Source organism: Lathyrus oleraceus, chromosome 3 (genome assembly GCF_024323335.1).
Source record: "Lathyrus oleraceus cultivar Zhongwan6 chromosome 3, CAAS_Psat_ZW6_1.0, whole genome shotgun sequence".
Classification (NCBI taxonomy): Eukaryota; Viridiplantae; Streptophyta; class Magnoliopsida; order Fabales; family Fabaceae; genus Lathyrus; species Lathyrus oleraceus.
The window spans coordinates 197,863,691-197,935,779 of NC_066581.1; the positions used below are offsets into that span (position 1 = coordinate 197,863,691).

General features: G+C 34.8%; 4 protein-coding genes across 4 annotated transcripts; 2 read left to right on the forward strand and 2 right to left on the reverse strand.

Moving 5' to 3' along the window:
* Window positions 1-7,594: 7,594 nt before the first annotated feature.
* LOC127126244 (UBP1-associated protein 2C) lies at window positions 7,595-9,062 on the forward strand. The gene is made up of 6 exons (XM_051055132.1): window positions 7,595-7,859; window positions 7,965-8,091; window positions 8,174-8,317; window positions 8,402-8,574; window positions 8,665-8,737; window positions 8,816-9,062. Exons 1-6 carry the CDS (start codon window positions 7,759-7,761, stop codon window positions 9,047-9,049), a joined length of 852 nt encoding a protein of 283 aa, XP_050911089.1. The 5' UTR covers window positions 7,595-7,758; the 3' UTR covers window positions 9,050-9,062.
* An 11,671-nt stretch (window positions 9,063-20,733) lies between these two features.
* LOC127130392 (secreted RxLR effector protein 161-like) lies at window positions 20,734-21,350 on the reverse strand. The gene is made up of 2 exons (XM_051059411.1): window positions 20,996-21,350; window positions 20,734-20,879 (listed from the first exon to the last, which is right to left on the reverse strand). Exons 1-2 carry the CDS (start codon window positions 21,348-21,350, stop codon window positions 20,734-20,736), a joined length of 501 nt encoding a protein of 166 aa, XP_050915368.1.
* A 9,246-nt stretch (window positions 21,351-30,596) lies between these two features.
* On the forward strand, window positions 30,597-31,214 carry LOC127130393 (uncharacterized). The gene has a single exon (XM_051059412.1). The coding sequence runs from the start codon at window positions 30,597-30,599 to the stop codon at window positions 31,212-31,214; it is 618 nt and encodes a 205-aa protein (XP_050915369.1).
* Window positions 31,215-35,799: 4,585 nt separating this feature from the next.
* LOC127130394 (secreted RxLR effector protein 161-like) lies at window positions 35,800-36,468 on the reverse strand. Its single transcript, XM_051059413.1, has one exon. The coding sequence runs from the start codon at window positions 36,466-36,468 to the stop codon at window positions 35,800-35,802; it is 669 nt and encodes a 222-aa protein (XP_050915370.1).
* Window positions 36,469-72,089: the final 35,621 nt, after the last annotated feature.

Sequence of the window (72,089 nt, forward strand, 5' to 3'; positions counted from 1 at the left end):
GTTATCATCTTTTAAACCACTTGGCATTTGTCATCATCAAACCGCATGACACTTATACTTGTAGAACACATAGATTCACAATTTCGTCTTCACTACTACAAAATATAGATTTCGTAAGGAACTTTTACCTCGACCATAATGTCCATCATGGTAAAATCTATTCATTTGGACGTGTTTATTTCATTTTCATTTTAAGCCACTTTTTACCACGGTCAACATTTCCAACTGTGGTGAAAAGTGGCGCCTGATCATATGTTCGAATCCCAACACCAGCAATTTGTTTTTAAAGCACTTTACCACAATTGGAATTTCCAATCATGGCGAAAAGTGGTTTCTTGTCATGGGTTCAAATTCCAACACTAGCAGTTTTGTTTTTTATTCAGATTTAAGTCATTTTTCACCACGGTTGGAATTTCAACCGCGGTGAAAAGTGGCGTCTTCTTTTTTTTTAAAACTAAAAATAAATATCATCTTCCTCACCGGAGAACTTAGAATAACTTCATATTCTATCTCTGAACTTCATCTTTCATTTACGAAACTATATTTCTCCATTAAACCAAACTGGAAAACATCATTTCTTTTATTAACGAGTTTCAGAACTCCATCATCTCTTCTCCAACTTAAATGAGGCAAGGAAAACATGAATTCAAGCTAGCAATGTTATAAGTTGTTATAGTTGTGTCATGTAAAAAATGTTTAATGTTGTTTTTGTTATTGAGATTTAATGTTTAATGATATTATTGATTTTATTTTTGTTGTTGTTGTTTTTTTTCTTGTTGTTGTTGAGATTTATGTTTAATGATTCTATTGATTTAGTTTTTTTTTAGTTTTTTTGTTGTTGTTGTTGTTTTTGTTGAGATTTAGTGTTTAATGATTCTATTGATTTTGTTTTTTTAGTTTTTGTTGTTTTTGTTGTTGAGATTTAATGTTTAACGTTTCTATTGATTTTGTTTTTTATTGATGTTATTGTTGTTGTTTTTGAGATTTAATTTTTAATGATTCTATTGATTTTATGTTCTTGTTGTTCTTGTTGTTCATGTTCTTGTTCTTGTTCTTGTTCTTACTCTTCTTGTTTTTGTTTTTGTTCTTGTTCTTGTTCTTGTTCTTGTGTTAGCAATATTTAATATACTATATTATGATGGAAGTGTTGGTGTAAGTCCTAGAGGCCAATACTTTTGGTACTTGTATCGAATTATTTATTAATAATAAAAGGCTTTTTCTTTATTACATTTGTTTAATAAAGTCTCTAGAATAGCTAGTCCGTTTAATGTATCAAGTGTGACTTAATCATGAGATCACATTAAACATAAGGACACTATTCTTAAAGTATCTGTAGTCGAGCTTTATTGTGAAGTGGGATAATATTAAAGCATTAAGACTATTATGTATATAGATTGATGATCACATCTCATGGATCATGGATAAGGAGTTATCAAGTCTTAAACATAGGTATGAATTTTAAGAGTAATATTTATACTGGATTGATCCGATATGAGAATACTATATAAAATATTATGCAAAGTGTCATAAGTTATTCTCATGGTGATAATGGTGTATACCACCCTTCGACCTGAAACCACTATGGACCCTAGATGTAGAGTCGAGTGTTTTATTGTTGATCAAACGTTGTCCGTAACTGGATGACCATAAAGACAGTTGATGGGTACTCCACGAAGCATGCTAAGGGACATGAGTGACCTAGATGGAATTTTCCCATCCTGCGTAACAGGATAAATGTCTATGGGCCCAATATTGAACTGGACAAGGATGACACGGTCTATGCCTTGTGTTCAATATAGACATAAGGGCAAAAGGGTAAATATACACATAATTATTATCACAGTAGGATTTATCAGATCACATGACATTTTCGTGTCTTGGGTAGCAGTGATGTGTTGCTAGATACCGCTCACTGTTTATTATGTTAAATACGTGATTTAATATAATTGCCAATGCCGCGAAAACCTACAGGGTCACACACAAAGGACAGATTGATGAGAGATAGAGTAACTAAGGAACACCGTAAGGTACAGTGCACTTAAGTGAATTGTAGAACATCGTAAGGTACGGTGTACTTAAGTAGAATACGAAATCTGGTAAGGTACCACGCACTTAAGTGAATTTGGCATATTATAAGATATGGGCCACATACACTTAAGTGGGCTTTTTAGCTTGAAGCCCACACAAATGGTTCTATAAATAAAACCCTTGTGCAGAAGCAGTTAGTGCAGTTGCAATTTCGTTCTCTCTCTCTCTCTCTCTCTCTCTCACTCAAAGCCTTCATTCATAGCAACTAGCACTGAGATTGAAGGAATCCGTTCGTGTGGACTGAGTAGAGGCGTTGTCGTCGTTCAACGTTCGTGATCGCTCCGTAGATCTGCATCAAAGGTTTCAATCGTCACAAGAGGTAACTATTCTATCACTAGTCATGCCCATTCGTAAGGATCACTAAAGGACAAAATTTTTATTTTCGTTGTATTTTGGATCGCCCTTCTCCTTCAGGAAGTTCTCAATGTAACAACTAAATCATGTGGCAAAAATGAAAAATTGGGCTTATTGACTTTTCACCATGGTTGGAACTTCAAACCTTGGTGAAAAGTGGATTGACTAACATTTCACAGTAGTTGGAAGTTCCAACTGTGGTAAAAAATGGACTGACTATATTTTACTACGGTTGGAATTTCCAACTGTGGTGAAATGTAGCACGTTATCCAATTTTTCCCAATAGACCTTAACCTGTGGTGAAAATTAGCACACTTACTACCACACCTTTCGTTACCATGGGTTGTCATCCATGGTGGAATCCTTATACCAGCCATGGTGATATATACTTTTTATAGTGCTTCCAACTGGTCGATGTTTCATATAGATTCTGGTAAGAGGTTATGCAATTATTTTGTTGGATGTTCATTGCCTCTTCACGAGTACATATTTTCCAGGATGAGTTTCAGACTTCCCTTCATCAACAACATTGATGTGAGGGGTTTTGAATCGTCTCAAGATTTTCCCATCTCAATTATATCCCGTGAGTTGGGAATATGTGAAAGTATTTCAATGTTGGTGCAAATATAGGGACGGTACACCGACTCTATAATTATTCTTCTACTTATTAAACGTTTGACATGCTTTTGGAAAGGTAGAGCGGGGGCGAGGGCTGCTCTTGTTTCATCAAGAAAAGAAGTTGTTTTACATTTTTTATAGCTTCAAAAACTTCAAATATCAGTATTTTTAGTCGTTCCTCGAAGTCGTGAGGTACACTCAAGTTTAGGTGTTCTTCTAGAGTGCTCTCCTTCTTTCCCTCTAGGTCAGAGCTACCTAGATGTAAGGAAAGATTCCCAAATTATTTGGATCATAATCATTTCTTATAAGTTCTTAACAAATATGTATTTCCTCTAGAAGAATTGTCACTGGAAGAAGAGGGTTTGAAGGTTAACTTCATCTCCTTTGGGAGAGTTTGGGTTCTTTGGAAGAAGTTAGTCCTTCATATGTACCAATGTCTCAAAAAAATATGCTACATTTAAATGCAGTTGTTGGTAGAGGCTATCGGTAGTCAATACAAAATGGAGATCTTTGGTGAGTAGAGAGTTAATTTTATAAATGTCTTAGTTGTTGCTTTAATATATACCTTAATCGTTATGTTCATTTTTAAAATATAAAGGTTGTACTCCATAATATAATCAATAGGAATAAGACACTAGAAAAAAATACATCTTTCACTCCTCCTTCGAGCTTGAACATAGATATATTTGCATCGGCAAAAGATTTATATCTATACATAATTAATATTCTAAAATTGGAACAAACACAATGACATCCTAGGCAGGAAGGCACAATGGGTCTTAACCAATTATATTTTGAAATCTATAATAAAACATTAAATGATATGTCGGGAAATCGTGTTGCAGGCCAATCAAATGCGAGCGATGAAGACTCCTTAAAGAGGGATAGTGGCAAAACTCTAACTCATAATCCAATACTATTCACAGCACATTTTTCTTATCCTCGTGTTTATGAAATGACAAAAAGATTTGGGAAGCACTATTACTATGACTATTCTTATCCCAACCAATGAATATATATAACTAAATATTGTGATGATATTGGGAATTATTTCTTTGGTCTCTCGTGTCAATTCTTGTAATTAGCCTCTAGTTCTTTCTTTGTTCAATTCATGTAACACCAATACATCTATACATTTTTAAAAAAATTATCAATTTTTTATTTGATCAATTTAATATTTTCATAAATGAAAGAAATACTGAAAAGTGTAAAATAGAAATGTGTGATAAATTCATCATATTAAATGGGTAAGCTTGGGGGTAAAATCAGAAAAGCATTTAAACCTGGAGCACTCTAAATTAATGGTAATGTCTACTATAATAATGTCAATCAAATTCGTCCTTGTGGTGGAGACATTTGTTCAATGAGAAAAGCTTTGGAGTTTAATCAAGTGTCGTGGTTTTCTTCCGCTATCTCTTGCAAGCTCGACAATGGTAGGATAATTGATTTTTGGTTCCACCGTTGGATTGGTCTGGTTCTAATATGCGTGTGATTCCCATATCTTTTTTCTACGCTAGAAGTTCAGGTTTGAATGTGGTTGATTGTAGAGGCTGGTTCAAAAATTCTTGGTGTTGGAATCCTCATCCGATGTTGCTGGATCTGCCGTCTGCAGATGTAGTATCGGCGGAAGTTTTTCACTCGATTCTTCTTCTGTGTATGCTGTTTTGGCGTATGATTTGTTGCAAGTTTTAAGTGATTTCCATCTGGTTTATGGGACGACAAATACATTTGTTTGGGGGAAAAAAGGTAACAGTTTGACAGTAAATTCTAGTTACTTGAGGATGATTTAGTTGTCTAATTTGGGGATGAACCTACAACCATATTTGAAAAGAGATTTGAATTCTTTATGGAAAATAAAGGTTCCTAGTAAAGTTCTAATTTTAGGGTGGAAGCTTTTGCTTAACAGGTTACCACAACGATGAGCTAGTTAGTCGAGGAGTTATTAAAGGTATGCATAATTGATCTTCCCTATTTGCCTTCATGAATTGGAGGATGTTAATCACTTGTTTTTATGAGATCAGTAATATCATTTGGAGAAGCACTTGTAAGTGGTTAGGCTAGGAGGCTATGTTGGAGTCAACTTCGCTTGTGACTCGTTTTAGGGAGCTTAGTATAAATACCTCCTCAAAATTTTGGCTTAATCTCAATTAGTTGATTGGTCTTGCTATTTGTTGGGCCATTTGGAGTTTTTGGAATGCTATTTTATTCGATGGGGAATTTTTAAGAAAATTTGATATGTTAGGGATGATTAAATTTACCTTTTGGGAATGGCTTGTGTCTTTTATAAATTGAGCAACGTGGATCGATGGTTGGATTGGCGTAATAACCCGATCACTTGCTTTGCTTTGGCCTTCAGTAGTTGTCTTTTCTAGTTTGTGTCGGTTGGTCTCTGTGTTTATGTTTCGTTTTTGTATTGGGTTGGACACCCTTTGTGTTCCATTCTAATATAATTCCATTGCTTATTAGAAGAAGAAAAAAACAATGGCCCGCCAAATAATCCAAAGCATTCAATATCAAATCATAACTTAGTCATATTTAGTGGGGAAAATCAACTTATAAAATAATAAATTTGGGGACAATTTTTAATTTTAATATTCTAACTGTAAGTTAATTTATTAGAAGTTAATTTAGATTTTTTATATGGCTTTTAGTGAAAGCAAAAAGTGTTGCAAGCAATACTTGCAACACAAGCAAAGTGTTAAGTTTTTAGTTTTCGTTAGTTAGTGTTTTCTTAACCATTTAATTAACTCTCTCATTGAATGTGAATTTTAATTTTTATTATAATAATCTCTCTCTCTCTCTCTTTCTCTCTCTCTCTCTCAATTCTCTTTTAATTTCCTCAATTTGCAAGTAATTTAAAATGTAAGTTATCCAACAAAATGGTATCTAGAGTACATATTTGACCCTCAATCTCCACCCATGGTAAAAGAGTACAACCTCCAACCAGTTCCTGACCAATCTATCAATATTTATGGGAGAAAATTATGATAGATGATATGCGTAGATGAAAGTAATATTTAGATTTCAAGATGTGTTCGAAATCGTGAATAATGATTTCTTGGCATTAAGATAAATGCTACAAAGGTGCAAATAGTTACTCATCGTGAAATAAGCAAGAAAGTTGGGAAAAGCTTGTTTATAATCCATTAGTGTGTGGATTCAAATGTCTTTAAGAAGTTCATTGGGCAAGAAACGACCAAAGATGTGTGAGATACTATCCAGAATTTGAATGGTGGGATGAGAAATTAAATAAATTTAAGTTAAAATCCTTGAGGAAACAATATGAGAATGTGCAGATGAAAGATGACAAAGTAATTGTTGAGCTTTTCTTAAAATTGGTGGTTTTGACCAATCAAATGAAGTCATGTGGAGAGAAAATTTATGAAATGCAAAAAATGGATAAGGTTCTAAGAGCTCGTCCTACCAAGTTTAATTACATTGTTGTGGTAATTGAGGAGTCCAAAGATTTGTGACAAATAAAACTAGAAGAATTGCAAGCATCTTTTAAAGCTCATGAGTTGAGGCTGAAATAGAGAATTTTAGAGAAGGTTGGTGAACAAGCTTTGCATGTCAAATTCTTTAATAAAATGAAAGGAGACTCCTCAAAGAATAAAAAAGGAAAAGAAAAATAGAAGAAAAATGGAATAAAGGTGATGGTGCATGCGAGAATTCAAGAAATCAGGGTGAGACAAGTAAGAATGGTGCTCATGACAATCAAAAATTAAAAAAATAAGGTGGAGGTGATGAAAGTCCAATGTTGTTGTTTCCAAAAGTTTGAACACTATGATAGAGAATGTTACTTCAATAAATACTCGAAGGAAAATGACAAAGGTGTAGCACAATTTGCTCATGTTGGAAGTAGTGACTAAGAAAATGACGTTTTTTATGGATGATACACAGTTGGATCAAGACAAAACCAATGTTTGGTACCTTGATACAAGGTGTCGTAATCAGATGATTGGAAAAAAATTGGTTCATCAAGCTTGAAGAATCAGTGAAGAGGTACATTAGAAATTGGAGATAATAGCATGGTCACATCAGAAGGAATGAAGAACATTATTGTGATGAAGAATGATGGACAAGAAGCTATCATATGTGATTGTTATATGTGCCTTCTACGATAAGCAACTTGACCAACCTGGGTCAATTGTTTGACAAAGACTACACGATGAGGCTATAAGATAAATAGTTTAAGGTGTTTGAAGGAAGTTCCAAAATAGTCTTGAAGACACGCTTGTCAACCAATAGAACATTCAAGATTATGATCTAGTTGACTCTAAAATATTACTTGTGATTACCTTTTTTTTTTAAATAGAGTGTATCATAACACTTCAACTATCATTTAGTTGTGGATTCAATTTATAAGTTATGATTTTTTTTCCATTAAATAAATATTTTCATTTGTAGATAAACAAGACAACAAAATTTGAAGTCACCTGCACCCATTTAAAAGATAATGAAGATAGAGAGAAAATTATACCAAGATAGAGTGAGATATAGAGATAGGTATAGAGGGGTGACAATGTAAAAAGAGTGTGGGCTTACTATTGTATGAGGAAGAAAAGCCCAATTACAAATTTACAATTCTAATATGGTTGAGTGAGATTGGTGTCAAATAGTGTTTTTGTGAAGAGAAAAAGGCGAGATTAAGAAAAGACCAAGATTACGAAAGAAAGAAAAAAAAAAGCAAGAAAAGCGATGGAAAACTTGAACCATGGTGAATCTTCTTCCAATGAAGAGATTCGAAGTCGCATAGGACTTCTTCGCAAACCTCAACTCGTTGATCTTCTTTGTACACTGTGAGTCTCCATTTCACTCATTTTCATCTTTCTTACCGTTCATTCAATGGCGTGTCTGTGATTAACCGTGTGCATGTTTCTTTGGTTGCATGTTGACACACAAAGAGCCTTCCAACATCCTTCAATCGCACAAGAAATCAAAACTGTTACGACCGTTCATGACGCGCCTCTCCATCGAAAGCTTTTCGTTCGTCCCTTGTCGACCATTACAAGCTCACAAACTTTACGTCATGTAAGTGCATGCATTCATCATTCTCACCATGCATCATGCATTTGAAGATTACTTCTTGATATGGTATATTCTTGTTTTTCAGGCGTTTGAAGAGTATGGAGAAATTGAGGAAGCGATTGTGATTCGTGATAGAGTCACAAGAATATCCAAGAACTATGGATTTGTTACTTACAGAGATATTGAATCAGTTCATGATGCATTGAGAGAACCTAGGAAAGCTATTGATGTAAGCTATAGTGACTGTTTTGAAGAAACTGATATATTTTCTGTGCATGATGAATATATGAATACTGAGTTTTTGCTTTTTCAGGGAATAGTGACTGTATGTGATGTAGCTCGTGAGCGGAAAACTAGTAGTGATCCTGAATCTGATTCTTCCCTGAGGAGGAATCTTTATGTTGGAGATTTACCAGGAGGAGTGACAAGTGAAAATCTGCTCAGGGATTTTCAGAAGCATGGTGAAATAGAGAAAGCAGTTGTAATGTAAAAGTAGCAACATGCTTCAATTGGATTATAATATTTTCTGTTTGTAATAGTCTTGTAATAATAACATTGCTATGTTATTTTCAACAGTGGTAGATATGGATTCGTTACATTCGCGACAGCAGAGGCTGCAAAGAAGGCTATAGATTACAACACTCTTCATGTAAGGAAGTGTTTGAAATTTCATAGGTGTGATTGAGGGACATGATAAATTTTATGCTGATAAAACTTGTTATGACAGCCAACATTTGCTCAAGGGAGAAAAAGGATTGTAAACTATGCTCATTGGCAGAGCAGTCGGCCGCCTTTAAGTACGAGTCCAAGTCGGGAATACGAGCAGTCTGAAAATGCTTATGATGATTCTCCACCTCCTTATCCAAGACTATTCACTGCAGATTCTCCTTATCCTCGTGTTTATGCAATGACAGACAGATTTGGGAACCAGTATTACTATGACTATTCATATCCCTACTAATGAATGTATTTAACTAAGCATTGTGATGATATTGGGAATTCTTTCTTTGGTCTCTTGTGCTAGTTCTTGTGATTAGCACCTGGTTCTTTCTTTCATCAATTCTTGTAACACCAATGCATAGAGCTATACATTTGAGATACATTTTACAATTTTTTAGCAATGTTTTTCTTTGATTGAGTTCATTCACAAAGTTGTTGCTTCAGAAAGAAACGCAGTTGAAGTCCAATGGCAATTTTATGTAAAATGAGTGTGCCATGCTGGCGAACTAGACTATAAAACCACCACTGGAACTCTAAGTTGGATCATAGAAATTCGTGTTCACAAGGGAAAATTCTCCTACTTTCCAATGAAAGTCAATTAGAATGCTAGAAGCATGGCCAGCAATGATATTAGGCTCTATCTTCAAATGCTATGCACTTTGCATAAGCTTGATGTTGTATTTTACCGAGAGACCTGTGACTAATTTTTATGCCATTCACCCTTCTTTTTGTAACAGACCCAATCTGAAAGTTATTTGCTTTAACATAAAAAATCAACCATCTATTTGGTGTTTTTCCCACAGTTGATTTATCTTCTTCAATGATATATGCCTCTTTGCAATTTTGTGCTAGCGGGCTCCAAACCCCGTTGTATAGCATTCATGTCGCAATTGTGGAAGCCTCTACGTCTTATATCATCAAATAGATGTTAAATATGTAATTCTTTATGTTAAGTATGTTGTGGATTCGATAGAGTAGTGTCGAATACAGTCTTTGGTAATTAAAGTATATAGCTAGTTGTCAATGAGTTAACTTCGACAGAGTTGAACTTAATATTTATTGTGTAACAATTCAGTTAGTTAGAAAGATTATTTGGTGTACAAGCATTCTCAACTATAAATAAGAAGGTACCATATTGGACCGGTTTGTTTTATAAAAAAAAATTACAAAGAAACTTTTCATAAAAGTTTCAAATGAAAATTTGGTTTGAATAGTTATTCTTAAAATGTTATTTCAGATATTTCATCATTTTATCAAAAACAAAATTGGATATCAAATTTTCAAAAACTCACTTAATTTTGAAGCTATTTCAAATAGTTTTTCATAAAAATCATTTTTAAGATACAACTTTTTGAAAAAATTGTGATTTTGAATGTATTTTGATCTTCAATAATGTATATTTATGTTATAGAATGAACAATTCAATCTTTTAATTTATAAAAAACAAATTTAAAAAAACTTGTAATATTTTGAAAAACATTTTTGTAGAATCCATTTTCAAAAATAAAAATAAAAATCCATTTTTTAAATCTAAAATAAACTGGCCCATTATTTTAAAGAGTGGAGCAAAGTGTAATTTAGTTAGAATTAAAAAAAATTATTTCTTCTTCCAAAATCCTAATTCTCATCTTCTCTCTTTTTTCTCTTAAAATATCTCCTCTTATCAAATCTTTGTGTGGCGGAATAATCTTACAACCAATATGTGGTTGAATCAAGATTGATTCGGACTATCTCCAAGATCGGGGTTGATTCTCATCCGAACGAGCATTTTCTAACAAATATTTCAATCTTGAAAGGTAAGTATTATGAGAAATCGTGAAAGCAAATGAATGTTACTTTCTGCTATCAAGATATTTAGGATCTTGCGAAAAATGGAGTGACACCAATTGGAGAAGATGTTATAGATGAACAAAAGGTTGCACATAAAGATTTGAAAAAGAAAGATTATAAAGCCCTATTTATAGTTCATCAACGCGTTGATCTAGACAACTTTGAAAATTTTGGTGATGTAGAGTCATCAAAGGAAGCATGGGACATCCTAGAGAGGTGTTAAGAAGGTGAAAGAGGCGAGGTTAGAAACTCACAAAAGAACGTGTGAGCTGCTGTAGATGGAAGAAACTGAAAGCGTGGTTGTTTTCTTCACTAAGGTTATTGATCGTTAAATTAGCAAGTTTACTAATCTTCCAATATAGTAATAAGGGAAATTTCCCAAGTATCGATCTCAAGTACTGCTTGATGATATAGAGTTCTGGTTCTAAATTAGTTAAACAAAAGCTTTGGGGTTTTTGGATTGTTAGTTTGAAAAATAGAAATTAAAAGGCAATAGAAAGTAAATATAGCAATTGAACAGTTTAAAAGATAATATGAGTGAACATGCTATGAAAGATGTATGATTGGATTCATCAACAATAGTAAATTAACCTTGCAACAACTTAATTCAATAATATTGACTACCGGTCCTTAAGGGTGTTTACTCCTAAGTCCTTAGTGAGAAAACATTTAGTCATTTAAATTAATCCATATGCCCATAGTGAATTACAGATGAAATTAAGCATTAATTTAATCAAGAATATTCCGTTTCCATAGAGTATCCCTAGGCCTAGGTGATATCTACTATGAACTACTCACAATTAATCGTCAACACTAGAGGTCCAACCTAAATATTAACCATATATCAATCTCAATTTTTCCGAAAGAGAAAGCATTAAGTACAAATTGTGAATAAATTAAATACTACAAAATCAAAGTCATCACAAGGTTGAAATTTAGAATTGAATCATAAATCTGAATCAGGGACACCCCCTAGCATTTGGGGGGTTTAGTTACTCATAACAGTTAAGAAAAACATAACAGAAAGTGTAGACATTATATATTAATGTAAGAAAGAGGTCTTTAATAAAAAAAGTTCATTAAAATCTTGAACCACCATGAATTCTTCAGTGCTACAACCTTTAAAACACGTTCTATATACTCAAAAATTGTCCAACCCTTGGAAATTTGTGTTTTTCGGCTAAATAGACAAATTCAGGGCTTTTTCAAATCTGGATCGTGCCATACGTGTATGGCCTCCACCTATACAAGTATGGCCTATTTTTTCACTATCTCATACGCGTATGGCCCGGGGTAGGGCGTATGGACCAGTTGGAACCATACGCGTAAGGCGCTTGCTGCGTAGAATGGGGTCTGGCCGGTTGGCCTCATACGTGTATGGGCCCTCCCACACGCGTATGGGTAGAAACTTGATTTTGGCATCCCTCCTAGTGATACGTGTATCCTGAGAGGTGTTGCTGAGTGGAAATACGCGTATGAGAGGCCTCGCATACGTATGGGCAAGAAATGTGTAATTTTCTCTTTTTTTTCTCCTGCTCATGCATTGTCATCCGATTTCTTCTCTGATCCAGCTCCTCTTTACTCTTCAGTCTTGTAAACACATGAAACATGACATTAAGCGCGTAAAATATCTCATAATCACTAAAACCTTAGCAGATCAAGTTATTAAAAAAATCTACCAAAATAAGCTTAAACTATTGCCTAGACTCATAACAACTCACCTGCTTTCGGCATTCAAATGACATTAAAACTAACACAAATGGTGAGTGATCAGTTACAAAACTGATGAATTAAATCAAGATGTCTCGAGAAGTGTTGAAATCAAGATCGATAATTACAAAGATCTTGAAGTCACTGGCTCCAAAATTCGATCATGTGGTAGTAGCCATAGAAGAATCAAAGGATTTGTCAAGCATGACAAAGAAAAGCTTCAAGGGACACACGAATCTCATGAATAAATAATGGCTAAAATATTTGCAAGCAAGACAAAGAGTGATGTGGCTCTCTGCATGCACAATTAGCTAAAGATAAGAAAGACAAAGGAAAATGGAATGGAAGCAAAGGTAGAGGAGGTTACAACAATTGGACTGGTAGAACTCACCGTGAAGAAGTAAATTCGTCGAACTAGAATAACCCATAAACCAAAGCAATGACAGAGGTGGTGTTGCAGGTAGAGGAATATCTGGTGGTAAGAAACCTGATAAAAGTCATATTCAGTGTTTCAATTGTCAAAAATATGGTCATTGTGCTAGTGATTGACCAAAAAACAAAAAAACAAAATCAAGAAACTGATGCAAGACTTGTAAAACACGAAGAAGTAGATATGTTATTGATGCTTACAACAAAATGATAAGAAAGATTCAAGGACCACTTAGACTCAAGTTGCTCATCACGCGTGACTGGAAGGAAAGATTGGGTTGTCAACATAAGTCTCTCGGTGAAGAACAAGGTGAAATTCAAAAATGATAATACTCTGCCTGATGAAGGTATTGGTGATGTTATGATCACGAGGAAAGATGACATAAGGTTGGTTATTTCAAATGTATTGTACATACCAGGTATTAAAAGAAATTTTATTAGCATGTGGCAACTGATCGGGAAGAATTACAAATTGTCGATTGAAGATAAGATGATGATAATTTTCGAATTTGGTGGTAGGTTAATCTTGAAGGCATATATGTCTCATAATAGAACCTTCAAGATTTAACTCAATATGATGGAGCACAAGTGTCTAGCAATTGCAACTAGAAGGGGTGAATGGTTATGGCATTACAGGCTTGGTCATCTTAATTTCAGAGATATCAACAACATGAAAAGGAAGAACATGGTTTCAGGATTACCAGAAATCAACATTACAAATGAAGTATGTGAAGAATGTGTTCAGGGAACACAACACAAGAACAACTTCAGCAAAGATATAGGAAGTAAGTCGAAGGAAATTCTTGAGTTGATATACTCTGATGTGTGTGGTCCTATCCAGGTGGATTCGATTGAAGGTAATAAATACTTTTTTAGATTCATGGATGATTTCAATCGTGAATTATGGACATACCTAATAAAGAAGAAAAGTGATATGCTTGAGGTGTTCACAAAGTTCAAATCTATGGTGGAGAGACAAAGCGGTCGAAAGCTCAAGACCATAAGAACTAATGGTGGTGGAGAGTATGTTTCCAAAAAAAATTCTATTTTATGTGAGAAATATGGGATTGTGAATGAGGTAGTTCCACCCTACACTTCAAAATAAAATGGAACTGTTGAGAGGAAGAATAGAACCATCACGAACATGGTAAGGAGTATGCTAAGAGTTAAGAACTTACCTAATGAATTATGGGGAGAGGTTGTATTAACTGCAACATACATCTTGAAAAAATGTCCGACTAAGAAGTTAGAAGGAATCACATCAGAAAAATGTTGGTTTAGTGTCAAGCCTAGCTTAAGTCACATGAAAGTGTTTGGATCTATAACACATAGACATGTTCCTGATCAGTTGAGAAGGAAACTTGATCACAAGTCGAGCCAAATGATCCTGATATGATACCACTCGACTGGTGGATATAAACTATTCGACCTATTGAACAAACAAGTTGTGATCAAAAGAGATATGATCATAGATAAGTTGAAGGAGTGGGATTTGAAAAACAATGTCGAGAAAGATTCAGTGATAATCTTATGTGATGAACCAGCTAGTGAAGATGGCAAAGAAGTTCGACAAGAAGTCATAGGTCATGTGTAATGCTAAACTCTTCTATGAAATCTTTACTCGATTCTTGCTTCTTGAATCTTCTAGCTTCACCAATCTGCTCACAATATTCGTGTGTGGCAATCACCCCTTGATCCCACCGGTTTCTTGAGCAATGAACTGTCTGCAGATTGAGAAAAACTCCACCTTGTCAATAGCCTTCCACAGAGTCACTACAAAGATCACCTAGAGTGAGAAACCTCCTTCTTTTGACTAGAATTTGTCAGTACCAATGACAACAACCTTAATCTTGAAAGTTTCCTGAAAATGTTAACAAAATCATCAAGAATGATTACTTTCAAAATAGTGTCTCCCACAACGATTACAAATCTCCATGATCAAGATCTGAATTCAAACTTGAGGTTGAATATGAATGAAATTCTATTTGCAAGAGTTTTTGTGTTTTCAAAAATGTGAGGGTGTTGATTTTACAAAATCACAATGTGGATTATGAAATTTATTTTGAAAATAAGATGACAAAATGAATTTATATGTGCTTGAGATTAAGCACAAAAGTGGATGGAAATTTTTTGTTAGATTCGAGTCAAGAACATTTCATGATTTGAGTCAAATGAGCAAGTAGAGTGAAACAATATCTCATAAAGAAAAATGAACCATTTTCCTGTGATTCGAGTCACCTTATAATTTTGATTCGAATCATGAAGGTGTTAAATTAATATATATATATATATATATATATATATATATATATATATATATATATATATATATATATATATTGATCTTATGTTCCTGATAACAAAAGAACAACAAGATCAATAAAACAAAATGCGGAAATAGAATTAGAGGTTTTACCTCCAGCCATTATTGCAGCATTGTGAGTGCACTGCCTTTGATTCTTCCAAGCTCTTGCTCTCTCAATATAGATGGTGTATTTCTTTTCTGATGAGAGAAAACTTTGGGGACCAAAGACTATTTATAGGCTTGATTCTACCATCAAGAATTTAAAGCCATTAAAACTCATTACCACCCAATTAAATGGTCATATCAATTTACATTAAAACCAAAATAAATCATACCCTTTTCAGAACCAAAATCCCAAAACTATCGACCACATTAAAATTGGTTTTTTATTATTAATAATTATTATAATAAAAATAAGAAATCGTTACATTCTCCCACTTGGTCCATAGAACTGATTATTGGCATAAATGAGTCAAGGAAAACTTATTCAAGAAATAAATATGTGAATCATAGAGATAGTCCCTCTTAAAGCGAGTAGTCTCATCTATGTATTACAACATGTCTATTTTCAAGTATATATTTGTAATGTGGTAACTAACTTGATGAATAAACCAATGTTTACTCTTGCTCCAGATGTAACATATTTTCTCAAACTGATGTGCGCATGAAAATGAGAAAACATCACAATATACGAGTTTTATTAATAAACGGTATGTATACAATCATAAGGAGGACCCAAATCCCATGTTCTCTACATGGTCCTTAAATTTTATTGGTGGCATGTGTCGCATCCGCGAAAAACAACCGGCGGGCTGAAACAAAAACAACACAGAGCCGCCACCGTGCGTTATTTATCCCAAAGAGGGAAAGGAAACGCTCGAAGTAAACCTGGGAAAAGCATGGTCTCGCGACCAAAGAGAATGGGATCGGGAGTCGGTTACGCAAGGGGAAGGTATTAGCACCCCTCACGTCCGTCGTACTCGACGGGATCCATGCTCTAACGATAGAAAAAGGTTGCTAAACAAACATCACACACACACACCGAAGACAACACAGGTGGGGTTAAGAGGAGGGGGCTCGCTAGGATATCGCATCCTATGCCTACGTATCTCGTCTGGAACGAGAATCAGAGCTGCCGTAGTTCGGCTCACGCACGCCAAACAAGACACACACAAACACGGGCAAACATGGAACCCGAATGCCAATCGCTGGACTTACATCGGCTTCCGAACCAAACAAACACAATCAGGATACGGACAGCCAATCGTTGGGCCTACATCCATATCCTGACACACAAAAGGGTTAACAAGAAAACACACACAAAAAAGAAAAAGGGTGTGCCCGGAGAGACCTCGCACGGTCTCCTGCCTACGTACCTCATCTGGTATGAGGATCAGGGCGACGTAGTTCCCCTCAACAGGGGAGAAATTCTAACCAGATACAAAGGGAGACGCACTACTAGGGAGCTGGACTCGAGCCTAGGTGTTATCATGCATCATTGCCCTATGTTATGGTTTCTACCTACTTGCACAACAGCAAGCTAATCCTAACCAGGAAGAAGCCAAGCATGCAAGCATAAACAAAGCAAAGCAAATATTCACATAGCACACACTATATCCAGTCAAGTGAGGCTCAAACAAAGGGTCAGACTGCCTAGGCAAGTCATCTGTACAAGGGTGGTGTTAGCTCTTAACCCTGACATTAAGAGTCAGGGTGAAGCCAGATGAAAGGTGAGTGAAGATTAGACTTCACGGCTCTTATCCCTGACCAGGGAGAGCTTCAGACAAAGGAGTGTGGGTTCAGAAAGGGGGAACCCTTCTACACTCAAGACTCTGACTCAACTGTACAACTGTACAAGATCTTGGGTTACTGTCCCAATGCATCAACACAGTGGTGTGAGCAGAGGGACGACTCAACAGAATAGCGGGAGATAGATTGCGTATCTCTCTTATCCGCCAATTGCCTTAATCAAGGTCTTTACCTGCTTGGGGACAAAAATAAACAAGCACAATCATTGCCTCTTAAGGAGGACTTTAGACAGTTGCCTGGCTAAATAACAAGCCAGGTCTTCCAGACTACATGGAGACAAGAGAGTCTACCTCAACTGGTTTATACAACCAAGCAGCAGCACAGCAAGTTCTTAAAGAACTAAAGCGACTATGGTACCTGGAATCAATCAAGCACAGTCAGTATACCAGACAAACCAACATTAAACAGCAAAAGTCAATAGACAATGTATAATCAGACAATGCAATGTGCAAAGCACAATCAACTCAATTGAGTCAAGCATCCTACAAAACAACACAAGTTAGTTTACAACAAGCAACCAAACTCAATTTAATCAACTTGCATTTTTCTCCTTTAAAGCATTTGCATCTCTTCCTGAAACACAATTCAAAAGTGAGAAACTAGACCACTAGGCCAAGCCTAGGGTCCAAAGGAGATGAAAAATCCAAAACAGCAAGTTAAAATTAATCAAAATCACAATCAATCAATTTAAAAACAAAGGCAATTGGTCCCATGCTCATATCATTCATCAACATCATTTCATGACCAAAATAGCACAAACTAGGCAATTTGCAACCTCAAAGGACCAAACAGAATGATCATCATCAAATCCATACCAAAACCATTCAATAAATTCCACAAAAATTCAAGTCTAAACAGAACATATGGAATGAATAGCATATCAAATTTCAGCTCATTCGGACAAAAGGAAGTAGGTCAATGAAAATCATAAAGTTCATGCAAGTTCAAATAAGCCAACACAAGGCATCAACACAAGCATCAACTTCCAAAAATCATAAAACAGTGACACAACAAGATAAATGAATGGGATCAAAACCACAATTACCTATAATGTGTCTACAATCCACATGTCAAATTTCACATCCATCCAATTAACCATGAGAATTTCACAAATCAAATGGTAACATGTGTCACAAAACATCCACAAATGAGCAAGAAGATGAGAAAATTCCAATCAATTAGGAAATGCCATCAATACATCCAGAAAAATTCTCATGTGATCTCAACATACATATGCTCAATCATGCAAAAAAATTGGCTCAATTTAACATCCCTAAGCAAGGCAAATAAAATCATGAAGTTCATCAAGCTTGGTGTGACACAAATTGTCACACCTCTATTCAAAAATTCATATCTCAACATCCAGGTATCCAAAAATTACAAACTACACATCAAAATCACCATCAAAGAGTCCAGAATAAGCACAAAACATTTCATGAATTTCTTTGGAAGCATCATCATTTAATGAGTGATATGGCAAAGCATGTACAAATGTGACACTACCAAGCAAACCCTAGGCATTTTAATTTTTTACACGTGCACAAAAATCACAAAAATCATCATTAAATTCTACACATTACAAAGAGAATCATGAAAAAAATCTCACAAAATTTGGACTAAGGATGAATGATCTATGAATTTTCTAAGTTGATGCATCAAAATGAAATACAATTGCAAAAAGAAAAAGAAATAAAACAAATTAAACTCAGAAATGACATTTTTGTAATTTTTAAACACAAGCACAAAACGGCGTCGTTCCATTTTAATGTGTTGGCGCGCTGTGAGTGGCTCTGAGGCGCGGCAAACAGAAATTTGAAAAAGAAATGGACAAATCCGGATCAAACACGTATTCCTCATCATCTTCAACAAACACCAAAACAGAATTTTCCAGAAAATCGCGATGAACAATTTCTCACCAAAATGAACAAACTCTATATCATTGGAACCGTATAATCATGTACATCATGGATATGTAACTTGTTTGACCTAATTCTAACTGTACAGCACGGATCGAACGATTTAAGTTTGCACATCAAAACTTCAAACTCAGATTTCTCTCACTACACTTGACAAAATCAAAAACTATGAATAGCACGATGATCTACAATCAAAGACCTACAAAAGCCATCTAACAATTCAAGCAATGGAGAAATTCGAAACCTAACCTTTTGGAGATGGCAGAGGTTGATTTGTGCTTTTCTACGTGAAAGAAGGTGAAACAGATGAAGCTTAGTGATGAGGAAGGTGATTGGAAAGGCTAGCTTAGCTCGATGATGCTTCAGATGCTTGAATCATGAAGTTGCCATTGTTGACCTTGCTTTGGACAGTTGGAATTCTTGAAGCTTTGCCACGATTTGGATGAAAACAGTTCTTCCTCAAGGTATATGGAGCATGGATCAAGCAAGAATCATCCAAATTTGATGAAGATTTCATGAAGAAATGTTGAAAAAATGTGATGAAGTTTTTGTGAATTTTGAGAGAATTTGAGGGAAAAACAGTTACAAATCTTGGAATGTGCAATCTCATTAGCATTTCTGTTATGATTAGTAACTTATACCAACTTCTTAATCCATCTCTTAATCATAATTAACAAAATTGGATGAATTAGTGTTAATGTGGTTTTAAGTGAAAGTCCAAAAATGACCTTTTCAAATTGGCAATGTAACAGTACCATGACAGTTCCAACAAGTCATATTTGCTATTTGGAGTGGGTTGGAAGTGGTTTCATATGCATAGGCCTTGTATTTCTCAATTTCACTATCTCACACCAAAAATTCAAAAGAAGTCACTTAAACAATGACTTTTTGCCTTGACCATTATTGATGAATTTTGATTATGAAACATGAAAGTACATTTGAAATGGGGTTTGCTCAAAGAAAGATCACCCAAATTGGACATTCCATGTGAAAGTTATGCCACTTTGAATTTAGGCATTTTTGGAAAATGATTGGACCATAACTTGTCAACCATTCATGAGAATTTCAAGTTCTTGGACTTTTTGGAAAGGTGAGAGCAAGATCTACAACTTTAATGTTGAACAAAATTTAGTTTGAAGCCTTTTTGGACATGTAATTTTGAGGTGAAAAACTTTCCATTTTTGGAAACTTTCATTACAAGTCACTTTCTATCTTTGGCAACTTTTCTCCTGATTTTATTTTCTTCATTCTTGATGTTTGAAATGTCAAATGAAACTTGTTTAGACATGAATGAAGTGTATCCAACTCTCTCCCGCCTCCAAATCCATAAAATCAAGCACAGTTGACCACAGTTGACTTTTTCAACTGATAGATGAATTTGGCAATGCATTGATCAAGTTGAGCCTCAAACTCCTGATGAAATGTCTCAAGGATGAAACCCTAGCTTCCATAAGCTCAAAATGATCATGCAATGATCCCCATATCCATTGTAGACCCCATCTCCTTGTCATGCCCTGATTGGCTCAATGCGGATGATTCAACTGATTAGGGTTGATTAGGGTTGACCAGTGGTCAAAACCCTAATCTCAAAGTATCTGATCAATCATGAAGAATCCCTTGGATGATAACAAGACCATGATGATGATGATGTATCATAGCAACCAAGATCAAACTCAATCTCCTTGACAACCATGAAACCCTAATTTGAATCACACATCCTCAGATGATTAATGATCAATCCAATGACACCCTAGGCTTGCATCATGACCTCTTCATCTTCTGACCAAGGCTTAGGAGGATGACTTGCTCAATGTAACCACATGATATGCAATTATGTAATGCCTAATGACCTGAAATGCAATGCAATATGTTAAGCTAGTCCCAAGAGAGGAGGGCAAATTTTGAGGTGTTACAGCATGCCCTTAGTCAAAGGATCAGTATCATTAAATCAGTACTAATATGATTAATAACTACTATTTTATCTTTAACTCTTTCTCTAATGGCTAAATACTTTATGTCGATGTGCTTGCTTCGACTTCCACTTTTATTGTTCTTAGCCATAAAGACAGCTGCTGAATTATCGCAAAAAATCTTCAGAGGTTTAGAAATAGAATCCATGATTCTAAGCCCAAAAATAAAACTCTTAAGTCATACACCATGAGAAGTAGCCTCAAAACAGGAGACAAACTTAACTTCATAGTAGAATTAGCAACCAAGGTTTTCTTAGTACTTCTCCATGAAATAGCTCCATCAGTCATCATAAAAATATATCCCGATGTTGATTTACGAGAATCAACACAACCAGCAAAGTCGGAGTCTGAATAGCCGATCACATCAAGATTGTCCGTCTGCCTATACATTAGCATGTAATCTTTTGTTCCTTTAAGATATCTCAACACCTTCTTTGCAGCTTTCCAGTAATCCATACCTAGATTACTCTGATATCTTCCTAAGATTCCAACGGCAAATGGAATGTCAGGCCTTGTGCATACTTGAGCATACATAAGACTTCCAACAACAGAAGCATATGGAATGTTCTTCATTTGTTCCCGCTCAAAATCATTCTTAGGGCATTGATTCAAATTAAATTTATCGCCCTTGACAATGGGTGCAACATTTGGTGAACAATCTTTCGTCCTAAATCTCTCTAAAACTTTATTGATGTAGGTTTCTTGTGATAGACCCAAAATTCCTCGAAGTCTATCTTGTGGATCTTAATGCCAATGACATAATATGCCTCACCCATATCCTTCATATCAAATTTTTTAGAGAGGAATTGTTTCACCTCATGTAGAAAACCTTTATCATTGGTTGCAAGAAGTATGTCATCCACATACAAAATGAGAAAACAAATCTTACTCCCACTGACCTTCTGGTATATACATTGATCCATAAGGTTTTCAATAAACCCAAATGAGGATATCGTTTCATGGAATTTAAGATACCATTGACGAGAGGCTTGTTTTAACCCATATATGGATATCTTAAGCTTGCAAACCAAATGCTCACTACTATTAGAAGAGAAAAGGTTGTTTCATATAAACCTCCTCCTCTAAATCACCATTAAGAAAGGATGTTTTCACACCCATTTGATGCAACTCAAGGTCAAAATGTGCAACTAATGCCAAGATGACACGAAGAGAATCTTTCTTTGATACAGGAGAAAAAGTATCAGTGTAATCGATTCCCTCCTTTTGAGTAAATCCCTTAGCAACGAGTCTGGCCTTGTATCTCTCAATGTTGCCTAATGAATCTTTCTTGGTTTTAAAGACCCATTTACAACCAATGGCCTTTGCCCCATTAGGTAACTCTACAAGATCCCATACGTCGTTGTTTTTCATGGAATTCATTTCATCATTCATGGCATCATACCACAAATTTGACTCTTTGAAACTCATGGCTTGTCTAAAGCTCTCAGGATCATTCTCAGCTCCAACATTATAATCAGATTCTTGTAGATACACAATGTAATCATTAGGAATAGCTGATTTTCTTGTTCTAGTAGATCTTCTTAATGTTTGATCAACATTTTCTTGTGGATCTTGTTGTTCAACTAATTGTTCATCATCTTGATAACCAACTTGATTTACTGGATCATCAGTAGCTTGTGGAGTCTCGATGATTGGTTGATTAACATCCATTTGAACTTGAGGGATGTTGTAAATAGTAACCAATCTATTACTTGAAGTGGAAGGTTCATACTCTATATGATCATGCACATAAATTGAATTTTTGATTTGATCGCTCCCACTAGTCAAATGATTTTCAAGAAACTTTGCATTTCTTGACTTCACAATCCTAGTTGTATGAGATGGACAATAAAATCTATAACCTTTAGACCTTTCGGCATATCCAATGAAATACCCACTAATGGTCCTTGGATCTAGTTTCTTTTCTTGTGGGTTATAAATCCTCACCTCAGACGGACATCCTCAAACGCGCATATGTCGTAAACTCGGCTTCCATCCTTTAAATAACTCAAATGGTGTCTTTGGGACAGCCTTGAATGGAACCCGATTTAGAACATACACAGTCGTCTTTAGTGCTTCATTCCACAATGATTTAGGAAGATTAGAGTTGCTAAGCATACTCCGTACCATGTTCAATAATGTTCGGTTTCTTCTTTCTGCAACACCATTTTGGTTCGGAGAACCGGACATGGTGTATTGGGCAACAATCCCATGTTCTTGAAGAAACTTAGCAAATGGACCAGGTGTTTGTCCACTCTCAGTGTATCTACCATAGTATTCACCACCCTGATCTGATCTCACTATCTTTATTTGTTTTCCACACTGGTTCTCAACTTCAGCCTTAAAGACTTTGAAGGCATCCAATGCTTCATATTTATTGTTAAGCAAATAAATATTCATATATCATGAGTAATCATCTATGAAAGTGATGAAATATTTCCGACCATGTGCATCCATATCAGGACAGCATATGTCTATATGAATTATTTCTAATATACTTGAACTTCTATTGGCACCTTTCTTAGACATGTTGGTCTGCTTTCCCTTAATGCAGTCAACACAAGTTTCAAAGTCAGCAAAATCTAGAGTATTAAGTACCCCATCTTTTACTAACCTTTTAATTCTCTCTATGGAGATATGTCCTAATCTCCGATGCCATAACATAGAAGAATTCTCATTAATATTACACCGCTTAGTGCCAGTTTGAACATGCATTGAACTATAAATGGATTCGATTTGTAAATTAATACGATAAAGACCATCAGACAATATACCATTCCTAACACATTCCGAATTATAAAATAATTCAAACAAGGTGTCTTTAAAATTAAAGGAATATCCAAAAGGTACAAGTCTAGAAACTGAAATCAAGTTTCGTGAGAAACCTGGTACATAAAAGGTCCTTTCTAATTTCAAAACAAAACCATTATTCAAAATTAAATTGCAAGTTCCAATAGCTTCCACATGTGAGCCCATCCTGCTTCCTGATAGGACAGTCCACTCACTTCCCACTGGCTTCCTTAGGTTTTGCATACCCTGTAAGAAATTTGTTATATGGATTGTTGATTCAGAATCAATCCACCAGGTGTTAATATTAACATAGGTCATATTAGATTCATAAAAAACAAATGAGAATAAATTACCTTTCTTCTCAAGCCATTCTTTGAATCCAGGGCATTCCTTCTTCATGTGTCCCCCCTTTTTACAGAAGTAACACTTTGCTTCTTTCTTGATATCACCTTGAGGTGGTATTTTGAATTTCCCTTTCTGATTGGCTTATGACTTGTCAGTTTTGAAAGCTTTGTTCTTCCCGCGAGTGCTTGTCAGCAATGCACTCTCACTCTCTTCCATTACAAGCCTTTCTTCTTCCTGAACACACATGGTCATTAATTCATTGATTGACCATTTGTCTTTATGTGTATTGTAAGAGATCTTGAAAGACCCATACTCAACCGGAAGAGAGTTCAGAATATAGTGCACCAGGAAGGAGTCAGACATATCAACCTCAAGTTTCTTGAGTTGAGCTGAAATGTCACGCATTTTCATTATGTGCTCATGCACACCTTTAACATTGGTGAGTCGGTAGGAGGAAAATTTCATAATTAATGTGCTTGCCAAAGCCTTTTCAGAAGTGACGAACTAATCGTCAATGGCTTTTAGCAAATCACAGACATTCTCATGCTAATCGACAGAACCACGTATTCCACCTGTGACCTTAGTCTTAATGAACATCACACTGAGCCGGTTGGATCTCTCCCACCGCTTATATAGTGTGATTGCAGCTGGAGTACTTTCATCTGTAATTGCAGGTGATTCGTCTTTTCTAATAGCATAATCTATATCCATTCATCTTAGATGGAGGAGAATTATTTCCTTCCACACCTTATAGCTATCTCCTCTGAGCTCGGGAATATCACATTGAATATCAGAAAAATTAGTAGGTTGAGAAGCTAAAAAGATAAACAAAATTGATGTCAAAATTTGAGGCATAAATATTATCCAAATTGTATGTATTATCAATATAAACATACCATAAAATAAATCTTGCAACATAAAAATTACCTGCGGGCTAAATTTTAATGTAATAAGGTTTTAAAAAAAATTGCAATAGATTTTTCAAACCTCACACTTTACGTGCATGATATAATTTTGTTTTTCTATCCAAAATTAATACTTTATGATAAAACTATCAAATTATGTACCAATTCATAATTCCTCTGGGGAAGTTATGAAAATATTTTGACATTTTATCCAAATTAATCATACAAATATAATAAAAATTCCTGTAGGATAAAATTCATTATACCACGTATAATTAATTATAATTTTATGTCTAATAACTTATGTGATCTCAAAACTTTAAAAAAATAATCTCAATTAATTTAAAGATGATGTGGCTAATCCAAATTAATCAAAATTATAACGACCACTAGACGTAGTAACTCAATTATATGAGAGAACAAAATTAAATAAATAAGATCTCTTATACAATTGCTTAACAAAATAATAACATTATAAATCAATTTTAATTTATGCACAAATTTAATTCAAAGATTAAATAATAAGGCATAATGATCAGTAAAAATGAAATCATATACAAAACTAAAATACATATTTAACAAAGCAGTCCAGCGGTAACATTCATGAATGCCATGGATTAGAACCTGGATTCAATACCCAGCCATGGCAAAAATAGAAAAATAATTTTATTACTAATCATGCCGTAAGTTTCCAGAAGAAAAAAAAAATTATTTGATCTTTTGATATGTTTTGAAACATAATATTCTAAAATTCAAAACTCAAAATTAAATCACAAAAAAATACCGAATATGAAAGAACCATTCGAAAATAAGGCAGAGGCAGTAGAGACTCTCTGATACCATAATATTAGATTAATATATATATATATATATATATATATATATATATATATATATATATATATATATATATATATATATATATATATATATATATATATATATATATATATATATTGATCCTATGTTCCTGATAACAAAAGAACAACAAGATCAATAAAACAAAATGCGGAAATAGAATTAGAGGTTTTACCTCCAGCCATTGTTGCAGTATTGTGAGTGCACTACCTTTGATTCTTCCAAGCTCTTGCTCTCTCAATATAAATGGTGTATTTCTTTTCTGATGAGAGAAAACTTTGGGGACCAAAGACTATTTATAGGCTTGATTCTACCATCAAGAATTTAAAGTCATTAAAACTCATTACCACCCAATTAAATGGTCATATCAATTTACATTAAAACCAAAATAAATCATACCCTTTTCAGAACCAAAATCCCAAAAATATGGACCACATTAAAATTGGTTTTTTATTATTAATTATTATTATAATAAAAATAAGAAACTGGTTGATTCGAATCATGAAGGCTCATGATTCGAATAAAGTACAAAGTCTGAATCGAGTCAAATTGAACATCGTTGACCATAAAAATATGAGAAACTGTCTGAATTGAGTTAAGTGTAAAGTCTGGTTCGAATCAAATGAGGCAGGGGTTTACCAGATATGTCTAATTCGAATTAAGTGCAACTTGTGATTCGAGCCACAAGGCTGTCTGATTTGAATCAATTTAAAATTGTTATTCGAGTCACAATGTTTGAAAAACGTCTATTTCCCCATGTTTAATTTAATTTGAGTCAAGATATGTACGAATTCGAGTCATGCACATAAAATCTTAATTTTTCATGTTTTTCAAAATACTTTGGGATTTTCTTTTCCACTTAACTTGAACCAACAACGCGGATGATTCTTGTTTCATTGACTCGAGCAATTCACTTAAAGTGTCATGATCAAGTTCAAATACAACCAATTGAATTATGCATGCTAAAAATGATGAATCAATTCAAACTTGATTCAGAGATGTGCAATCATGAGAGAGACTCAATAAATAATAATAAATGGAAAATAAAGCGATAAGACAAATAACAAAATCATGTTGGAATTCTCCCCCTAAATATATTAGAGACGTGTAACGTCAACTTGCATACAACATGACCCCTCTTTTTAGGATGCCACAAAGGAAAATCCATGTATGCCTCCTCGTTAAACTCATCATTAAGAAAGACATTATTTATATCTTATTAAAGGAGATGTCATTTATGTTGATCAGCCAATACAAGAACGACACAAACAAAAATGCCAATACAAGAACGACACAAACAAAAATCAACTTATCCATAAGACAAAAATGTGTCAACAAAATCTATGCTAGATTGTTTTGTATATCCCTTGGCAACCGCCTAGCTTTACGCCTTTCAGTAGTAGCTTCAACTCTATATTTTACCATGTATAGCCATCTACAACCAATTGTATTTGGGTTAATACATATTTTATCCCCTGTCATATGTGCGATTTTTTAAAAACATCCCTGTAAAAAAAGGTTCGAATTTCCTCTATGCCTTATAAAGATTATCATATTATTGCCCCTCAAGAAACTCATTCATCAAAAATAATGATGTGGTAGACTCTTTTTTTTAATTTTCTTTTAGTAATATGGATTGTCAAGTTGACATTATTTTAGGATTGAAAACTTTAATAACTAAAAAATCAAAAAATATATTTTATTAGAATAAATATATTTTAACATTGTGATTACACTTCTGTTTTAATTAAATTAAATTTATTTACATATTAATTGAATATATTTATTTAGTTAATTAATATTTTAATATTGTAATTATTAAATAAATTTTGTTAAATACTAGTACATTTTAAATATTTAATTTTAAATGATTAAATAAAATAATTAATAAAATGCAAATAAATAATTAATAAAAAGTAATTAATTTTCATTTAATAAAATTTAATTATTAAATATTTCCAATTGCAATTATTTAAATTAATAAATATTTATTAATATATTAAATTAATATTAATTAACTAAATAATTAATTTAAATATATTTAAATATAAATATATTATTTAAATTAATTTACACATGAAAAAATGAATTATTTAAATTTATTTAATATATTTATTTTGTTAATTAATTATTAATAAATTTGATTAAATAGTAACTACATTTTAAATATTTAATTTTAAATTATTAAATAGTAATTAATAAAATGAAAATAATCAATTAAGAAATAGTAATTAATTTGGACTTTGTAAAATGTAATTATTAGATATTTAAAATTGTAATTATTTAAGTTATTAAATATTAATAATATATTAATTTAATGTTAATTAAATAACTAATATATATATATATATATATATATATATATATATATATATATATATATATATATATATCTTTCTCTCTCTCTATATATATATTAAAATATTTAAGTATTAATTAAATAAATATATATATATTTAATTAATATGTAAATAAATTTAATTTAATTAAAATAAAAGTGTAATCAAAATTTCTAAAATATATTTGTTTTAATCAAACAGAATAAATATGCAATATGCATATTTAAGTGGGATAAAAATACGATTTTTTTACCCAAATAACCCAATTTTTCAAAAAAAATTCTAAAATAACTCATATTTTAGATAACTTCCCAAAGCATGGAACATGAACTAGAGGTAAGAGTTTTAGGTATTAAAATTTTCAATCTTAAAAAAATCAAAAATAAAAGCCATGAAGATTTAATAAAAAAAATAATAATAAATTTTAAAAAATGGCAACTTTATAGTTGAAGTCTTTAAAAGAAATTAAAAAATAAATAAATAAGTCTGCCACATCATTATTTTTTATGATTGGGTTTTTTGAGGGGCCAAAACAGGAGAATCTTCATGAGGCATGCGTGAATCTAAACTTTTTTTTTAGAGGGGGATTTTTTAACAACTGCCCATATGGTATGGCCCAAAATAGATATTAACCCATTGTTTTTTACCATATGACGTACACCGAGTATTATTTGCTTCAAGGGCTTCCAATTCCTCTTCCATTGACTGTCTCCATTTAGAGAAATGTACAACTTGGTGATGAAAGGATGGCTCAAATATGGCATTCGCATTACTGATGAAATCTCTATAAGAAATGGATAACTGGTAATATGAGATATGACTTTGAATGAGATATTATGTATGACAAACATAGATTTTTAGTCTAACAGAAGGTATGTGAGGCATATTAGATCTTCTAAGTTGAATAGGGGGATTTTGAACATCACGGTATGTGGGTGGAACATCAAAAGGATTTTGAGGTGGATCGGGTCGTTGTGTTGAAGTGGGTCAAGTGTGATGTGTATGTCAGATAACGGCTTCGCTATGAAAAGATCACAAGTGATTTCATTTGAGTTTTTCTTATTGGTTTGGAAAGGAAAAATATGTTCTTAAAATGTGAGATCTCTAGATATGAGGTAAGAGTGATCATTGAGATTTTAAAGTTTGTAGCATTTACAGTTGGGTGGATAACCAAGGAAAACTCGGAGTATGGCTCTAGAATAAAACTTTTGTTTATGAATAGAGACATTAGTAGCATGACCCAAACATCCCAAGATTTTCATGTATTTATACTTAGGAATTCTGACCTATGATAATCATTTAGTAGTGGAATTACCTAGTGCCTTTGATGTTGTCTTTTTAATCCAATGGACTATAATAAACACTACATCATCCCATAATCTAAAAGTTAACCCAACTTGAAACATGATGGCCTTAAAAACATTCAAAAGGTGTTGATATTTCCTCTCTACCACTATGTTTTATTGAGACCTATAAGGGCATGAATTTTGACGCAGAGCTATATGTTCTCGCAAAACAGGATTAAAAGCAAATTACTTGTGTTGCTTAATCTCATGGCCTTAATAGGATTATGAAATTTTGTGGCATAACAATTCACAATGAGCATACATAAGTTGTTCTTTCTTGATAATTGAACTCTTGAAATTAGAATTAGCTTGTATAATGAAATCCAATTTATGATCACTCACAACTTTCGGATTTCCAACACTTCTTTGTGTTTCCTCTTGTAAAATAAGAGTCAAACCACGATTTATTGATGGCAAAGAGTCCATGAGGAAAATTTATTCCCTAACATGATCATAGGATTCATAAAGTCCCATAAAAAACAAGGAATATTCTACTTGAAGGTATTTGATAAAAGGTTGCACACCACTACAATTGCAATCATGAATTGGGTAAAATTTAACAAGTTCTTCTCATAAACATTTCAATTTAGAGTAGTTTTTGTTAATTGTGAGATTACCTTTATTGCAAGCATGAAGATCTTGTTTCAACTGAAAAACTCAAGGTCCACTCCTTTGCAAGAAATGTGTGTGTGGATCGTTCTAAATATCAACTGCAATATTGGAGTAAATAATAGTAGATGTGAGATCTTTGGAAATCGAATGGATTAACCATGAAGCAGCAATGTTGTCGAGAAGTCAACACGAAAAAAGAGGATCATCCTTTGTCAGTAACGATCCATCAAGAAAACCAATTTCGTTTCTTCAGAATATTTAGTAAATATTTCATAATCGATTTAAGATTCACTGCAAAATTACATGTGTATCTAGAACTAAAATAGAAATGTTTATGGTATAATAAGATTTTTTTAAAATCGACATAATTATGATTTTACTGTTAGAAGCTTTAATTCATTGTTTTAGAAGACAAGTTTGTATTCAATAAGGTTGTATTTGACATATTTGAATACAACTTGTATGTTAGTTGTCTATAAATAGGCATGTGATTATCTTAATAATACGAACTTTTTTCAATATATAATCATTTTTCCACATTACTCTCTCTCTCTCTCTCCTTCATTTTCCATTTAACCTAATTATTCCAACAAATTGGTATCAATGAGCCTGATTGCAATTATAATGGCAAACGAAAGCACAACATCAATGCAATTTCCTACGAATCTACCGATTTTCAAAGGTGAGAACTACGAGGGACGGGTTGCACAAATGAAGATCATCTTTAGATTTCAAGATGTGGATGAAATTGTGTGTGATGGAGTACCTGCATCGAAAGTGAATGCAAATGATGTTCAGAAGGATGCACAAAAGGAACAAAGGAAGAAAGATGAAAAAGCTCTTTTCTTGATTCATCAACGTATGGGTTCGAATGTGTTCGAGAAGATCATTGAAGAAGACATGTCCAAGAGAACATGGGACAAGTTGAAGAACTTGTACGTTGGATATGAAAAGCTGAAGAGAGTGAAGTTGCAAATGCTGAGAAAGCAATTTGAGATAACACAAATGAAAGAAGATGAATCAGTTGTTGATTTCTTCTCAAGATTAGTTTTACTCACAAACCAGCTAAAGGTGTGTGGTGAACTAATCAATGATTTGCATAAGAATGAGAAAGTGTTGAGATCTTTGATTGTAAGTTTTGATTATATTGTAGTGTCTATTGAAGATTCCAAGAACCTAGCTGAGATGAAGTTGGAAGAACTTCAAGCTTCATTAGAAGCGCATGAGATGAGGCTGAAGTAAAGGAACTCGGAAAGGGAGAAAGTGGTGGAATAGGCATTGCAAGCAAGATTCATCAAGTATAGAAAATAAAAGGCGAAGTAAAGAAAGAATATTGTTAATCATGAGAATTCAAGCAAGAATTCAAAGAATCACACTGATTCAATAAAGAAAGGCATGATCAACAAGTACTCGAGGAAGAAACTTGACATGAAGGAGGTGCAGTGCTACAATTGTCAAGGATTTGATCATTATGTATAAGACTGTCGGAGAAAGAAGGAGTCAAGAGAAAAAGAGAATGAAGATGTGGAATATGCACATGCTAGAGAAAGTGACTCTGATGATGTGCTACTCATGGTCAATACTCAATTGAACAATGAACAACCCAATATGTGGTGCCTAGATTCAGGATGCAATAACCATATGACTTGTAATAAAAAATGGTTCACCAAGTTAGAGGAATCGGTTAAGAAAGTGATCAGGTTTGCAGACGGTAAGCATATCGCATCAAGTGGAAAAGGAAACATATATGTGGTTAGAAGAGATGGTGAGAGGGTCAATATTATTGATGTATTGTATGTACCTTCTATGACAAGTAATTTTATAAGCATAGGCCAATTACTTGAAAAGGTTATAACATGAAGTTGGAAGAGAATCAGGTGAAGGTGTATAATGGTGAAGGAATGATGATCGTGAAAGCACCATTGGCGAATAAAAAACCTTCAAGATTAAGATCGACATAGTGTATCATAATTGTCTTGTTTTGACTATTGTAGAAGATAAGAACTGGCTATGGTGCCATAGGTATGGACATCTAAACATCCAAAGTCTAGGTATGCTAAATCTGAAGAAGATGATGTATGGCTTACCTCATGTGAAGGAACCAAGTCAGGTGTGTGAGGAATGCTGCAAATAAAATTAGGCTAGGAAAGCATTCAAACATGACTTGTCCATGAAGTCGACATAAGATTTTCTTCACTCTGATGTGTTTGGACCTTTCAAAGTCAGATCAAATGGAGGTAATTGCTATTTCCTAACTTTGATTGATGAATTTACCAGATTTATGTGGATTTATCTTATTGAAAGGAATAATGAGGTGTTAACGCAATTCAAGAAGTTTAAATTGCATGTCGAGAAACAAAGTGAATGCAAGTTAAAGAAACTGAGATTTGGTGGTGGAGGTGAATACACTTTTACGGTATAGAGCATGCGGTCGTTGCACCCTACATACCACAACATAATGGTATAACTGAGAAGAAAAATATAAGTATACTGAACATGGTCAATAGTATGTTGAAAGCTAAAGAAATGCCAAAGAGACTTTAGGGAGAAGCAGTTTTGACAATAGTAGACATACTTAATAGATGCCCAATAAAGAAGATAGTCGACAAGACACCTTATGAGGCTTGGACGTGACTGAAGCCAAATATTAGTCATCTTAGATTATTTGGATCAATATGTTTCAGGTATGTACCTTAACAATTGAGGAAGAAGCTAGATAATCGAAGTCTGACCATGGTGCTCATAGGTTATCATTCAACTTATGCATATAAGTCGTATTCTCCAAATGATGATAAACTACTAATCAGTAGGGACGTTCTGGTAGATAAAGTCAAATGGTGGAATTGGACTCAGAGGTTAATCCGAAACGAGCAAGATATGATCATAATTGGGCTTGAAGAAGATCAATAAAATGAAGCCACGACAACTCAATATGAAGAACCACTTGAGAAGAATGTTAGAAGATCTACTAGATCGAGAAATGATTCAACAAGGTTAGCTGGATATGAGAGATTTACAAATCAAGAAATTGATGCAAATGGTGACTTCATAGGAGAAGTGATGATGGTTGAATCACAACCAATCTATTTGGATCAAGTCGTGAATAATTCAAATTGGTTGGCATCCATGCAAGAAGAACAAAACATGGGAGCTTGTGGAAAAATCAATCGAGAAGCCAATTGATGTGAAGTGGGTCTACAAGTTGAAACTAAGGCCAAATGGTGAAATTTACAAGCATAAGGCAAGACTAGTGGTAAGAGGTTTTCTATAAAAACCTGGTATTGACTTTGAAAAAGTCTATGCACCTATTACAAGGTTAGAAACCATCAAAATTGTTGTGTTGACTGCAGTGTATAAAGGATGGGAGATATATCAATTAGATGTAAAGCCATCCTTTCTGAATGAACCATTGGAAGAAGAAGTTTATGTCAGTCAACCACCAGGATTAGGAATCAAAGGGAAATTAAAGAAAGTGTACATATTGAGGAAGACTTTATATGGCTTGAAGAACGCCCAAGGGCTTGGAATAAGAGAATATATGGCTTCTGATAAAGTCAGGTTTTACAAAATGTGTTTCAGAACTGGAATGTATGTCAATAATACAAGCAGGCTCAGTCAAGTCATTTTATGCTTGTATATGGATGACTTATTGATCACAGGTGCAGATGAAGTAGAAATAAAAGGATTCAAAGAGGAACTCATGCAAGAATTTGAAATGTACGACCTAGGGAATTTGTTATATTTTCAGGGATGGAGTTTAAAGACACTGGTGAATGAGTTTTCTTGCACCAAAAGAATTATCCTCAAGACATCTTGAAAAGATTCAAGATGAGAAACTATAATGCAGTTGTCACACCATTGAAGAGTGGAGTAAAATTGAGAAAGGATACAAATGATGAGTTTGTAAGTACAACATTTTACAAACAAATCATTGGATCCTTAAGGTATATATGCAACATCAGACCATGCATTTGTCAAAGTGTCGGGCTATTGATAAGATTCATGGGGAAACCCCAAGAATGTCATCTAACTGCAGTCAAGAGGGTGCTAAGATACATAAAGGGTACAATTGATTATGTCGTGTTGATGCCAAGAAAGAATACCAGCATAAATGCAAAGGTACATGGCTATAATGATTTAATTTCAGTGGAGATCAAGATGAGAAGAAGAGTACTACATGCGACATGTTCATGATTGGAGGTGCTCAAATCTCTTGGAGCACAAGAAAGCAGAGCATTATGGATTTGTCATCTTGTGAAGCTAAATACATAGATGCTTCTTATGCAACATACCAAGCATTATGGATAAAGATGTTACTCGAAGAGCTCGTTTGTAGATGACAAGTCAACTATCCACTTGGAAAATCATCTTGTGTGTCATGGTAGGAGTAAACACATATAAATGAGGTATCATTTCCCTAGGGATCAAGTAAATAAAAGAAAACTTGAACTTGAGGATTGCAAGTTAAAATTACAACTAGCTAACATACTCACTAAGTCGTTGAAGAAAGTAATCTTTGATGAGTTGAAGAGAAACATTGGGATAAGAAGCCTTGAAAACATGAACTATGTGGTGTGTTAGAAGCTGTAATTCATTATTTTAGAAGACAAGTTTGTATTCAACATAGTTGAAGTGTAAGAGTTAGTTGTATTCTACATAGTCAAATACAACATGTTGTTGTTGAAATGTGTCATTATGTATTCGATATAGTCGAATACATCATGTAATTAGTCATGCATGTTAGTTTCCTATAAATAGGCATGTGATGATGTGAATAATACGAACCCTTTTTCAATATACAATGATTTTTCCATATTACTCTCTCTCTCTCTCTTTCTATCTATCTATCTATCTATCTATCCCTCCCTCCCTCCCTCCCTCCCTCCCTCCCTCTCTCTCTCTCTCTCTCTCTCTCTCTCTCTCTCTCTCTCTCTCTCTCTCTCTCTCTCTCTCTCTCTCTCTCTCTCTCTCTCTCTCTCTCTCTCTCTCTCTCTCTCTCTCTCTCTCTTCCCCCTTCATTTTCCCTTTAACCTAATTGTTCCAACATACACGACACTAAAAGTTAACAATTTCACCGATGATGAATAATATACTACAATTAAGTCAAGATGATTGTTGTGATGGATGAAATCGCGACAATCATGTCAAAAATACTACCGGAGGTCTTTTAAAAAAAATTGTGTAACAAGTTGGTCCTTAAGTTTTTTTTTTTGTAACAACTTAGTCCTTTAAATTATCAAATGTGTGCATTGTTATCCCCCTTTTAACAGAGTGAATGTGCTAATTATGGATGCAATTGTTTTAAGTGGTATGAAAATGATGAAGTACAACAAAAAATAAACAGCCACAAATTTCTAATTGTGGGAAAAAGAAGTAGCAATTAAACAAAAGGATCAAGTTGCTAAAAAAACTTAAATGATTAATATGTTACCTAAAAATAACTTAAAGAATATACGGTGTAATTTTATTTAAAATCATTTTTTTTCAAAAAATATGAAGACTGGTATATATATATATATATATATATATTGTTAGAACACTAGCACTGTGATGATCAATGCTTAATGTGCAGCAATGGCAAGGTTGTGACAAAATGGTACACACACACACTTGTTTATAGAAAACTTGGAATAGAAGAAAGGGAGTAATGTATAGATAGTTCTCACTGATAGTTTCATATTACAAATTGTTATATATATACATTTTACAATTTCTTACAAAGCAAGTTATCCACACAAAAGTAACCAACTAACCAATAAACTTGTAACAAACTTTCTAAAACTGTTAAAATACAATTATGGATTACATTTCAACACTTCCCCTTAATTCATAACTGTTGAACACTTATAACACCAAGTTTCCTTCTCAAAAACTCAAATCTATCAAGCTTTAAAGCCTTTGTAAAATCGTCTACTAGTTGTACTTCAGTTGGACAATATTGTACCTCAATCATTCCATTGCTCATTTTCTCTCGAATAAAATAGAATCTTGTATCAATATGTTTGCTTCTGCCATGTGAGATTGGATTTTTTGCAAGGCTGATTGATGACTTGTTGTCAATTCTGAGTATTAGAGGCTTCATCACTTCACACCTCAATTCCTTCATCACTGAATCCAACCACATTGCTTGACAGGTTGCAAATGTTCCTGCAATACATTCTACCTCACAGGATGAAAGAGTAGTCACTGGTTGCTTCTTTGTACACCATGATATGGCTGCTTCGTTGAACTTGAATACATATCCCAATGTGCTTCTCCTGTGTGTGATGTCTCCACACCAGTCACTATCTGAGTATCCAATGAGTTCACTTTTGTCACCTTTACTTCTATTAGGGAATAACAACCCATACTCCTTTATGCCTTTTACATACCTAAGTATCCTTTTAGTAGATATTATGTGAGTTTTCCTTGGATCATGCATGAATTTTCTAATCACACTGACTGAGTAGCAAATGTTTGGTCTGCTGTTACACAAATACCTTAATGAACCAACCATTTGTATGAACAATGTTGGATCAACTCTTTCTTCCTCACTGCACTCATCAATTTTTGAGTTTGTCCTTTATGGGTTTGAAATTGAATTGCAGTTATTCATTTCAAATTTCTCAAGCAATTCACCTATGTACTTATGCTGATGCATCACTATTCTTGTCTTCATCTTCAGAAATTTCATTCCTAGGAAGAATGAGAGTTCACCTAGATCAGCCATTTCAAATTCGGATTTCAACTTGTTTTTCACTTTTTCAATCTCTGATGTTTTGCTTCCAGTGATGAGCAAATCATCCACATATAGGCAGATTATCATGGTTTCTTCTTTACTTGATCTTTGCACATATACACCAAACTCTACTGAACACTTTTTGAAACTTATTTGAGTGAGAAACTGATCAATCCTCTTGTTCCAGGCTCGAGGGGCCTGCTTCAAACCATACAGAGCCTTATGAAGTTTATACACCATGTTCTCTTTGCCTTGTACTTCAAAACCAAGAGGTTGTGACACAAATACAACCTCTTCAGGTGGACCATTTAGAAAGGCGGACTTTACATCTAAATGATAAAGTGACCACCTCCTCTTGCAAGCTAGAGCCACTACTATTCTTACAATTTCAAGCCTTGCAACTGGAGCAAACACCTCATTGTAGTCAGTGTCATGTTTTTGTAAGAACCCTTTAGCCACCAACCTGGTGTTATGCTTTGAAATTTTTCCATCAGGATTTAATTTTAATTTGAAAACCCACTTCACATCTATCTTCTTTTTCTTGTCTGGCAAGTTAACTAGCTCTCAGGTGTGATTCTTCTCAATTGATTGAAGTTCTTCTATCATGGATTTCTTCCATGCACTTATCTTCAATGCTTCTTCAAAGTTAAGAGGTTCAGAGTCTACTAATAATGCAAAGTGAATGATATCACCTTTATCATTTACTGCACTATCAGAAATCACAACACAGTCACCCAACCTGCTTGGAGCTTGTCTAATTCTTTGAGGTCTCACAGTTTCTTCCACTTCTTCATGCTCTTCTGCATCATTATTGTTTACTTCTTCATTATCTGACTCATCTGCATCATCGTTCTTCACTGATTCATCACTTGAATCAGGGTAAATGTAGGTTTGTTGACTCTCTTCACTGTATATTGGTTCCTCTTCCCAATTCCACTTCTCCGCCTCATTCACAATTACATCTCTACTAATATGTAACTTTTGAGTAACGGGACTATAAATCTTATAAGCACATATTGGAAGGTAGCCTATAAGTAACATAATTTCACTCTTATCTTCCAGTTTACTTCTTCTAACATCTGGTACATGTTTATAGCACAAGGAGCCAAAAACCTTGAAATGCTTCACACTAGGCTTTCTTCCATACCAAGCTTCTTAGGGTACTTTTAAATTCAGCTTCTTTGTAGGACATTTATTAAGAATGTAAGCAGTTGTAGTGACTACTTCACCCCAAAACTTGTGTGGTAGGTTTTTCTGCTTGATCATACTTCTTGCCATATTCAGTAGAGTTTTGTTCCTTCTTTCAACTAGTCCATTATGTTGAGGTGTATAAGGAGATGTTACTTCATGCATAATACCTTGATTGACATAGAAAGTTTCAAATTCCTTTGAGGTGTATTCTCCTCCACCATCAGTTCTCAAGATCTTAATAGATTTGTCACTTTCCGTTTCTATTAAGATTTTGAATTTCCTGAATACCTCTAAGGCCTCATTCTTAAACTTGAATGTATATAGCCATATCATCCTTGTAAATTCATCAACAAATGTGACGAAGTACCTGCTTCCTCCCAATGAAGGTACTTCAAAAGGACCACATATATCCGAGTGAACTACCTGCAATGCTACACTAGCTCTTTTAGGAGCTTCAGAAATAAAGGAGAACCTACTTTGTTTACTTTTCATACACACTTCACAAATGGATTTTCTGACATTTGGTTTTTGTAAGCCATACACCAGTTCTTTAGTATTCAATTCACTAAGACTTCTAAATTTTAGGTGTCCATACCTCTTGTGCCATAAGTCTTCAACACCTTCACTCACTACTGCAGACAAGCACATCATCTTCTCACTTGAGATGTTGCATTTGTATGTTCTATTCTTTGACATGTTTGATTTGAGCATAAAATTCTTCTTTGCATCAAACAGCTTCAAAGAGTCACCACCCATAGTCACTGAGAATCCCTTCTCCACCAGTTAACCAATACTCATGAGATTACACTTCATTTCAGGGACATACATCACATTTTCAATAATGATTCTTTTGCCATCATTGCTTCTGATCACTATATTTCCACTTCCTTCAGCTACAAGGTTTCTACTGTCATCCAATTTGATGCTTATTTTCTTGCTAGTATCAAAGCTTGTCAGCCATTCTCTATGTGATGTCATGTGATTAGAGCACCCAGAGTCCAGAAACCATTCTTCATTTTTATTTTTTTCATCACTGGTAATATCCATCAGCAACATTGTGTTGACATCCTCTTCATGAGCCAGGATTTCTTCTTTATCAGTCTTTTGATCTTTCTTGAACCAATATTCATCATAAAAATGCCCATGCTTCTCACAGTTAAAGCATTTCACTTTACTTTTGTCAAACTCCCTCTTCTTGTTTTGACCTCTGCCAAAGCCTCATCTCCTTGAAGATTCATCTTTGTCTACACACTTGTTCTTCCCATTGTTGGACCGATCTACTATGCTTTTTCCCTTCTTCCCGAAGTCCTTCTGATTTCCTTCTTTCTTGAAAGTTTGAACTTGGAGTGCTTATTGAACTGATCTTTCAGAGCTTCTATCAAACACCAGGAGCTCATGTGCTTCCAGTGAATTTTATAATTCTTCGATTTTCATAGTTCTTACATCCTTTGCTTCTTAGATAAAATACTACTATGAAATCAAACTTTGTGCTTAAAGATCTCAACACCTTTTCGGCTACCATCTGATCTATAATGTTCTCTGTAACACCCCGATTATCGTTAGAATAATTTAAATATTATTTAATATGATTATTTGAAGGTAAAAAGGAATTATTAAATAATATTGGGAATTATTATTGTTATTATTATTATAAGTGTTATTTATTTTAATAATAATTAAATAATAAAATAAGTGGAATATGAAGAGTGGAAGGGTAAAAGTGGAAAGTGGATAAAAGATTCCAAAGGAGAACTCAGAGTTGGTTTTTCACGTATTGTGTCTCAGAGTCAGAGGAAAAAGGGAAAGGCTGAAGAGAACGAGAAGGAAGAGGAAAAGGCCAAAGATTGCTCAGAGCTTCCTTCAATCCAAAGAGGTAAGGGGTCTGAACCTTATTAAACAATAATATGCTGAAAATGGTGAAATATTGGATAAACGAAATTGGGATTTTTATCGAAGGAATTCGTAGAGATTTTATGTAATGATGTTAGGATTTGTAAAATCGAATAGGGGAATGATTCGTGTTAGATGATATGAGTGATTTTGTGTGAAATTGGGACTGTGAACGGTTGAATTGGACAGGTTCGTAGCAGAGAAAACCCATAGCAGATCTGGAAGACTGGATTCTGGTCATACGCGTATGGCACTAGGCAATACGCGTATGGGATGGCTTAGAAAAAGGGGTTTTGGCGCTGGTACGCGCCATACGCGTGTGATACGCGTATTCCTGGAGTGGTACGCGTATGGCGTATGCCATACGCGTATGAGTGAAAGAGATGGAATTTTGAACGTGAAATGGTCTCTGGTGGTACGCGTATGGGGAAGTGATACGCGTAGCATACGCGTACGGGAATGGCCAATACGCGTATGGATTTGGCCAAGCGTGGGCAATACGCGTATGAGCATGGGCAATACGCGTATGGGCAGACTTGTGGTCTTTCCTAGCTGTTGTGGTGCAGTTTCGGTTGTTTAGGCTGAGCGAGGTAACTTAGCTGATGCATAGTATACGAGGGATCAATTCCCGTTGCTTGAGTGGTATAGATATTAGTAGAGTGCGATAATACTATGTTTGATTATGTGGCATGATGTGATATGCTCTTATGATAGAATGTGTTAATGATGATGATAACATGACTATATGATGCTGTTGTTGCTATGTTGATTATGATGAATGCTTGGTGTGCATGCATTCATGAAAGGCCGATGCCTAGTGATGAACGGACTGAGTTCCAATGATGTTGTTGACTCCGGGCTTGTTGAGAGGCTTGGTTCCTTGCGGGAACTCGGATTCTATGGTGATGAATCTGGGAGTGGTGATCCTGTAGTTGGTCACAAAATGGGTATACCGAGTCGTGTTGAGTCATGCATGGGTGCGTGCATTGCATTTGATGTGTTGTGTTGTTGATGTTCATGAGTTTATGGATTATGATGATTATGATGAATTGTGTTGGCATGTGTGAATTATATTTATGTTTATATTTCTGTCGTTATATTATTGTTTAATAATGTAATTCTCACCCCTTCTGCATGTGTTTATGTTCATCTATGATGAGCAATGTGCAGATAAAGTGGAGTAGCTATTGTTGAGGTTCGAAGAATAAGTGTAGAGTTATTCTACAGAGTCGAGTCAAATGCTCTGGTCATGTGACACCGGGGATTATGGGATTCGATAGCTAAATTATTATTATTATTTACGTTGTTTATGATGACTAATTGTTGAGATAATATTGAAACATTTTTATAATAATTATGTTGTTGTCCGCTGCGAAGTTTTAACTAAAATAAATATTATGATTTATGTTGTGATGCGATAGGTGTTATGTTTTAAGAAATGTAAACTCTTCTACATGTTGTACTCTGATAATCTATTTAAATATGTCGTTTGGGGTAGAAGGGTGTTACATTCTCCCCACAGGTTCTCATTTGGTTGATAATGGCTGTTAGTTTTGAGAAGTAATCACTCACTTTCCGATCTTCTTCCATTTGCATCATTTCATACTTTCTTCTATAGGATTGTAGCTTCACTTGCTTCACCTTATCTCCACCAGTATGATAGTTTTCTAATATATCCCATGCTTCTTTGGATCTTGCTGCTTTGGAAATCTTCTCAAAGTGTTGATTGTCAATATTCTACTGAATGTAGAACAAAGCTTTGCAATCTTTCTTCTTAACTTTCTTGTATGCATTCTTCTGCGCATCAGTTGGATTCACCACTAAATCCTCACAGCCATTCTGCACAATTCCACTCACTTCTTGTGCTCCAAATAGAGATTTTATCAGCGCACTCCATCGATCCCAGTTCTTGCTAGCAAGAAGCAGAATATTTGATCCAAAACCATTGTTATTCATCTTGCCTATCAAGAATCTATCACTCAGTGTTTCCCTTGGTTATTCCCCTGACTTTTCACTCGTGTTTCCCTTAGATCGAACCATGATATAGATGTCAATTGTTAGAACAACAGCACTGTGATGATCAATGCTTAATGTGCAGGAATGACAAGGTTATGACAGAATGGTACACACACTTGTTTATAGAAAATTTGAAATAGAAGAAAGAGAGTAATGTAGAGATAGTTCTCATTGATAGTTTCATATTACAAACTGTTATTTATATACATTTTAGGATTGCTTACAAAGCAAGTTATCCACATAAGACTAACCAACTAACCAACTAACTTGTAAAAAACTTTCTAAATTTGTTAAAATACAGTTATGAATTTTTATATATATATATATATATATATATATATATATATTATATATATATAATATATATAATATATATATATATATATATATATATAATATATAAAATTTATTTTAATAAATGAATCTAATTAACGATACTAATATTTATTCATAAATTAAATTAACAATTTCAAGCGGATCTCAATTCTTCACCAACGTGGGTCCAATTTGAGCACAGGTAAAATTATTTTGATATTATAGAAATAAAATTTTTAGATATATTTTTAAAAAGTTTATTGTAATTGAGAAAGTATAATGAGAAGTTATGAAATCAAAATTTACAATAAAAATTTTGCAATATTATTACCCAAAATGTAATGGTAAACTTAACAAAGGATGTCAAAGATCAATAATAATAAAAAGAAACAGATAAATAAAAATAGAACGTGTATTATAACCTATTGTTATAGTGGTCCAATAGTTTAGATTTGAAGCTTTAATGCTTTAAAATAAATTGAATGATTAGACTTGTAAAAAGAAAAATTAATTGTATTAAATTGATTTTTCGCGTGAAATTAAAACAATTTAATATTATTTAGAAAGTTGTGCCCCATTCTTGTCTTAATTGAAAATTTAAAAGTTAAAAGATTATAATAGTATTCTAAGTAGGTTAGAAAATACATTAATGTAAATTAATTGATTTAATGGATGCTTAGTTAGTTATCATAACTGAATGAGTTTGTGCAGTATAATTAAAGTTGTATAGATAATGGATCTTACACAATAGGGTGTTTTGTTAATGTAGGCTATGAATTGTCATCATTAAAATATTTAAACAAAATAGTATGTTAAGTTATATCTAAATGCAGTATACATGGTTCTGTCCTTCAAAAAACAAATGTACTTTGTATCAAAATAGACCTGAAGTCTGTGCATAAAGTGAGAGTAAGCTGTCTAGCATAAAAGGTAACCGTTAGCATTTAATGGAGAATTAATCCTAATTATTTTCGATAATTACATCTATTTTAGATAAGGGACATGTTTATTTTAATATGAATAGTAAAATAAATATTAAAAAGGAAATAAATAAAATTAATTATGACAAAAAAATAAAATATATTTTATTAATCATATACAAACTTAACATAGGATCTATTTGTTTTAATTTTTTTTTTAAATAATTTTTATAATGTTAAAAACAAAATTTTAAAAAAAAATTATAAAAATTTTAAATAAAAATTTAGTTTGAATAGTTATTTTTAAAATGATATTTTAGATATTTTATCATTTTATTAGAAAAAAAATGGATATCAAAATTTCAAAAAAATATCTTAATTTTGAAGCTATTTCAAATAGTTTTTCATAACGATCATTTTTAAGATATAACTTTTTTTATAAAATTATAATTTTTATTATGTTTTGATATTTAATAATTTATATTTATGTTATAGAATGTTAAAATTAATTTTTTTAACTTAGAAAAAAAATATAAAAAATTTATAATAAATTGAAAAACATTTTTGTAGAATTTGTTTACATAAATAAAAAAAATCTATTTTTTTTAAAATTAAAATAAACTGGCCTGATTTTAATAGATTATTATGATATACTAAATTAATGAGTTTAAGTACAGTTTTAATGTTCAAATGTAATTCACTCTTTAAGTAGAGCTAGTGTAGGGTATACATATAAGTATATATTCTATCACATTATTTATAAACATTTAAATCTAATTATTTTGTATCAATCATTCTACTATAGATATAGATGTTAAAAAAATCTCAATTAAAGTGCATTAAACTGAATTAATAGCAAATATGCTATAGATATTCAGTAGTTTTTTCCCATTAAAGTGCATAAATTGAATCAGTAACAAAGCTTTTAAACCAAATGAAGATAAAATATTCAATTTATGAAGAACATAAGTTAAGAGGTAAATATATAAAATATTTAAAAATCAAATGAATAAAATGTATTTATTTTAATTAAAGTTAAATTATAAAAAAAATAAAATAAAAATCCATTTTAGATAAAAGATTTTTTTATTTCAAAATAAATAGTAAAATGGAGATGAAAACAAAACCAACTTTGAATTTAAAAATTAATTATGTCACACAAATTTAAAAATTAATTATGTCACACAAATTTAGTAACTAATTATATCACACAAAATTAGTGAACTTATGCACAATTTTTTTCATCTTAAAGTGTATTAAATTAAATTACTAACGAAGCTTTTTTTAAAAATAAATTACTAACATTCAAATTGAATTATTAACATTCAAAATATATAATGTTACCTAATGGAAGTAAATGAAGAGACAATACGTATTTGCAAAAGCTGAGGTAAATTTATACACTAGTTTTCTCCACAGTTTCAAATGATGTCTTGGGAATATGCAGACCTTTGATTTGAGATCCTTATGACAAGTTTGCTTACCCATATATAGAATAAAGTGATGTGATGAAGTATTCAAACCATTTCATATAGAGAAAGAGAGAAAAATTAGGAATTTAAAATTTAAAATCAAAAGGTGGCAACATAAAAATTATCTATTATATTTGAAATGAGATTTTTTTTTCAAAATAATCATTTTTTTCAAAAAAAAAATCGAAAATAATCAATTATTTATAAAAACTACCAAAATAATCGGGTTTTGAAGAGGATGCCCAAGATGAATTGGCTCATCCTCAATGCATGAAGAGGAGGCGCCAATAGCATTGACACATGCATTGGACTCCTCATGAGGAGGCGCCACTAGCATTGGGCCTCATGAGGAGGTGTCAATGCTAGTGGCGCCTATGTGCATTTGGTTGGTGTATGCGCCAATTCATCTGGCGCATACACCCCCTCCTATTCTTTTTAATTTTTTGAATTTTTTGAATTTTTTAGTTTTTTTAATTATTAATATTTAATTTGTATTTTTAATAAATAATAAATAATAATGAAAAAAATAAATTCATTGAAGATGTAAGAATTAGTTACATTGGACAAACAATAAACTAATGACCGACCCGATTATAACGTCCCCCTGTTCCACATCCCGGTGTGTTAGTTTGTCTCCGAGGTCTCCCACGATTTTCTTGAGGTGTTTTGGGTCTTTATGTGCTGACCTGATCGAGCGATGGCTGGTTGGAACATCCGGCGGAAATTCCAGCGGTATTTGACAGATGTGTCATCATTTGCTCCAAATATCTGAGGGGCTCTGGCCAACGGCGCTTCCGTAATGGAGTTCGGTGCCCATGTCATTGTAGTTAGGGTGTTGGGGTTGGGTGAATTGGGGACGGTATAGTTGTCCAAATTGGGCCATTGAGTCGTTTTGGAAACGAAGCAATGGTTCCTAGGACGTACTATAGTTAAACAATGATTGAGTGTTCTGTTGATGGGATGTTTGGGTGGTCATTGGTGGGGGGCTACGATGAAGTGACTCATATGAATCATCTGGGTTGTAGACGGTTGTGGTTGCGGGGTTTGATTCTTGGTTTTGTGTTTGGGTGGGTGGTATGAACGGGTTGCGACGTTGGATGGTTGGTTGTTGGGTGGTTGGCATGAAAGGGTTGCGATGTTGGGTGTTTAGTTGTTGTGTGTATGTGGTTGGTTGATGTTGTATGGTTGGATGTTGGGTTTGGGTGGGTTCACATTAGTGTTGGGTGGTGAATTGTTGTGGGGCATATGATGACGAAGCAAGTTGGCGTGGATCCATCAAATACCGCGACTCAGATACAAATTGTTGAGTTGTTACCGACCTAAACCATGCCATATATTGTTGAGTGGGTCTTGCACCATGGATGACTGGTTCGTTCAAGATGTGTTGTCACCGATTCCTCCATTGACGATCCATGTCTTTTGCAAAGTCTCTCTAGTCAGAATAATCCCATTGTGCATCAACCCTTTTTTGATGCCAATTCCCCAAACACGTGGGAGATTCTGGAATCTGTTGTAGCATTCCGAACTGCAGTTTGACCCGGTCACTCTGGTGCATTTCCACTGTAGTGAATCGTATAATCGGTGTCTTCGCTGTCCAAACTACATCATCGTCATGGTTCACATCATGATCCAAACCTAGATATGGCCTCCAAACAAATTGTAAAACAATACGAAACGATTAGATGGAAAGTAATTCGAGAAGTATTTTTAAATTAAAATATAGTTGGGTAGGATTATTACATCGTCATGTCCAATATGGTCCAATAGATTTCGATAGACTACAATAGCGTGTTTCGGACACCTGTTGTAGTTCATTCCCCTTACTGTAGCTGATATGCGATGAAATATTGTCTGTCATTGCCGACAATCCATCGTTAAAGGTGAGTACAATAATCTCGCATATTAGGGCAGAGTACGAGTACATTCCATCATATAGGAAGGCATGGATAGCTAGGACAAAAACTGTTGAAAAAGTGTTTGGCAATTGGGAGGAGTCTTACAAACAACTTCCAAAATTCCTCTTGGCTCTAAAATAATATGCTCCCGGGACAATTGTCAAGATGGAAACATTGCCCGCCTATACACCAGATGGTACGTGTGCTGTTGGAAATAGAATATTTCACCGTCTATTATGGGCGTATGAACCATGTATCATAGGTTTTTCTTTCTGTAAACCAATTATACAAATTGATGGTACATGATTGTGCGGAAAATACAAAGGAACATTACTGATGGTAGTGGCACAAGATGGGAACATTAATATTTTTCCAATCGCCTTTGCCCTAGTTGAAGGGGAGACTGCTGAGGGATGGAGTTTTTCCCTAAGAAATCTCCGATTGCACGTTGCACCTCAGCCTAACTTGTGTTTGATCTCCGATAGACACCCTTCAATCATCAGTGCATATAATATCATTGACAACGGCTGCTAAAATCCTCCTTCGACGCATGTGTTCTGTATTAGACATATTGCTCAGAATTTCATGCGGGAAATCAAAGATAAGACGTTACGGAAGAAGGTTGTCAATGTAGGTTACACATTATCAGAACCTTCTTTCAAACAATATCATGAGGAAATAAGATTGTCAAACGAAGATGCGGTACGGTGGATTGATAGTATTCCATTGGAGAAGTGGACTAGGGCATACGATAACGGTCAGCGTTGGGGCCACATGACAACAAATCTTGTGGAATCAATGAACTCTGTCTTCAAAGACATCCGTAACCTACCAATAACCACTTTGGTGCAGGCTACATATTTCAGGCTAGGGGCGTTGTTTGAAACCAATCGCTCAAAATGGAGTTCAGTGTTGCAATCTGGACAGTTGTTCAGTGATACTTCAATGAAATTCATCAGACATGAAGCTGCCAAAGCAAACACACACATGGTTACGGTATTTGACCGAACTAAAGGTTGGTTTAGTGTTGTCGAGTCCATGGATCATAATGAGGGCATGCCGATGGAACAGTACAGAGTCGAACTAGATAGAGGTTGGTGCGACTGCGGAAAGTTCCAAGCCTTTCGTACCCCCTGCTCCCATGTTATTGCGGCATGCTCAAAGGTTCAAAGGGATCCATCCTACTTGCTATCTGAAGTTTACAAAGTCGTCAGTCTTTCAAATGTTTATAAAAATATTTTTTCCGTAGTGGCAAAAGAGGATTATTGGCCAGAATATCAAGGGGACATCGTCTGGCACAACGAAGTTATGCAAAGGAAGAAAAAGGGTCGCCCAAACAGCACCCGGATTCGAACCGAAATGGATACGACGAACAAAATGGTTAGACTATGTAGTTCATGCCGTCAGCCAGGTCACAATCGTAATAACTGTCATAGTGTTGGAACGAGCACAACCAGATAAATTTATATGTACCTCTATTGCAATATATGAAAAACTAAATTTATTTCATATTAGACGTCTGTGACGAATGTACCATTACATAAACAGTAACACAAATAATTATAACAAATACAATACAAGAACTATGCAATTACAACCATTAAAACAATTTTGAACATGTAATGCATCATCCTACGAGCGTCTTGGTCGGTCTTAATATCCACCCATCCACGCACTTCTCCGTTTTGGTTGAACGTGGACACAAGTCATTGTATTCTTCTAATCCATTCACCATTTCCAATTTCTCCCTCTAACCAACTGTACAACGTCTGATTAAGACGTTCAAACGTATATGTGTTCCAAAGTCGAATCTGTATCGAAGCCGCAACGGCGGAAAATATTATATCAGCATTTCGTTTCTGAATGTATGCAAACATTGTTGAAACAGAGAAAATTGAAATTGATGGTGGTTGAACTAGACAAATTATGGTATTAGGAGATGAGTTTGAGTGAAAAATATTGTATCCAATGTGTGGTATTTATAGAGACGGAATATCAATTGTACAAAACACGTGGGCGCCTGAGGGATTGGCGCCCGTACAACCAAGCACACATAGGCGCCAGATGAATTGGCGCCCACACAACCAAACACACACAGGCGCCACTAGCATTGACGCTTCCTCATGAGGCCCAATGTAGGCGCCACTAGCATTGGCGCCTCCTCATGAGGAGCCCAATGCATGCGCTAATGCTATTGGCGCCTCCTCTTCATGTATTGGGGATACGCCAATTCATCTGGCTCATCCTCTTCAAAACCCGATTATTTTAGTAATTATTTTGAATAATTGGTTATTTTCGATTTCTTTTTGAAAAAAATGGTTATTTTGAAAACAAAAATCTTTGAAATGAGCAAGAAAAAAGAAAAATTAATTGAAAAATCATTAAAATCTATAAATCAAAATCAAATGTTTATACATTACTCCCTCTGTTCCTTTATACGTGTCACTTTTTTGAAAAAAAAAATCATTTTAATTGTCACTTGTAAAGGTCAAGGTAGTATTAGTTGCACTTTTGTCAAAATTACCCCTGCATAATTATTATATATATATATAGAGAGAGAAAAAGTAAAATGAATGTAATAAATAATTAAGGGTATTATAGGTAAAAGAAGAATTATTGTTTGAAAAGTAACAATAATGATTAGCTTTCTTGGTATGTGTAAAAAGTAAAAAAAAATAACACTTAAAAAGGAACGGATGGAGTAATATTTATCACTTTTAAATGTATGTTACCTCCTTGCTTCTTATGATACTAATATCTTTTTCTTGACAGTATCATCTTTTCTCTTACTTCATATTCATTAATTTTTTCTATACATCTCAAACTCCTTTTCTACATCATGTTTCTCTTTAACATAACATCATTCACAAGTTGCACATATACATTTAGGAAAGCCTCAATGAATTGATATCAAAATTGACAAATAATATAAAGGCATGTTTGGATCAACAACTTAGAGTTCATTTGTTACAAATCTGTATTTATGAGTGGCTCAATGAATTCTATAATATATTTTCATAAATGTATGTGATTTTTTCGGTTTGATCAACAAACATAAAAAAAAGACCCATCAATAAACATACTCTTAGTAAAAGACCCATCAACATCCACAATTCAACCTGAAATAGCTAAGACAACTATTCAAATAGGAAAATATGAACCAAGAGAAGAGAACCAAGCTTAGAACCAGTTCCTCCAACAACAACATTGAAAACCAAAAACCCTTGAAGACCAGTGCAGTTGTCAACAAGCTTTCTGGAATGGAAAGAGCTAGTGCATCTCATTTCACCAATCAACATTTGTTGTTCACTTACTTTGTCTATTTTGTGTGAAATCAAAATCCATAACAATAAAAAAAACTCAAATGAGAAGAAACAAACAAAAATAAAATCATAACACTGTAATAAGAAAGAATAGATCTAAGGATATTAAGCATAAATTCTTAAAGTTTGAGAAGATGGGAAGATTAAGTTAGGGTTTTGAATGGAGAAAACATATATTTCTTCTACCACCTTTGATGCCGACAAAAGAATTTAGGATTCCAAGCAAGAAATCAACATTGCACATAACCACCGAATATTGAGCGGTCAGAGATGTGGAATCCATTGATGAAATGGTCGGTAATATTGTCGTTGTTATGGAGCGACTTGAGATAGAAAGAACAAAGATGAAATGACCTAGATCTAGATCTGAACTTCATAATTTCTCCTTTACGCATCCAAATTGATTTGGAGAAAAAATGGATTAAAGAAGAATAATTAAAATAAATGAAGAAAACTATTTTGTTTGAGGTTACAAATAGTTAATTGATAACTTTTTCTCTAACTTTCTCTCTCTCTTGATTTACTTTCTCTCACATATTTTTCCCTCCAAAATCAACATGATTATCTCCTTTATGTTGAATTGTAATTCCTTGTGTCGAAGCAGGTTGCTCGACAAAGCAAGGAAATATCCAACCACCTAGTGTGTTAAGTAGTGTTAGCTATTTTGGGTTTTTATAGTTTTGGGCTTTGACTTGAGGTCCAAGTTAACATAAATCTATAAATAGAGGGAGTAACCCTTATTTTCATATAGAGGTGAATAGAGTATTCACAACATATTGTATTCACAGTATTTTGTAGTTGCAAAGTGAATAACAAGTTTTCCACAGTTTGTGGACAGAGAGAAACTCTACAGAATTTAATTTTTCTTCTCCTTCATCGTTCTATACACTTTCTTTCTCCATTGTTATTCTCTTTTCGTTGTTATTATATGGGTAATAACAATCTTGTTCATCAAGATTGATTGAAATTCTCCATAGGTTTTGGGGGATTTCCAACATCTGGTATCAAGAGCTCCGGTTTAACCGATTCGTGGGAAGAAAATCACCATGGCAACGAATCATCCAAACGGATATTTTCCAGCAAATCTTCTGATTCTCAAGAACAACAATTATGAGAATTGGTGCAAGCAGATGAAGGTTGTGTTCTGTTATCAAGGTCTTTGGGATCTTATGAAGGAAGGAGTAGTAACGCTTGCAGAAGCCGTGACGGATCAAGAAAAGGTTTCACATAAAGAATTGAAGAAGAAAGATTATAAAGCTCTCTTTATAATCCATCAATGTGTTGATGCAGATAACTTTGAAAAGGTTAGTAATGCAGAGTCAGCGAAAGAAGCATGGGAAATTATGGAGAAATCATTTGGAGGCACGGAGAAGGTGAAAGAGGTGAGGTTACAAACTCACAAAAGAACGTATGAATTGCTTCAGATGGAATACAAAGAAAGCATAACTGATTTCTTCACGAAGGTTACGAAATTGGTGAATCAAATCAAGGTATGTGGAGAAGTGTTGACATCAAGATCTGTTATTGGAAAGATCTTGAGGTCGTTGGCTCCAAAGTTCGACCACGTGGTAGTAGCCATAGAAGAGTCGAAAGATCTGTCAAAATTGACAAAGGAAGAGCTTCAAGGGACGCTTGAATCTCATGAACAAAGAATGGATGAAAGAGCTGCAGGAAAGTTGAAGAGTGATATGGCTTTGCAGGCTCAATCAGCGAAAGAAAGAAAAGGCAAAGGAAGCTGAAATGGCAACAAAGGCAGAGGAGGCTACAACAATTCGACTGGTCGAAATTAGCAAGAAGAAAATTGGCCGAATCAGAGAAAACCCTGGAACCAAGGCAACCAAATAGGTGGTGTTGCAGGTAGAGGAAGAGGTGGTGGTCAAAAGCTAGACAAGAGTCACATTCAGTGTTACAATTGTCAGAAGTATGGTCACTATTCTAGTGATTGTCCAGAAAAGCAAAAGAATCAAGAAACTTATGCAAAGCTGGCGAAACACGAAGAAGAAGAGACATTGTTGATGGTTACAACAAGAGAAGAAGAGAGATTCAAGGACCAGTGGTACTTGGACTCAGGATGCTCATCACACATGTCTGGAAGAAAAGATTGGTTTGTCAACATAAAGCCCTCAATGAAGAACATGGTGAAATTTGCAAATGACAACACTCTAGCAGCTAAAGGTGTTGGTGATGTTCTGATTATGAGGAAAGATGGCAAGAGGTTAGTAATTTCAAATGTGTTATACATACCAGGTGGCCTGAAAAGTAATTTGCTCAGCATAGGACAGTTGGTCGAAAAGAACTACAAGGTGTCAATCAAAGATAAGATGATGAGAGTTCTTGACTTAAATGGAAGGTTGATCTTGAAGGCTCCAATGTCTCAGAATAGAACCTTCAAGATTGAACTAAATGTGATGGAGCATAAGTGCCTTGCAACAGCAACCAACAGAGATGAATAGATATGGCATTACAGACTTGGCCATCTCAATTTCAAAGACATCAGAGATTTGAAGAGAAGAAATATGGTTTCAGGATTACCAGAATCGACATTCCAAATGCAGTGTGTGAAGAATGTGTGCAGGCAAAGCAGCATAAGAACAACTTTAGTAAGGATGCATGAAGCAGGTCGAGGGAAATTCTTGAAGTCGTATACTCTGATGTATGTGGATTCGATTGGAGGTAACAAATACTTCATTACATTCATAGATGATTTCATTCAAAAATTATGGTCTTACCTGATCCAGAAGAAAAGTGAAGTGATCGAGGTATTTTCCAAGTTTAAATCTATGGTCGAAAGAAAGAGCGGTCGAAAGATCAAGATTTTGAGAACTGATGGTGGTGGAGAATATGTGCCGAAAGACTTCGATGTATTATGTGTGAAAGAAGGGATTGTGCATGAGGTGGTGCCACCCTACACTCCACAGTGGAGTGGAGTCGCAGAGAGGAAGAATAGAACCATTATGAATATGGTTAGAAGTATGTTGAAAGGCAAGCATCTACCCAAAGAATTGTGGGGAGAAGTTGTGTCGACTGCGACATATATCCTGAACAGATGTCCGACGAAGAAGCTAGAAGAAATCACACCAGAATAATGTTGGTCTGGTGTCAAGCCTAGCTTGAGTCATCTGAGGGTGTTTGGATCTATAGCTTATAGAAATGTGCCAGATCAGTTGAGAAGAAAACTTGACGACAAGTCCAGTCAGATGATCCTGATAGGATATCATTCGACTGGAGGATACAAGTTGTTCGACCCAGTGAATAAGCAAGTAGTGATCAGCAGGGACGTGATCATAGATGAGCTTAAGGAGTGGGATTGGACTGAGAATGTCAAGAAAGATTCAGTGAGAATCTTTTGTGATGAACCATCAGGTGAAGTCGAAAGAGAAGTTCGACAGGAAGAAGTCAGAGGTGAAGCAAGCACAAGCAGACCTCAAAGAACAAGATACATGCCTACAAGGTTGCAAGAATGTGTGATTACATCAGATGATATGGTCAATGATAAAGGTGAACTGGTACATTATACTTTCTACGCATATGTCGAACCTGTCAATGCAGCTGAGGCATTGAAAGATTCAAAGTGGATGAAAGCAATGGACGAAAAGCTGAAGTCAATCGAAGTTAACAGCACTTGGTCACTTGTCGAATTTCCCTAAAATAAGAAGGCAATCGATGTGAAGTGGGTATACAAGGTGAAGTTGAACCCCAAAGGAGAAGTGACTCGACACAAGGCGAGACTTCTGGTGAAAGGATTTCTTCAGAAAGAAGGAATTGACTTCGATGAAGTTTTTGCACCTGTTGCTAGGATCGAAACAATCAGGTTGGTTGTTCGTCTAGAAAACACAAACAACTGGAAGATGTGTCAGATGGATGTAAAATGTGCATTCCTTAATGGCCCCTTAGAAGAAGAAGTTTATGTTGCACAACCAGCTGGGTTTGTTAAACATGGCGAAGAAAGCAAAGTGTACGGGCTACATAAAGCTCTGTACGGACTTAAACAAGCTCCAAGAGCTTGGAACAAGAAGATAGATGGCTTTCTAAGGGAGAAGGATTTCATGAAGTGCAAATCTAAACATGGAGTATATGTAAGAAGAAGCAAGAGTGATGTGCTTATACTATGCCTCTATGTCGATGACCTGTTGATAATAGGTAGAGAAGGTTAGAGAGAAGTTAAAGTTTATCTCTCATCTCTTTTTTCTTGTACACTGTCTTGCTATATTGATAGTTTATTAGTCTTTTTTTATTAAAAATAAAATTAAAGTTATACAATAAATTTTTTTTGACCGAACTAATTAAACATCTTAGAAGCATGTTTCACTCTCAATTTATTGAATTGGTCATGTTTTAGTGAAATATGGGTCGAGCGTGAATATGGGTGTGTATTTTGGAATTGAGTTGATTATAGCTTAGCTTTGACTTCAAAGGCTTTGAATATTGAAAATTTGGAATATCAATACCTTGGACTACAATTTCTTTGTGTTTCCTCTTGTAAAATAAGAGTCAAACCACGATTTATTGATGGCAAAGAGTCCATGAGGAAAATTTATTCCCTAACATGATCATAGGATTCATAAAGTCCCATAAAAAACAAGGAATATTCTACTTGAATGTGTTTGATAAAAGGTTGCACACCACTACAATTGCAATCATGAATTGGGTAAAATTTAACAAGTTCTTCTCATAAACATTTCACCTTAGAGTAGTTTTTGTTAATTGTGAGATTACCTTTATTGCAAGCATGAAGATCATGTTTCAACTGAAAAACTCAAGGTCCACTCCTTTGCAAGAAATGTGTGTGTAGATCGTTCTAAATATCAACTGCAATGTTGGAGTAAATAATAGTAGATGTGAGATCTTTGGAAATCGAATGGATTAACCATGAAGCAGCAATGTTGTCAAGAAGCCAACACGAAAAAAGAGGATCATCCTTTGTCAGTAACGATCCATCAAGAAAACCAATTTCGTTTGTTCAGAATATTTAGTAAATATTTCATAATCAATTTAAGATTCACTGCAAAATTACATGTGTATCTAGAACTAAAATAGAAATGTTTATGGTATAATAAGATTTTTTTTAAATCGACATAATTATGATTTTACTGTTAGAAGCTTTAATTCATTGTTTTAGAAGACAAGTTTGTATTCAATAAGGTTGTATTTGACATATTTGAATACAACTTGTATGTTAGTTGTCTATAAATAGGCATGTGATTATCTGAATAATACGAACTTTTTTCAATATATAATCATTTTTCCACATTACTCTCTCTCTCTCTCCTTCATTTTCCATTTAACCTAATTATTCCAACAAATTGGTATCAATGAGCCTGATTGCAATTATAATGGCAAACGAAAGCACAACATCAACGCAATTTCCTACGAATCTACCGATTTTCAAAGGTGAGAACTACGAGGGGCGGGTTGCACAAATGAAGGTCATCTTTAGATTTCAAGATGTGGCTGAAATTGTGTGTGATGGAGTACCTGCGTCGGAAGTGAATGCAAATGATGTTCAGAAGGATGCACACAAGGAACAAAGGAAGAAAGATGAAAAAACTCTTTTCTTGATTCATTAATGTATGGGTTCGAATGTGTTCGAGAAGATCATTGAAGAAGACACATCCAAGAGAGCATGGGACAAGTTGAAGAACTTGTACGTTGGATATGAAAAGCTGAAGAGAGTGAAGTTGCAAGCGCTGAGAAAGCAGTTTGAGATAACACAAATGAAAGAAGGTGAATCAATTGTTGATTTCTTCTCAAGATTAGTTTTACTCACAAACCAGCTAAAGGTGTGTGGTGAACTAATCAATGATTTGCATAAGAATGAGAAAGTGTTGAGATCTTTGACTGTAAGATTTGATTATATTGTAGTGTCTATTGAAGATTTCAAGAACCGAGCTGAGATTAAGTTGGAAGAACTTCAAGCTTCATTAGAAGCGCATGAGATGAGGCTGAAGTAAAGGAAATCGGAATGGGAGAAAATGGTGGAATAGGCATTGCAAGCAAGATTCATCAAGTCTAGAAAAGAAAAGGCGAAGTAAAGAAAGAATATTGCTAGTCATGAGAATTCAAGTAAGAATTCAAAGAATCACACTGATTCAATAAAGAAAGGCATGATCAACAAGTACTCGAGGAAGAAACCTGACATGAAGGAGGTGAAGTGCTACAATTGTCAAGGATTTAATCATTATGTATAAGACTGCCGGAGAAAGAAGGAGTCAAGAGAAAAAGAGAATGAAGAAGTGGAATATGCACATGCTAGAGAAAGTGACTCTGATGATGTGTTACTCATGGTCAATACTCAGTTGAATAATGAACAACCCAATATGTGGTACCTAGATTCAGGATGCAATAACCATATGACTTGTAATAAAAAATGGTTCACCAAGTTAGAGGAATCGGTTAAGAAAGTGATCAGGTTTGCATATGGCAAGTGTCATACCCCAAAATTTGCCTGTTAATTCTTATGATTAATTGATTCATGCATGGCATTCATTTCACATTTGCATTCATTTATTAGCATACATTCTCATATAAATTATAAATTTTAATTTATTTATTATGTGATACAGATATAAAAAATAATAATGATTTTGGTTATCTGTATGATATAAATAAATTATATATATATAAATAAAATAGTTTTAATTTAATGATAAATAAAAATAGATTTGAATTTTAATTGTATAACTAAAATTTTAATTTAATTTTATTTGTTAAAGCTCATTAAGTTATAATAACTATTTTTTATAATTTAGTGACTCATGTTCCATTTATTCATTATTTATAAATAGTATTTATTTAGTAATTCACGTTTTTTACTTAATAAAATTTATTTATAAGAGTAACATTTTTTTAAAAAGCCCATAAATTATAAAATAATTTTGGTTGATATAAGTAAGAATAATTTTGATTTTTTTAAATGATGAAAGTAAAAATAGAACTAGGTTTAAATTTTAATTCAATTATGTAACTAAAATTTAAATTAATTTTTATTTGTTAAAAGTCATTTAAATTATTCATTATTTATAATAATATTTGTATAAATATTTATTTATAATAATAGATATTTAAGACCAAATCCAAACAAAAATATATAAATAATCATAGTATTATTTATCATATGATGGTTTTGTTTTATAAAAATAATTTTGGCTCTAATTTAATAACAAAAATTTAAATTTAAATTGTGCAAAATGTTAGAGCTAACTCTCCTAGATTATATGGTGAGATCCTAAAGTATAGGAAGGGATCCAAATATTTAGCAAGGTTAAACCCTAATCCACACCATTATAAATACTTCATATGGCTGCAGCGAGAGGGGGAAGACGGAAAAGAGAAGAGATACAGCAGAAGAAGATACACAAGGCAAGGCAGAAGCAAGAAGGTTCACGGGCAGGGAAAAGAGAAGCAACCATAAAGCACTCATAGCCTGAATAAGAACAACACACATACAGTGAGCAAGCTAGAAGAATCAAATCCCCAGTAAATGTTCATTAGGGAATTTGCATCCAGCATGATTACCTTGCAATACTCCTTAATTCATGCATGAATAATATTGGTTTAATATATATATTGAGATGATGTATTCATGGTTTGGTGGATGTTGATATTGCTTTATTCAAGTATGCATCTGTTCTTGACATGTCATAGCATGTTGGAGAAATTCTGTTTGCATGATTAAAGAATTATATCTGCCATTTAATTATTAGTATATGAGTGTTGTTTCTAGCATGATTATGTTTATTTCACATGCTGTTATTACATAATAATGATGATGATGATATAATGGTGATAATATAAATCCTTGGTTGTCTTTAACATGTATGTGTAAAGTTTGTTTTATCATTATCACTTGCAGTAAAGAGAACTAATACATGAGTAAAATAATATAAGCTTCTTGATTTGTGCATGGCTATTTTTATTATTGCATGATGATTACATATGATCTTATTTTATGTGTGTGGTTTGATATAAGATGAAGTTACAGGTTTGTTATATTCACATGAAAGAAACAACATCAGAAAAAATAAAGTAGCTTGCCGTAAGAGAGAAAGCTGTAACATGCATGGTGGTGTGGAAAAATCCATGTAGAATTAATATATATTTTAGTGAAGGCGAATAAATAACGAATGGACCAACATGGCTTGTTGGTAGCTCCCCCCTCACCTCTATGTAGAGGTCCTGAGGTCTTGGTGTTGTATGCCCTTTTAATTTTGTACTCGTTAATTAAGATTTAGATATTTTATATCCCCTTTTAAATTATGTACCCCCCATCCCGAAGCCATGTAATATCGTAGTCTTATTTTTCTCACTTTAATTTTTCCATACTGTGAATATAACTGTCTACATGTATGCTAATAGGATTTCATGGAAAGATAAATAATCGAACTTAGATAAATTAATTCAAGATAATATATCCGAATCCAATCATTTCCACACTTGCACCTCTAGGGTAACCCTCTCTTTGTTGCGTTACGATATTACGGTCATGTCCCGCGAATGTGGGGATACCCTTAGCAAAGACCCTTTCGATTAAATCATCATCATCATCCCTAAACAGATAAGTCATAGTCCCTTCGATCAAAAGGTCAATGTCCCTACAAGATAAATCATAGTCCCTCGAACGTTGCCTTCGAATATATGACCTTGTCCCTCGAACGTTGCCTTCGAATATATGACTTTGTCCCTCGATGACCCTTCGTTGTAGCCTACGATTAAATGATGATCGTCCCTTCGAATGCTAAGGTATCCTTACAAATGTTGCCTTCAATGACCAATCGACGACCCCACGATGTCCCTTTACATCCAAAGGATAAGACTACTTACTTCTCAATAGTAAGGACAGTTTTACCCTCCTAAGGATAGGAAACACCTATAAAGACCTTGGTTAGGTATAACTCTTAAATGCTTGCTCACAGCTTAAAATACTTTTCACACCTCACACTTTTCAAAACATCTTTTAGAAAATCACCACTTGGTATACATTCGCACCAGAATCATCGCCGAGTTATATTTTTCTAAACATCTTTCAAAATCAAACTAGATAAACACTTTGTATACATTAGTACAAGAATCATTACAAAGTTAAACTCTCCTTTTAAAATATTTTCTAAACACACCATATTTCTCAAACACTTTCTCAAACAAGGAAAACATAAGTGAGTTAAGCAATTAAGAGCCCATGGATAACCATGGATACAAAAGGTGCTAACACCTTCCCTTTGTATAATGTACCTCCCGAACTCAAAATCTAATCAAGGTCTTTCCAGTTCTTTTCCGCCTTTCCTTATTGGATAAAAGAAAAGTCGGTGGTGACTCTTGCTATCCGCAACATAGCTTTTCAAAGCAAAAACACAAATTCAGTTTACCGTATCACAGAACTGGCAACTTTGCTGGGGAATCTTAAAAAGAGAGGTTACCTTAAAGATAAGATCACTTATGTTTTCGAATTGTTTCTTTGTCTGATTTACTTTTAAGGGATTGTTTGGGTATTCTATGCTTGAGTGAAAGATCCTACACCCGGATCTAGTGTACCTTAGGTAAGTAGCAAGAGATCATCGCGACTGTCCAGCGTATACTGGAATGGTTAAAATGATGGCTACGGTTAATGTGACACTTTGGATGTCCTGATGTTCCTCATGTTTACTTGAGGAAAATTTTGGCGTCTGCGTGGTGTCATCAAAGCACTAACCAAACCTTTAGAACCCTAATTGACTCATCCTAGCCATTAGAAAGTAGTGAGATAACTGACTTCGGTTCCGACTGGGGTTGGTTGATACTCGATACTACACTCTTTGAGATTGGACTTTAGGGAAATTTTGGTCAACCGCTTGGTGTTGCACTGAAGTGGACTTAAGGAAAGGTCAATGATTTGAGATCCTTCTAGAACCCGGTTACTATTCTAGGACAGGTTGAACCAACCAAACTTCAGTGGGGAGGGTACTTACCTATGGAACTCATGCAAGCCTTAAAACCTAGGAATGATTGTGGTGTGACTTGTTTGTGCTTGTTACTTACTTGACATCATAACATCATAACATCATGACATCATGGCATTGTACTAACCATTTCGAGGACTTAGGGATTTAACTTTGCTCTGTTTGTAGGGCTATGGCTTCCAGGAAGACCATCCGGATCAATTTTATAGTGACCTCTCCTCAACTCAAGGATTTAGTGTCAGAACTTCCTGATCATGCTCAGTTCATCAAGAAACATGGTTATCTCCTCAATTTAGTTACCACCGGTTTCAAGGAAGATATGATGAGAGTTCTATTCCAGTTCTTCGATCCTAAACATCATTGCTTCACCTTCCCAGATTATCAGTTGGTACCCACATTAGAAGAATTTTCCAGGTTGCTTGGGATACCTATCCTTGATCAAACACCTTTCAGTGGTTTAGAAAAGATTCTGAGGTCTGAAGAGGTTGTCGCGGCTTTACACATGACAAAGTCCGACATTGAAACTAATTGGGTAACAAGAAGTGAAGTTAAGGGTTTACTTGCCAAATTTCTGATAAATAAGGCCCGAGAATTCCTAAAAGCTATGAGTGTCCACGCTTTCGAAGATGTTCTAGCATTACTAATCTATGGTTTGGTGCTATTTCCTAATCCGGATCAATTCATAGACATGAATGCTGTTAAGATATTTCTCACTCATAACCCTGTGCCCACCTTGCTTGGAGACATTTTGCATTCCCTTCACACTCGTACTATGAAAAGGCAAGGGACTCTCATGTGCTGCGTACCTTTATTATCTAGGTGGTTTATTTCGCACCTTCCTCAATCAGTCTTGAAGAATGAGCAAAATTTGAAATGGTCTCAAAGGATAATGTCGCTCTCCCATTCAGACATCCATTGGTGTCCCCAACCCAAAGAAAATGTTATCATCATTGACCGTTGTGGAGAATTCTCTAACGTACCACTCCTGGGGATAAGAGGAGGTATTACTTATAATCCTGCTTTAGCCCTACGTCAGTTTGGTTATGCTCGAAGAGATGGTCCACATGAAATAATTATCCAAGGCACTGTGTTTGACTATGACAACGATTCTCAAGGTCTCCGTCAAAGGTTTGTACGAGCTTGGGGCATGGTGAAAAGAAGTACTTTAGGACAGAAAAACTCTATTCCTATGGAACCTTATCTCAGATGGGTACGCGCCAGAGCTCGTGAGCTTATCATGCCATATCTTGCAATCGAACCTCTGATTGTTGAACCAAAAGTTGAAGGAGGTACCCCTCAGATCATTCCTTATCCAGATATGCCTACCAATGTTGAAGAATTGAAGAAATCTTGGATCCAGTTGAGAGAGGAAAGAGATACTTTTGAAGCTCAGTTCTGTGCTAAAAGGAAGAAAGTATTAGAGCTCACCAGCCAGCTTAATGAGGAACGAAGTCTCAATGCATATCTCCGCCCAAAAAGAAGCCGTCCCTGGGAGACTTGAGCTTTCATTTTTTCTTGTAATGAACATTGATTAAAGAAATTATTAATAAAAGTTCCCCTTTTTGGTGGTTTACGCAAAGTTAAATTCCAAAAGTCCTTGAAAACATTTCATACATTGCATAGCATAACATAACATTGCATAACAGGTACTCTAAAGGATCAATGTTCTCACGGTCTTCCTCTCAAACAGAAAAATGGCCCTCGAACAAACTGTCAAGGATCTCCAGGCTCAGAATGCTCAATTCCAGGAGATGATCTTGAACTTATCCAAGGGGCAGGAGGAACTGAAGACTCTATTGCTCGAGAAGAAGAAAGACAAGAAATCTGTGAGTTACATTAACCCGGGAAGAAGGCTTAAAGGACAGGCTCCAGGAGTCAAGATTGGAATTCCGAAGGATAAAGAAGATGAGACAGAAAATGATTCGGAAGATGAGAATGCTGATCCCTTCAACCCTGAGGACGACTATGAAATTATGAAAATGAACAGTACTCTCCGAAAGATGATAAGTATAAGTTGCTGGAAGAACGTATGCTAGCTATGGAGGGTCAGAAGGCGCCCGGTCTGGATTTCGAAAGCTTAGGTCTGGTCTCTGATGTGGTCATTCCTCGCAAATTCAAGGTCCCCGCTTTCACTAAGTATGATGGTGCGTCTTGTCCTCAGATGCATCTGAGAGCTTATGTGAGAAAGATCCAGCCGTATACCACTGATAGGAAGCTATGGATCCATTTCTTCCAAGAGAGTCTGTCTGGCACACAGTTAGAGTGGTATTATCAGCTCGAGAGCTCTAACATCCGCACTGGACTGATTTAGCGACAACTTTCTACAAGCACTACCAGTATAATTCTGAATTAGCGCCTACTCGGCTACAGCTGCAGAATATGACTATGGGCTCTAAAGAAAGCTTCAAAGAATATGCTCAAAAATGGAGAGACTTGGCTGGCAGAGTCAAACCCCCTATGACTGATCGAGAATTAGTGGACATGTTCATGGGTACACTGACTGGCCCATTCTACAGCCATCTATTGGGAAGTTCCTCATCGGGTTTCACTGAACTTATATTGACGGGTGAACGTGTTGAAAGCGGCATTCGAAGTGGAAAGATACAGGCGGCTACCTCTGCAAGCACCAAAAAGTCCTATCAGGGGAAGAATGAATCAAATGCTGTGTACGGTCAAAGGGGTCATAACAAGAAAAATCGTGACCATACTGTTGGAGCAGTTACGATTGCAGCACCGCCATCTCAAAACTTCCAACACAGACAAGACAGGCCAAGAAGGCAGTTTACCAAGATCAATATGACTTTAGCACAAGCACTGCAGGGTATGCTAAAAGCAAATTTAATTACCCTCAGAGATCCTCCTGCAAATCCCAACACTACTTCTCCTCGTTATAATCCCAATGCCAGGTGTGCATATCACTCCGATAGCCCCGGGCATGATACAAACGATTGTTGGTTGTTGAAGAATAAGATTCAGGATATGATCGACGCTGGAGAAATTGAATTTGATCCTCCGGAGACTCCTAATGTCATCACTGCTCCTATGCCTAATCATGACAAGACTGTTAATGTTGTGGATGACAATTCTCACATTACTAATGTAGCTGACTTAGCATCTCCTCTCCTGATCATCAAGAAGAATTTATTGCAAGCTGGTTTATTTCCAGGTTGTGCTGAAAATTGCGATCTCTGTATACTCCGACCCAATGATTGCTTGAAGTTGAGGAATGGTATTCAACGGCTGATGGATGATCGTACAATTCTCTTTGAAAAGATTCCTAAGGTGGAAAACCCTATTGAAGAAATATCTGTGATTGCTAGGTCCAAAGTTCCAGTGAAGATTACCGCTACTAGAGTGCCTGTGAAGATTACTGCTGAGCCAAGGTAGCTCCCCTAATTATTACTGCACCTGGCCCAGTACCGTATTCCTCAAGCAAAGCCATTCCGTGGAATTATGGAGGTGATGTTTACATCCACGGCATAAAGCAAGATGATAATTCTGCTAATCCTAATGACGTTGACATTGTTGGGACTAGTAAAATTACTCGAAGTGGAAGGATCTTCTCTCCAGAAATCTCACCTCCCGCCCCTGAAACTCGAGGAAAGGGACCAGTAATCAATCCTTCTCAGTCAAAGACACCAGTCGAAGTTACTACCGAAGATGTTGCCAAGCAGGAAATGGAAGAAATGCTGAAAATCATCCGTAAGAGTGATTTTGATGTGGTAGAACAGCTGGGGCATACTCCGTCTAAAATTTCGATGTTATCCTTGTTGTTATCTTCTGAATCTCATGCCAATGCGTTGATAAAATTCTTGAAGACCGCTCATGTACCTCAGGAGACATCTGTCGATCAGTTAGAAAATTATGTTGCTAACTTGGCTGTTGATAATGGCATAGGCTTTTCTGATGCTGACCTGACACCAGCAGGAAAGAATCACAATAAAGCTCTGCATATCTCCATTGAGTGTAAGGGGATCACCTTGTCTCATGTGTTGATCGACAATGGCTCTTCTTTGAATGTGCTACCGAAAGCTGTGCTCGATAAGCTTGACTGTAAAAGCATTGAACTGAAACCTAGTGACGTTGTGGTGCGTGCTTACGATGGTGCGAAGAGTGTTGTCCATGGTGAAGTGGTTCTCCCTATCAAGATAGGACCTCAAGTCTTCAACACTACCTGTTACGTAATGAACATTCGTCCTGCCTATTCCTGCTTGCTGGGACGCCCTTGGATCCATGGGGCAAGTGTTGTAGCTTCGTCTCTCCATCAAAAGCTGAGGTATCCAATAGAGGGCAAGATTGTCACTGTGTGTGGAGAAGAAGAGTATATTGTCAGTAGTGTGCATACCTTCAGATACGTCGAGATGGATGGTGAATTCTTTGAGACTCCTTCTCAGTCATTTGAAGTAGTTCCTCCGACCAGTCTGTCCTTAAGCCAACTTCCCGTGTGCCCAAGGTTATTCGTGCTCCTCCTGCTATGATTTCTCTGAAAGATGCTCAAGCCGTGGTTGAAGATGGTGGTCGTACTGGCTGGGGTCAACTGATCGATGTACCGTACAAGTCTGATAAATTTGGCCTGGGGTTTAGCTCTGAAAAGATAGTCAAAGATCAGATTAATATTGTAGAAGATGCTGATAGCGATTGCGACTTGGATAGCTGGATTTTCCCAACAATTGGTGACGGACTCAATAATTGGAAGGCTGAAGACACTATCCCGATTTCCTTTAGTCAGGAGTAATTGTTATTGCTTATTTTAGTGTTTCAAATTTTGTAATTTTTATTATGAACAATTGAACTTCTTAAAGCATTGTGTCTATGCCCGGGGCACAATAGCTAATTTGTTAAGGGTTTTGTCATTTTCATAAGCATATTCACATTCAATAAATCAATGGACTTTTTGCATTCAAATATTGCGCTCTTTATCTTTCCTGTCATCTTTCAAATAAGCTATGTTTTCTTACACACACTCACGTAACAAATTGCAGATCCATATCCACTATGGATCCTGTTGATAATAATTCTGCTACTGTTAATTATGGCTTTAAAAATCCGATCTACCAAGCCGAGGATGGAAGTGAGGAAGATTGCGAAGTGCCTGGAGAGCTTGCCAGACTGTTACTGCAAGAAGAAAAGACTATACAGCCGCATGAGGAATCAATTGAAATTGTAAATCTGGGTACTGAAGTAGACAAGAAAGAAGTCAAAATAGGAGCAGGCTTGGAAAACAGTGTCAAAGAAAGATTGATTCAGATGTTACATGACTATGTAGAGATTTTTGCTTGGTCTTATGAAGACATGCCAGGACTGGATACTGATATAGTAGTACATCGTTTGCCGATGAAGGAAGATTGTCATCCTGTTAAGCAAAAGGTTCGTCGCATGCGTCCTGAAATGTCTGAGAAAATCAAAGTCGAGGTTATGAAACAATTTAATGCAGGTTTTCTAGCTGTTACTTCTTATCCTCAATGGGTTGCTAATGTGGTACCAGTGCCAAAGAAGGATGGTAAGGTGCGAATGTGTGTAGATTACAGAGATTTGAATAAAGCAAGTCCCAAAGATGACTTTCCACTTCCGCACATTGATGTTCTGGTAGATAACACCGCTCAACACAAGGTATTCTCATTCATGGATGGATTCTCAGGTTATAACCAGATTAAGATGGCACCTGAAGACATGGAGAAAACTACGTTTGTGACGCAATGGGGCACTTTCTGTTACAAAGTAATGCCATTCGGTTTAAAGAATGCAGGGGCAACATACCAGCGTGCTATGGTGGTTTTGTTCCATGATATGATCCATCATGAAATAGAGGTATATGTGGATGACATGATAGCCAGATCTCATACTGAAGAAGAACATCTCGATCATTTATACAAACTGTTTGAGAGGTTGAAGAAATACAAGTTGAGATTGAACCCGAACAAATGCACCTTTGGAGTAAGATCCGGTAAACTCTTGGGCTTTATTGTCAGTGGTAAAGGAATTGAGGTTGACCCGGCTAAGGTGAGAGCTATTCAAGAAATGCCAGTTCCCCGTACAGATAAAGAAGTCAGAGGTTTCTTGGGACGCTTGAATTACATTGCCCGATTTATCTCCCATTTGACTGCTACTTGCAAACCCATCTTCAAATTACTGAGGAAAAATCAAGAGATAATATGGAATGATGAATGTCAAGAAGCTTTTGACAAAATCAAGAAGTATCTCCAAGAACCTCCAATTCTGATGCCACCAGTTGAAGGAAGACCTCTAATCATGTATTTGACCGTGTTAGAAAATTCAATGGGGTGTGTGCTGGGGCAACATGACGAGTCTGGTCGAAAAGAGCATGCAATATACTACCTTAGCAAAAAGTTTACCGACTGTGAAACAAGATACTCACTGCTTGAGAAAACTTGTTGTGCTTTGGCTTGGGCTGCTCGCCGACTAAGACAGTATATGTTGAATCATACCACTTTATTGATTTCTAAGATGGATCCTATCAAATATATATTTGAGAAACCTGCTCTTCCGGAAGAATAGCAAGATGGCAGATGAGTTTAACAGAGTATGATATCCAGTATACTACCCAGAAAGCAATCAAAGGAAGCGTGTTAGCTGATCATTTGGCTCATCAAGCAGTTGATGATTACCAATCTATGAATTTTGAGTTCCCTGATGAGGATGTTATGCTTGTTACTGATTATGAAGAACCTGGACCGGATGAAGGACCCGAACTGGGATCCCGATGGACTATGGTTTTTGATGGATCTTCTAATGCATTGGGCAATGGTGTTGGTGTTGTAATTATTTCTCCCAAGGGTTGCCATACGCCTTTCACTGCTAGACTATGTTTTGATTGTACCAATAATAAGGTTGAGTATGAAGCATGTATTTTGGGACTCAGAGCTGCTATAGACCTGAGAATCAAGTTTTTGAGTGTGTACGGAGACTCAGCCTTAGTAATCAGTCAGATCAAAGGAGAATGGGACACTAAACATCTGAATCTCATCCCTTATCGAGAGCGGGTTTTGACATTAATCCCATACTTTGAAGAGATTACATTCGAACATATTCCACGAGAAGAGAATCAGTTGGCAGACGCATTGGCTACCATGTCATCTATGTTCAGAGTCAGATGGGACAATGAAGCTCCCATGATCACCATTGAACGATTAGATGAACCAGCATATTGTTATGAACTTAATGCTGATGAAGTAGAAGAGAAACCTTGGTTCCACGAAGTAAAAAGATATTTAGAAACTCAGGAATACCCTGAAGGGGAATCCATCAATGATAGAAAATTTATGAGGAAGTTCTCCGCTAAATTCTTTTTGAGTAATGGAGTATTATACAAACGTAATCATGATTCGACTTTGCTTCGCTGTGTGGATAAAAAGGAAGCAAAAAAGATTATGGAAGACATGCATGACGGTATTTTTGGGACTCATTCTAGTGGACATACGATGACCAAGAAGATTATGAGATCAGGGTATTATTGGTCTACCATGGAAGCTGATTGCCACCATCACTCTAGAACTTGTCACAAGTGCCAGATCTATGCGGACAAAGTACATGTACCTCTTGCTCCATTGAACGTGTTGACAGCCCCTTGTCCCTTTGCAATGTGGAGCATTGATATGATTGGAGAGATTAAACCTACTGCTTCTAATGGACATCGTTTCATTCTTGTTGCTATTGATTACTTTACGAAGTGGGTAGAGGCAACCTCATTTGCTTCTGTCACCAAGAATGTGGTGCCACGGTTCATCAAGAATAGTCTTATTTGTCGGTATGGCGTCCCTGAAAGAGTTATCACTGATAATGGTACTAATTTGAACAACAAGATGATTACTGAACTCTGCACGCAGTTCAAAATAAAACACGATAACTCTTCTCCGTACCGGCCAAAGATGAATGGCGCCGTAGAAGCTGCTAATAAGAATATTAAGAAGATTATACAAAAGATGACAGTAACATACAAAGACTGACATGAGATGTTACCATTTGCTCTTCATGGTTATCGCACTTCAGTACGCACTTCGACAGGGGCAACTCCTTTCTCTTTAGTCTACGGAATGGAAGCCGTTTTACCAGTGGAAGTTCGGATTCCCTCTCTAAGAATTATGAAAGATGCAGGCTTAGATGAAGATGAATGGATTCAGACTCGACTCGATCAGATAAATTTGATTGATGAAAAGAGACTTGCGGCTGTTTGTCATGGGCAGATATATCAGAAGCGCATGACCCAGGAATTTAATAAAAAAGTCAAGAGACAGGTGTATCAAATTGGCGACTTGGTGATAAAGCGTATCATTCTACCACAAGGTGATCCTAGAGGCAAATGGACTCCCACATACGAATGGCCATTTGTAGTTAAGAAGGTATTCTCTGGTGGAGCCATGATGCTTGCTACAATGGATGGCGAAGATTTCCCGCATCCCGTGAACGCGGACATAGTTAAAAAATACTACGCATAAAAGAGACCCGCTAGGTCGACATATCTAGGCAAAAGTAAGGGCATCCCGACGAACCAAAAGGGTTCGGGAAAAAATTAGGGATAAACATACAAAAATGTACACCCGGCAAGTCGAAAACCTGAAAAGGCGGCTTGGGCAAAAAAGGGTATCCTGGTGGACTGAAAACCTGAAAAGGCGGTCCATGCAAAAATTAGGGATTAAAGCGTATGACTATGTCCCGTTCTCGGTCAGCTTCACCAAAGTCAAAGAGACTGAACAAGCCAATCACTTCTATCCGACAACAAGAGATGAGATGCTTGAAGACATAATAGCAGTAGTAGAATTAAAATCAATAGGACTTTTTTTTCATAGCTGTTTTTTCTTTGCTTTCTTGACAATTTCCTCTTACTAGGATTTCTGTCTCCTTGTATTAAAGTTGCTTGTTTATAGGCCCTCTTTCAAAATCAATACAATTTTATTTCCAAAAAGATACTTTTGTTTCACTTTCTCCGTTTTGTTTGCATAAACGTCCATTGATTTAATTCGAATTAATATATGCATTTGAATATGATTGATGTTTACCGAAAATACATGCATAAAATAGAAATAGAAATTACTAAAAGACTTTAGGATCAAGGATAAGGTTTAACCACGCGTTCTAACAAATCCGGTTGCAAATCCTGTTCCCCAGCAAAACCAGTTATTCCCAGAAGAAATTGGCACTACTAGACAGACTGGTCATCTCTTTTATCCCCAGTCAGGTTCTGTTGAATATTTCTACCATCAGACAGAAATCAAATATCCCCAGCTAAGAAAGGGTCATCAATACAAATATCTCCAACCAGAATATCGGGATTTATTTTCCCATGGCAAAAAATTTCAGACGCATAATTCATTCATGCATCATTTCACAGCATATACATGCATGCAATGTTCGCATTTATTTTCAAGAGCATAAAACATCTCATGCATCATGACATGGCATGAGGCTAACTCTTTTTTTTTTCAGGTTAATTATCCTCCTGATACAGTCAAAATAAAGATTCATTCAGACGGATATCTTTATCGATTACATTCAAGATTCAGATACATCTTTCAGATATAATCCATATGAATATTCATTCTGACAAGCATTCTGATATCTTCCTAATGATGGCATCTTTAAGCCCATCCCAGACATTTATTGCAAATACAACATATACAAATATTATCAGATATAGCCTAACGTACGGCTCATTTTGATTCAGCCTAACGTATGGTTCCTTCAACTGTTCCAATACGGTCTAGCGTACGACCCATTTGGATATTCATCCCCTCAGATACTACCTAGCATACGGTACATTCTGAAATATAGTCTAGCGTATGACTACCCCTTTTATCATCAGATACAGCCTAAAGGACGGCTCATTCTGCTACTCAGATACGATCTAGCGTATGATCCATTCTGATATTTTATCCTCAGATACAGCCTAATGGACGGCTCATTCTGCAACTCAGATACGGTCTAGTGTATGACCCAGTCTGGCTCTTCTCATCAGATACTACCTAGCGTACGGTACATTCTGAAATGTAGTCTAGCGAACGACTACTTTTTATCGCCAGATACAGCCTAACGGACGACTCATTCTACTACTCAGATACGATCTAGTGTATGATCCATTCTGATCTTTATTTCTCCAGATACAGCCTAACGGACGACTCACTCTGCTACTCAGATACGGTCTAGCGTATGACCCATTCTGATCCTTATCTCATCAAGTTCAGCTCACCCTAATATCACCTAATGGATAACTCATTATACGGTCTAGCGTACGATCCAGTGTGACACCCATGTCTTCAGATATGGTCTAATGTACGTCGCACTCTGAAGCTCTCATCATCAAACTTTCTGGATGACATCTTTAAGCCCATCTCCATCAAGACTATCTTTTAATTAACAAGTGCAAATTTTTGGGGCATTCTAAGTGTTCAATAATCTTCCACCTCCAGATCACAAATGACATACATACCATTCTAATTCTCTCGATTTAAGAATATTGAACAGGGACAGCTGTCATACCCCAAAATTTGCCTGTTAATTCTTATGATTAATTGATTCATGCATGACATTCATTTCACATTTGCATTCATTTATTAGCATACATTCTCATATAAATTATAAATTTTAATTTATTTATTATGTGATACAGATATAAAAAATAATAATGATTTTGGTTATCTGTATGATATAAATAAATTATATATATATAAATAAAATAGTTTTAATTTAATGATAAATAAAAATAGATTTGAATTTTAATTGTATAATTAAAATTTTAAATTAATTTTATTTGTTAAAGCTCATTAAGTTATAATAACTATTTTTTATAATTTAGTGACTCATGTTTCATTTATTCATTATTTATAAATAGTATTTATTTAGTAATTCACGTTTTTTACTTAATAAAATTTATTTATAAGAGTAACATTTTTTTAAAAAGCCCATAAATTATAAAATAATTTTGGTTGATATAAGTAAGAATAATTTTGATTTTTTTAAATGATGAAAGTAAAAATAGAAATAGGTTTAAATTTTAATTCAATTATGTAACTACAATTTAAATTAATTTTTATTTGTTAAAAGTCATTTAAATTATTCATTATTTATAATAATATTTGTATAAATATTTATTTATAATAATAGATATTTAAGACCAAATCCAAACCAAAAATATATAAATAATCATAGTATTATTTATCATATGATGGTTTTGTTTTATAAAAATAATTTTGGCTCTAATTTAATAACAAAAATTTAAATTTTAATTGTGCAAAATGTTAGAGCTAACTCTCCTAGATTATATGGTGAGATCCTAAAGTATAGGAAGGGATCCAAATATTTAGCAAGGTTAAACCCTAATCCACACCATTATAAATACTTCATATGGCTGCAGCGAGAGGGGAAGACGGAAAAGAGAAGAGATACAACAGAAGAAGATACACAAGGCAAGGCAGAAGCAAGAAGGTTCACGGGCAGGGAAAAGAGAAGCAACCATAAAGCACTCATAGCCTGAATAAGAACAACACACATACAGTGAGCAAGTTAGAAGAATCAAATCCCCAGTAAGTGTTCATTAGGGAATTTGCATCCAGCATGATTACCTTGCAATACTCCTTAATTCATGCATGAATAATATTAGTTTAATATATATATATATATATATATATATATATATATATATATATATATATATATATATATATATATATATATATATATATATATATATATATATTGAGATGATGTATTCATGGTTTGGTGGATGTTGATATTGCTTTATTCAAGTATGCATCTGTTCTTGATATGTCATAGCATGTTGGAGAAATTCTGTTTGCATGATTAAAGAATTATATCTGCCATTTAATTATTATTATATGAGTGTTGTTTCTAGCATGATTATGTTTATTTCACATGGTGTAATTACATAATAATGATGATGATATAATGGTGATAATATAAATCCTTGGTTGTCTATAACATGTATGTGTAAAGTTTATTTTATCATTATCACTTGCAGTAAAGAGAACTAATACATGAGTAAAATAATATAAGCTTCTTGATTTGTGCATGACTATTTTTATTATTGCATGATGATTACATATGATCTTATTTTATGTGTGTGGTTTGATATAAGATGAAGTTACATGTTTGTTATATTCACATGAAAGAAACAGCATGAGAAAAAATAAAGTAGCTTGCCGTAAGAGAGAAAGCTGTAATATGCATGGTGGTGTTGTGTCAAAAGGGAAAAATCCATGTCGAATTAATATATATTTTAATGAAGGCGAATAAATAACGAATGAGTCAACATGACTCGTTGGTAGCTCCCCTCTCACCTGTATGTAGAGGTCTTGGGTTCAAGCCCCCAGGATAATTAATTCACCACTATTTTTCTATTATTAAAATAAAACCCATTAGTTGTTTAAACTAGGATATAATTTAATCTAGTTTATTAATTAAATTTTCATATATC

Coding starts and splice junctions, on each gene's coding strand:
- LOC127126244 (XM_051055132.1), top strand. CDS start 7,759: ATGGAAAACTTGAACCATGGTGAATCTTCTTCCAATGAAGAGATTCGA. Junction 7,860..7,964: donor GTTGATCTTCTTTGTACACT/GTGAGTCTCCAT, acceptor TGACACACAAAG/AGCCTTCCAACATCCTTCAA. Junction 8,318..8,401: donor AACCTAGGAAAGCTATTGAT/GTAAGCTATAGT, acceptor TTGCTTTTTCAG/GGAATAGTGACTGTATGTGA.
- LOC127130392 (XM_051059411.1), bottom strand. CDS start 21,350: ATGAAGAACATTCCATATGCTTCTGTTGTTGGAAGTCTTATGTATGCT. Junction 20,880..20,995: donor TAATTCTACTATGAAGTTAA/GTTTGTCTCCTG, acceptor GCGATAATTCAG/CAGCTGTCTTTATGGCTAAG.
- LOC127130393 (XM_051059412.1), top strand. CDS start 30,597: ATGGCAAACGAAAGCACAACATCAATGCAATTTCCTACGAATCTACCG.
- LOC127130394 (XM_051059413.1), bottom strand. CDS start 36,468: ATGGTTGGTTCATTAAGGTATTTGTGTAACAGCAGACCAAACATTTGC.